Source organism: Coptis chinensis, chromosome 9, assembly GCF_015680905.1.
Source record: "Coptis chinensis isolate HL-2020 chromosome 9, ASM1568090v1, whole genome shotgun sequence".
NCBI lineage: Eukaryota > Viridiplantae > Streptophyta > Magnoliopsida > Ranunculales > Ranunculaceae > Coptis > Coptis chinensis.
Genome location: NC_141464.1, coordinates 62165910 through 62237998, shown reverse-complemented (window position 1 = coordinate 62237998; position 72089 = coordinate 62165910). Strand labels below are relative to the sequence as shown.

The 72089-nt window shown below is 37.8% G+C and overlaps 3 protein-coding genes and 1 pseudogene across 3 annotated transcripts; 3 read left to right on the top strand and 1 right to left on the bottom strand.

Annotated features, from left to right (window-relative positions):
- The first annotated feature begins 13061 nt into the window (after nucleotides 1–13061).
- Nucleotides 13062–16255, top strand: LOC147477220 (uncharacterized). The gene is made up of 4 exons (XM_086585939.1): nucleotides 13062–13404; nucleotides 13664–14544; nucleotides 15908–16015; nucleotides 16106–16255. Exons 1-4 carry the CDS (start codon nucleotides 13062–13064, stop codon nucleotides 16253–16255), a joined length of 1482 nt encoding a protein of 493 aa, XP_086442065.1.
- A 14187-nt stretch (nucleotides 16256–30442) lies between these two features.
- LOC147477219 (APO protein 2, chloroplastic pseudogene) lies at nucleotides 30443–32428 on the bottom strand (annotated as a pseudogene).
- Nucleotides 32429–37962: 5534 nt separating this feature from the next.
- Nucleotides 37963–41678, top strand: LOC147477218 (uncharacterized). The gene is made up of 6 exons (XM_086585938.1): nucleotides 37963–38096; nucleotides 38582–38653; nucleotides 38928–39071; nucleotides 39661–39757; nucleotides 39866–39934; nucleotides 41673–41678. The coding sequence occupies exons 1-6, from the start codon at nucleotides 37963–37965 to the stop codon at nucleotides 41676–41678; spliced, it is 522 nt and encodes a 173-aa protein (XP_086442064.1).
- Nucleotides 41679–56044: 14366 nt separating this feature from the next.
- LOC147477217 (uncharacterized) lies at nucleotides 56045–57975 on the top strand. The gene is made up of 3 exons (XM_086584659.1): nucleotides 56045–56191; nucleotides 56664–56793; nucleotides 57063–57975. The coding sequence occupies exons 1-3, from the start codon at nucleotides 56089–56091 to the stop codon at nucleotides 57784–57786; spliced, it is 957 nt and encodes a 318-aa protein (XP_086440785.1). The 5' UTR covers nucleotides 56045–56088; the 3' UTR covers nucleotides 57787–57975.
- Nucleotides 57976–72089: the final 14114 nt, after the last annotated feature.

Genomic DNA, 72089 nt, shown 5'->3' with positions numbered 1-72089 from the left:
GCCATTTTTTTTTCTTTTTCTTTGGCTTTTGACTCCTTGATTCTATTTTTGGAGTTCTAACTCTTTATTTTCTTTTATTTTTTATTTTATTTTTTTATTTGGATGGAAACTTACTTTTCTCATCTGAAGCGACTAACGAATTCTTGATTTTAAAGGTTCTTCTCTTTTCTATTCTTCATCCCTATTCTCAAACTTATTCAAAGAATTGGGTATGTTGATTTTTTTTATTTTGTTTTGTTTTGTAACAGGGCAAAGGATTTGTGGTTTATGAAAGGCTAAAGAAAGGCTCAGAGGGGCGACTAGCGGAAAATAATTCATAGGTTTGAATTTCTGGCTATATCGATCCAGGGCCTAAATTCTCGCTTAGGATATGGTATAGTAATCAAGCAAGTGGACGTGTGATTTCTCTATCCGGATTTTACTTCTCCCTTGTGTCATTTCTCAAATGTTCACTCATATAAGGCTTTAGGCTATATTCTCACAGGATTTGTAGAATAAGTACTCTAGCCTAGATTACAGAAACTTACTGCTAACAATCATAGATACTCATGTAACATATTTATAGATAAATGCAAGGATTATTACCAACATATTAGCCTAAGTTTCTAAAAACTATTCTAATGTAAAAGCTACGTGAGACTTCTAGATTATTGAGAGCATAGAGAAAGAAAACAATACCAATATTCCTAAGTGTATAGCATACTTTTTATTTAAATTTTTAAATTTTTTGAATTTTTTTAACTAGAAAACAAGTGCATATTATACATATCTATATCCTAACAGATGCCTTAATTACACATGTTTCTATCCCCCCCCCCCCCCAAACAAGAAGCATGCTTTGTCCTCAAAGTATTTAAATAAATAGGGTAGAGAAATACCATGGAAACGCGTGAAATTCTGGAACATCTGCAAAACCAGGTTAAACATACTAATATAGAAAAGAAAAACTGACGCAACTCTATAAGAGTTCCACCCGTTATGGGGTTAATGAGAAACAAATTGCTTGGGACATAAGCAGACACTAACTGAAATAAAAACTAACCTTAACTCCCGTTTAAGCATTTTCCTCCTCATCCTTAATAAAGAAATGAGGTTCCTTCGCATCCTGCCATGCCATGGTAATTTGCCAGGCTTCACGCCACTTATCGTCTACTATAGCTAACATGTCAAGCGCCACTTGGTCGGATGGGGTGTAAGGCGCAACTTGATGAGGTTGTATCCTCCACCCTTTCCAAGTCATTGCACGAAACGATCAAATAATACAATTGGTGGGTCTCACAATGTCGACCCCAATCCAATCCGTGAAACGAGCACAAAAAAATAGGGAAGAAACATAGCATTATACGGCAAATTAAAACAAGCATAAGAAGGTACTCATGCCTCTTGCTATGGGCTCGGGCTAAACTAGACATTAGGGTCTGGGGAATATCATAGAGTGTACGTCCCCTAGCTAAAGCAAGGAAAATATCACAAGTTTTGTCATTCACAGAAGAATAACGCCATTCCCCTCTAATGTTTAGCATGATCCAAAACATAACAAAGTGCTCCACGCTTCATAGGCAAGGCTACCAAGGGCGACGTTATAATCCCCTTGGTCCTCTATCCTAAAGATTCCTGCCCCGTAATGCTCATGCAAATCATCATAGTTATATATGTACATATTATCTTCCAAATAGGCACATGAGTCTTGTATTTCGGCCGGCATAGCAAGTCCAAGCACAAAGGCTATCAAGAACTTGGAAATTTCCATTGGTTCATCCTCGATGGTGATGGAGAACAATTGTTCTCCATCTGGTCTATCAAAGAACTTACAATTATCATAAAAATAAGATGTAAGTGCGGGAGAATAAAGTTCATCAGGACTTACCAATAGTGGCTCCCATCCTACTAGAATGATCACTTCGCGAAACCACGCACCATAGGTGTCACTTTGGAACAAGTCTTCAAAAGACTGTTCCGGTATGATACGAGGGAATGTCATCCCCAATAAACTCGCTGGAATAGCTACAAAGGATCCTGAAAAACCCACAAAACATTGGAATTTTTCTTGGCCACGGGTTCTGGGCGTGACGTGTGCTCCACCTATACCTGGGTAGGGCGCGGGGTGCGCCTTGGTGATTTTCGAGTTCCAGACACTTGAGGCGCGCTCACTTTGTGCCTAGGATGGGCGTGGGTCGCGCTCAAGATGAAAGCTAGAATTCCAATATTGTGGGCGCAGGTCGCGCTCAGCTCAAGGCTTGGTGGTAGGGGGTCGCTTCTAATGAAATTTGTCCAATGAAATTAGGCAATGTGGCGATTCCATCAAGCAGCGCCTAAAAGCCGTTGATAGTGCTAAAATGGATAAGAAAGATGGGAATAATGGGAGTGAAAGGTGAGAGATGAAAGTGAGGTGTAGTGTGGGTTGTGAGTGTAGAATGAATGAAGTTTTTATAGGTTTTAAGTTGTTAAAACGAATCGGGAAATTACCAAAAAGTTTTAAGGCAATTGCAGGAAACAAAAAAATTCCAAAACCGAAAACGGAAACAACCCATATTCTCTATTCCAAAACAAACCTAATATATTTTAGGTTGAATTTAGGATAGAAACTGCCTAACTCATCGAGATTTCATCCTACCACAATATCTATTTATAGTGATGCCCATATCGGCAATATTCTCAACCCTCACTCCAATACAAATTATAAACTGGAGGATCATATCAGAAATCATGCTAGAGTACATAATACCACCCCTAAACAATTCGGGAAGGTGGGATTAACGATAAAAACAATGCACAATTTGAAAATAACCATATTATATTAAAACTGAAATTCAAACAACATTTAACAACCAAATTCAAAATTAAATACGGAATTCATAAATTAACATCCGAACTAAATAAAAAGCAAATACAAAACAACATCAACTCATAATATTCATAAACCACTCGCTGCTGGTAGTGGAAGGGACATGGGAAAGTGATGTCTCCTGAGCTCCTGATAGGCCAGAGCCATCCGTCATGCGGCGACGACGCTCGTGCCTCACAGACTACTCCTCAGAAGAAGCACCCCCTGGGGTGGAAAGCGTGCATGCATATCATCTCAGAACTTGCGCTGATCTTCCATCTCGGCCCTCGTCTTTTCCCACTGCTCATCCTCACGCTGGGCACGAGTCTCGAAGTTATGATGCATGGTAGCCTACCAAGTTCGGAGGTCTTTGCAAATAGTACTAAGAGAACATATGCCACGATGAATCACAGCTATGCGTTCTGCATCCGACCTACACCTCTCCAAGGCATCAGCATCAAAACATGTCGTGTCCTCCTCATCCTCCGAGTCATCCTCTTCGACTACCCTCTCTTCAGGCAACCTCCAAACTCTTTGGATACACTCCGTATAAATATGAGGATTTCGGTGCTCTTTCAGACAAATTCTATCAGAAGTTGGAGTCGCTCTCAAGGTCATCATGATCTTCATTATCAAAACAGAGAGAGGTGCAATACTCTTCCCAACTCCCCTAATCATGTTACTCAAAAACTCCAAAATACATAACTCGTACTTCTACTCCTGGAGTATCCATAGAATGTGAAGGCAGTTCAGACCAATGTCACTGACTTTCTCCTTCCCTATGGCATTCCTACCAATCCACTGAGCTACAGCCAACTGGTTGGTTCTGAGAGACGACTGGCGAACACAATGCGAGCTCGCATTGTGGTTCCCTTCCAAAATAGTCACGTTCATCAAAGGCTCGACCCCAGTAAATTGGGAATCCTGTAATGTGGCATCGAGATGGCGTCTAGGCGGAATGCCTAAAATCTCAGCTAACAACCCAGTAGATACTTCTCTCCTCCTCCCAGCCACCTTAACAAAAATCCTATTTCCATCCAACTCCCTCGTCCTATAAAACTGTCGGACCAAATCTTCATGGTAAAAATCATCTGTCGAGTACCACAAACCACTCCAATCTCTCCTAACCATCTCATCACCATAAAACGGCGTGAAGTGGTCGGCAGTAAACGCGTGCTCCGACAAAATCCAACGTCTTTGAGCCCTTGAGACTTTGGAACAATTTGGGGGTTTAAATGGAATATGGGGATGGAGTTTGACACAACCTCAGTAACCCAAATAGTGGTGGTGGCGCGGCAGATCAAATTTCTCAAATTTTTTGTTTTTTCTAATGTGTTTGTGGTGGGAATTGGTGGGGGAATGATTTGGAGAGGAATTGGGATTGATTTAAATGTTTGGCATTGGTGTAGTTAGGTTTCTTTTTTTTTTTTTTTTTTTTTTTTTTTTTTAGGTTAGGTTTTTAAGCTTAATGGTTGTTAATGGCGGTTTTGGAAGGTGAAATCGCGAATGTTATGTTGAAGATGGAGATGTACGTGCGTTGTACGTGTGCGCGAGATTGGGCCCAAACCCAATTTGATTTTTCAAATTTTTCGATTTTTTACGCAACTTCAAACTAAATTTGTCAATTCGTTACCGGTCCGATTTTTGCGAATGAGCTATGGAAATGATCAGGAGAGAATTTCCAATCCAATGATCCATAAAACACTCTATTCCGACTGTGGATGACATATAAAAAGATGGAAAATGCCTCTAAGTGCGTACGTGATGTAAGTTATGGGAACTAATGAACTCTAATTTCATAGATAATGTCAACCCGAATCAAAATACAATTAAATGGCCTACGCAACACAAATGGAAAGTTGAACAATCCAGTACATAAATGAACACCCCACCCCCAAACAAATTTTTGGCAAAGAAGTTTAGAAAATTTGTTTTAAAAGCGGGTCTTTTAAAGTCAGATTCCCGAGACTTCCTAAATTACTATTTTTATGATTTTAACAATTTTTATTTTTTATGAATAAGATGTAATATAAGAAAAACAATAAAGCAATAAATGCATAATTCACACCATAGAAGAATATAACTCAAAATCTGAGAAAACATGCAAGAGTGGAAAACGTGAATTATGTTTAACGTGGACTTAGGATCCGGTACTTACAGCCACACACTCCATAAGGAGGGCCCGGTTACTTGAATGTTGCACTTACCAATATATGGAAATGAAAGGAAGTACATCAATGGAAAAGGTCAGTCCTCATAGACAAGGTCCTATAAAATGACTTCCTCTACATCAGGGGACAATAGCTCGTGAAAATGTTTCAACCGTTGGCCATTAACTTGAAAGGTACTGTTGTCCTTGGGATTTACCAAGGTGATTGCCCTATGAGGGGTGACTTCAATAACCAGAAAAGGACCAGACCAACGGGTTTTTAATTTCCCTAGAAAAATATGTAGACGAGAATTGTAAAGCAAGACTTTTTGACCTACCACAAACTCTTTTCGCAAGATTTGCTTATCATGAACATATTTCATGTTAGCTTTATAATCCTTCGCGAGATCATAAGAATCGTTATGGATTTCTTCAAGATCATTCAATTGCAACTTGCGCTTGACACCCGCCTCATCGACATTGAAGTTAAGGATTTTTATAGCCCACATAGCACGGTGCTCCAATTCAACGGGCAAATGATAAGGTTTCCCAAATACAAGTCTAAAGGGAGACATACCTATAGGAGTTTTGAAAGCCGTCCTATATGCCCATAAGGCATCAGATAGACGCTTTAACCAATCTTTCCTATCAGAATTTACAATTGTTTCTAATATCTTTTTGATTTCCCTATTAGAAACTTCTACTTGTCTGCTAGTTTGTGGATGATACGGAGTTGCTACTTTATGTGTAACTCTATACTTTTTCACTAGAGATGCAACAACTCTGTTGCAAAAATGTGTTCCACCATCACTAATGATGGCTTTGGGAATGCCAAATCGATAGAAAATATATTTTTTAACAAAAAACACAACTGTCTTATGGTCATTGCTACGGCAAGCCATGGCCTCTATCCATTTAGACACGTAGTCCACGGCGACTAGAATATAAATGAAACTGTGGGAAACTGGAAAGGGACCCATGAAATCAATGCCCCATATGTCAAAAATTTCTACCACCATGATTGGATTCAATGGCATCATATTACACTTCATGATTCGCCCAAGTTGTTGGCAACGAATGCACGTCTTGCAATGTACTTGGGCATCTTTAAAGAGAGTAGGCCAATAAAACCCACATTGAAGAATTTTAGCAGCTATTTTCATACAACTAAAATGGCCACCACACTCTTTGTCATGGCAGAATGAGAGAACCTCATTATATTCCCATTGGGGAATACAACGACGAATAATCTGATCCGCACAATACTTGAAAAGGTAGGGCTCATCCCAGTAGTATAGCTTAACTCTGGCCAAGAACTTCTTACATTCATTTCTTGACCAATCATAAGGAATAACATCAGACGCTAAATAATTCACAATGTCAGCATACCATGGTGCAGAAAAAATAGCATACAGATGCTCATCCGGAAAAGAGTCCGGTATGGAGTCAAAATCATTATCATCGTCGTTTGTAAGTCTAGATAAGTGGTCGGCAACTACATTTTCGACCCCTTGTTTGTCCTTTATTTCTAATGTGAATTCTTGCAGGACAAGAATCCATCGGATTAATCTCTGCTTAGCATCCTTCTTTGCGAGAAGGTACCTAAGGGCTGCATGGTCCGTGTAAACTAGAGTCTTAGAACCAACAAAATAAGGACAAAACTTATCTAAAGCATAAACGATAGCTAAGAATTCTTTTTCAATAGTTGTATAATTCCTTTGAGCATCGTTTAGAGTTTTACTAGCATAATAAATAATAGTGGATTTATTATCTAGTTTATGTCCCAAGACAGCACCAACTACATAATCACTAGCATCACACATGAGTTCGAATGATTTAGACCAATCGGGAGGCTATATAATGGGTGCAAAAGTTAAGGTAGCTTTTAAAGTTTCAAAAGCGTGTTTACAGTTAAAATTAAAATCAAAGATGGCCTGCTTTAAAAGCAGATTAGTTAACGCCTAGCTATTTTCGAAAAATCTTTGATAAAGCGCCTATAAAAACCTGCATGGCCTAGAAAGGCTCTAATATCACGGACAGTCCGTGGTATAGGTAGAGTCGCTATCTTATCTAGTTTAGCCTTATCTACTTCGATGCCATCACTAGATACGATGTGACCTAGTACTATGCCTTTTTCACCATGAAGTGACATTTTTCCCAATTTAAAATGAGACTCTTCTCTTCACATCGTGTTAAAACTTTAGACAGGTTAAACATGCATTCAATGAAAGAGTCTCCATAGATAGAAAAATCATCCATGAACACTTCCATGAAACGCTCTACCATGTCACTAAATATATGAAGCATACACCGCTGGAAGGTACCAGGAGAATTACAAAGGCCAAAAGGAATTTGTTTATAGGCGTATGTTCCAAAAGGACATGTGAAGGTAGTCTTTTATTGGTCATCAATATCAATAATAATTTGGAAATAGCCAGAGTAGCCATCCAAAAAAATAATAAAAAACATGACCAGCTAGACGTTCAAGCATCTGATCTATAAAGGGTAAAGGAAAATGATCATTTTGTGTCATGGTATTTAAACGTCTGTAATCAATACAGATCCTCCATTTCATAGGACCATGCATGGCAACATATTCACCCTTGGCATTACGTACCATGGTATTTCCTGATTTCTTTAGAACTACATGAATGGGACTTACCCATTTGCTATCAGAGATTGAGTATATGATACCCGCATCGAGTAACCGTAAGACCTTTTCCCTGACCACTTCTTTCATGGCAGGGTTTAAACGACGCTGAGGTTCGCGGGAAGTCTTTCGTTATCCTCTAAATGGATTACGATGAGTGCACACATTAGGGTCAATTCCCTTAATGTCGGCTAGGGACCAACCAATCACGCGACGATGTTCCCTAATCACCCCTCGATCAACTTGTGTCTCTTCCTCCTTAGATAACGGGGAAGATATAATTACCGATGACTACCATCCTAATCCAGTTGAATATACTTTAACTTCGGGGAGGAAGAGGTTTAAGCACCGGGGAAAAGGAATATCGATAAATGCTTCGGAGGTCCCTCATCTTGAGTAATGAATACTTGCTTAGGCAGCAGGTCTTCAAACTCTGTATACGGAGCAACCGAAGGGTCTACGATTTGTGTAGACTCGAAGATGGTGTTAACTTCCTCTATGTAAGAGTCATCGACAAAATCTGAACTTCCAAAAGAAAGGAATTTATGCATATGGTTTTCTGGAAACATGTTATTAAAGTAATCTTCATCTAAGCTCTCGATCATGCTAACCTCTCCATCTATAGACGAATCTGGTAATTGTTTCATCATTTTAAAAACATTTACCTTAATCGAAAGATGGCCAAAAGACAAGGACATCGAACCATTGCGGCAGTTTATAAGCGCGTTGGCAGTCACTAAGAAGGGATGCCCTAAGATGATCGAAACAGAGTCGTTAGCGACTTCTGTATCGAGGATAACAAAATCAGCAAGATAGTAGAAATCATGTACCTTAACAAGCACGTTTTTAACCACACCCTTAGGGTACTTAATAGATCGATCCGCTAATTGCAACGCCATTTTAGTAGGTTGCATCTCTTGTAGACCTATTTGTTTGTATAGATAATACGGGAGTAAGTTAACACTCTCCCCAAGTCTAGTAAAGCGGTCATCGTATGGGAATCTCCTAAGGTGCATTGTACAGTAGGACGACCAGGGTCCTTGTACTTAATGATTCCATTATGTTCCGTTAAAGTTGGAAACTGTTCAGTTAAAAAGACGTCTTTAGGAATATTTGTCTTACGCCTTTTAGTGCACAACTCTTTGAGAAACTTAGCATGGTGAGGTAATTTTTTAATTACGTCCAAAAAAGGTAAGTTTATCGTTAGATTTTTAAGAACTTCCCTAATCTCATCGAAGTTTGTATCCCTATTTAACATAGCTAATTTCTGGGAAAACGGTGGTTTTTCTCTATATTTAGCGTATGGATCAACTGGATGTCTAACCTTTGCTTTCTGTTTCTTAGGTTGTGGTTTAACTAGTACCTCTATAGGGGTAGGCTCTTCAGTTTTTATTACGGTATCTAGTACAATCTCCGGTGTAGGGACAACTAGTGGGGTAACTATAGGCAGAGTTACTTTGTTATCAACCACTCTCCTAGAACGGAGAGTGGAGATGGCATTTAGCTCACCTACGTTTTCATTTTCCGTACTAGTATTATCATTTACCTCAAAGGCTGTGTTTGTTATTTTAGGATTAGTTATCGCTTGACTTGGAAACACACCTTTGGGTTGCAATTTCTCTTGAGCTAACTGTTGTAAGGAAAGTTGGATGGCTTGTAAAATCTGTTGTTGAGATTGCATAAACGTATCAAAACGATCCGGTTGTGGAGTAGTATTTGCTACTGGCTGTGTGACAGGAACTATGTCACGTTGATTATTAATGGGTGGATTTTGGTAGTTATTATTTACCGGAACTATACCTCTATTAGTATTATAATTATTATTGTTATAATTATTATAATTATCCTGACCTTGTCCTTGTCGTGGTTGAGCATGGTTGTTACAATTATAATTACCCTGACTTTGTCCTTAACCTTGTCGTGGTGGGCCTTGGTTATAATTGTTTGCTGGCCTAACATTTTGATTATTAAACCCTGGAGGTGTTACTTGTTGATTATTTCTCCAACTGAAGTTAGGATGTTGTCTCTAAGGGGCGTTAGGAATAGGAAAACTATTAATCGAGCAAACATTATCTTATTGTGACTGTTGTTGTTCATAAGTGAGAGGACAATAGGAGTCGGGATACTCTGGACTCAAACAGAAATTACATGGATTGGAGTTGACATTCATGACGGGGATAAGCGTTTGTTGAACAAAAATAGCCTCTACCTTTTTAGTTAGAGATTCGATTAAATTTTTAAGTTCCGGATCGGGTTTCATCTCAAACATACCGGCGGCTTTAACTGTTGTAGAAGAACTAGTAGAACGGGAGAAATTGTCACTACCCCCCCCCCTTATTATTATGCTTAGTTTGATCTTCTAAAAATTTATAAGCCTCTGAAGCTCCCTTTCTTAGGAAACTACCCCCATTCATTATGTCAAGCACCTCCTTATGGTGGTATAACAATCCCTTGAAAAAGCCACAAACTAGCGTGTCTTTCGCGAGGTTATGGTGTGGACACTCTATAAGTAGATCGGTAAAACGATTCCAAGCCTCTGAAAATGATTCATGAGGATTCTGTCGAAAGAAATGAATCTTGGAAAGCATTTCATCGGTCTTTAGTGGTGGGTAAAAATGTTCCATAAATAGTTGAACAAGTTTAGCCCACGAGTCCACAGAATTTGGCACTTGGGCAGTTAACCAAGACGCCGCCTTATCGGCTAAAGTGAAAGGAAATACCCTTAGTTTAATTTGTTCAGCACCAACCGATGGTGGAATGTAGTAAGGACTTGGTCAATCCTACACATGTGCTGATAAGGCTTTTCATGGTCTAACCCATGAAAAACGGGTAACAAATTAAATATATTTGGGGGGATTCGGAAATCCCCCACTAGGTCTGATCGAACAATGCAAGATTTAGGGCTATCATTCAAGGCTTTGTAAAAGTCAGAGAGAGGATACTCTCTTTCTTCAGCCATTACTTCAGGTGGTGTGTGTGGTATATTAGCTAGAGATGTAGTGAGTGGTATACTAGAAAGGCGTGTTTATTGATGTTGTCAGTTGATTACGTTAGGCGTTTTTCTTCGGCCTGACCTTAATCTAATACAAGGCTAAGCCAATCTTAACGAAACACAACAACACTCCAAACAATCCTGATATGCTAGTATGAACCTCTAACAGGAGATGCGAGGTGTAGAAGAAAAGAGTACTTGAATGCCTCCTTGCTTCGCTTATGAATAGCATCTTGTTTACGCGTGCTCAGTGTGTATAACAAGTTAAAACACTGAAAACTATGAAGAAATGGAAATTTGAAACAAACCTGTGGAAATTGGGCAGTTTTAGCGGTAGTCAGTCGCTCGAGAATAGGCCTAAGTAGGGCGCGGTGGCCGAGTTCGAAGTTGGAGTTCGGGCACTTGGGCGCAGGGTGCACTCCAATTTAGCCTTGATAGGGCGCGAGTAGCGCTCAGGGAAAACCTTGAGGTCCAGGCGCTTCAGTGCTGGGGGCGCTCGTGTTTTGCCTTGGCAAGGCACGGGTTGCGCTCAGCCAAAAGGTGGAGTTCCAGGCGCTTGGGCGCGTTTGGCTCTCTAATTTAGCCTGCCCAGGACGCGGGTCGCGCTCTGTGTAATTTTTCTAGGAAAATTTTCAATGCTAAAACGGACAACCACAGTGAGAATCAAACAAGGGTGGGTGGGTTATGGGACTTTGGAAAATTAACAATTCTAAAGAAAACAATGCTAAAGGCAGCTAAGATGGCAGCGGCGCCATTTGATAATAGTAAAATTGATAGTTTTACTAATGAATAAAGCGATGAAACTCTAAACACAAGTAAAACTAAAAATGAACTATACTCGTGATTATCAAAGATTTCTACTCTCGATACAATTGAAGTAGAGTTGGAATAGAAGATTCGTTCCACTCTTAGTTCTTTAGCATTCGAGTTTCCTACGACTATCAATCCTACCAAAGTCAATGAGAGTTTTACGAATTATACTACGAAATGCTACATAATACTAAAGTTTGAATCTAGAATAAGAATTAGGGGGGAATTGAATCCACCTTAAATCCAACTTAGGAAACTAGCATAGATTGTTATAATCCAATTCTTACGTTCTTACGGTAAGAATTGGTCGTTCTAATCCCTAATTATACATGGCATCTCTACCAATTTATAACTAGCATGTGAGGACGTCCACCATTCTCATGGCGAATCAACGACCTTCTAGAGTGGAATAGACTCTTACAACGATTCTATACTACACAATCAAGGCTTCATCAAACCCCTTTAATGGATGTTTAGCCTTGATTCATCAAACTATCATTTCCATATAAAATTGAATACGACATAATATAAAGATTCTACCTTTATTAAATTTAACTAAACAATAATTGAAATCTAAATTAACAACTAAGAATTCATTAAATAACAAGAATCGAAATTAATCTAAAGAATCATTAAATAACAAAGATCGAATTTAACAAGAACTAACTATTTTATTTATCTAATGAATGATAAACAATGATTCAATACTGAAATTAAAACAAGAATACAACTAATTAATTAATTGAAAAACTAGATCTAGAACTAAGCTTTTATGGCTACTCTAATGGCTACTTGTTATCCTCAGCTAATTCCTTCAGAGCTAAGTCTTGTGTGTGGAAATGGAGGAGACCAGATCCACATTTTCATGCATGGGCTGAGGGTTCATGTTTTGGGTCGGAAAATTGAGCCCAAAGCCCAATTTCTTCAGTCCACAGGGCCCTTTTCAATTGGCTTTGACTTCAACAGGCTTTCTGTCAACTTTTGCTCCTCTGATTGAATCAAAGTTTGGACTATTAGAAAGCTCTTTCCGAGCTGGTCGTTTTGACATAAGGTACGCCTAATTCCGAGGCCTGAGTCCAAAGATATGATCTTCGGAAGTTCTGCTGACTTTTGTGTGTTGTTTCTGCCCGTCTTGGCCTTTAATCCTAGAAATTCTTAGCAACCAACCCTTGCTCATTTATATCGCCAACGTGCCACATTTCTGCACATAATTGATTTCAATACCTGAAATACATAAAAACACGTAATTAGCATTAACTCTTATTTATTACTCGCATAATTGGTCTAAAAGTATTATTGTTAAGGGGTTAAAACTACAGTTTTGGGCTCTTATCAAGCATCACTTTGGTTAAATATTTGTATAAATATGTTTATAAAGGACCTTATCGAGTGTCATTTGGAGTTAGTACTAGACCATATCCGAGTGAGGATGAGATTTCACAGTTTGTTAATGCCAGATGGATCTACCCCCCCCCCCCCCACTGAGGCTTTTTGGCGATTGTATAAGTTTCCTTTAAATGGCATGTTTCCTTCAGTTGTTGCCTTGTAGATACATTTGCCAAATAGGTAGCAAGTTTCTTATTATAGTGGTGAACTTATTGAAGATATATTAAATGATGAGCACAAATTAAGAACCATGCTTACTGAGTTTTTCAAAACCAATCTTATTAATGAGGAAGCGTGCCAATATCTTTACTTAGAGTTTCCTGAATACTTTTATTGGGATTCCACAAGTAGAGAATGCGTTCGTAGAAGTAATAAACGTAGAACAATTGGAAGACTTGCCACAATTTCTCCTATGGAAGGAGAACAATATTATTTACGTCTATTATTATTGTTACATGTGAAAGGTCCCACTTCTTTCAATGATTTGCTAACAGTTAATGGTGTGCCTGTTGGTACTTTTAAAGAATTAGCTGAAAGACGGGGTTTGCTTGAGAATGATGACAGCATTAGAATTTGTTTAAGAGAAGTTGCAAGTACACATATGCCTCTTTCTTTAAGAAGATTGTTTGCCACCATTCTTATTTATTGTCAGCCGAGTGGAGTAAGACAACTTTGGGATGAATTCTACCCATTTATGATTGAAGGCTACGCTCCACGAAATGATAGAAATCGTAATGCTGAATTATTCATTAATCGTCTTTTGAAGGACCTTGATCATATTTTGTCTGAAAATTAAACAAAAAAGTACTTCTAATTTTGATTTATAAGAAATAACTGGGGACATTGATGAAGATATTGAATTAACACAGCTTATTATTGAGGATAGATCTATACAAATCCCTAATGAAAACCTTATGACAATTAAGGAACTAAATGTTGAACAAAAGCAGGCTTTTGATAAGATCGTTTCGGTTGTTCAACATAAACAAGATTCTATTTTTTTCATTGATTGTCCAAGAGGAACAGGAAAAACATTTTTATATAGAGCACTTCTTGCATCTCTAAGGAATGATAACCATATTGCAATAGCAACAGCGACATCAAGAATTGCAGCCACATTACCTGGGGGAAGAACTGCACATTTGAGATTTAGCATACCGATTAATATTGATTCATTGTCAATGTGTGACATTTCTAAACGATATGTGCTTGCCAAGCTTTTGTGTTATGCAGATATACTTATATGGGATGAAGCAACTATGGCTCATAGACATGCATTTGAAGCTTTAGATATAACCTTAAAAGATATCACCGACTCTAATCTCCTTTTTGGCGGAAAGGTTATTGTTCTTGGCGGTGATTTTCGTCAGACGCTTCCTGTTGTTCCACGTTCTACTAGAGCTCAAGAGATTGACGCATGTGTTGTCAAGTCATTGTTCTGGACAAAAGTTGAGGTAATTTCTTTAACACAAAATATGCGTGCAATAACTGATCCAATGTTTGCTGATTTCCTTTTCCATATTGGCAATAGTAATGAGCCATATATTGATGATGATAATATGATTAGATTGCCTGATGATATTGTCATACCTTGGACTGGTGAACAATCAATAAACAATTTAATAGATTTTGTTTATCCTTCATTAAGTATTAATGGATGTAATAAGAATTATATTATTGACAGAGCAATTTTAACAACAAGAAATGATATTGTTGATCAACTTAATAATAAGGTGATATATAGGGATTTTCCCAGGAGAACAAAAGACTTATTACTCATTTGATATTGTTCCACTTGATCTTCAAAGCTTATATCAACAAGAATTTTTAAATTCAATTGCACCAGGTGGCCTGCCACCACATCGTTTAACTCTTAAAAAGGTTGTCCAATCAAGCTTCTTAGGAATATTAATCCAAGTACAAGATTCTATAATGGCACAAGATTAATTTGTCTCCATTTTTATGATAATACTATATATGTTGAGATTTCATCTGGACAGTTTAGAGGTAAGAGAGAGTTTATACCGCGTATACCTCTCAAACCAAATGTGAATGAACAAATGCCATTTAGTTTTACTAGAAAACAATTTCCAATAAAACTTAGTTTTGCTTTAACTATTAATAAATCACAAGGACAAACTATTCAAAACATAGGTATATATCTTCCTGATCATGTTTTCTCCCATGGGCAACTATACGTTGTGTTGTCAAGGTGTACTTCGCAGAATAACATCAAGATTTTGGTCAAAAATGGATCCTTAAATAGACGTGGTGGAACTTATACTAGAAATATAGTGTATCGTGACGTGTTGCTTTCAGAGTATGATGATATGATTGATTAATATTGCAAGAAAATATTGTTTATTCCTCTGCTACCTTCAATATTTGATTGTATACAATGATTCCTATGTGTCTTCTTAACTTTTAGATTTAACCCATGACTACATAATATTTTTTTTCCATGATGATGACACTAGGAATGCTTAATATTAATTGAACTTCTTCGCAGTTCCTTTGATAGTTTGTATCATTATTAATTTTTCCCTATTTTATTATTTATATTCCTACATTTTTTTTTCAGATTTTTTTATATAAAATATAATGTGCTCTCTTTACGTAGTGCGTTCAGTGGCAGATTGTATGTATTTATTCCTATACGCCTCATTTTTAAAACATTTAACCCATGACTAGCGCCATAATTAATATAGAAAAGTTTTTAGCTCCGCCAATGCAAAATCCGTTCTTGCATTGTTGGTCCCAAGCCCAGATAAAGGAGGAAGGGAAACAACTTTACTATGCTTTTCTATGTTCTTAGTTGTACAAAGGCGGAATCACACGACTGCTAGAAGGAGGGGAAACAATGGTATCTATGGTTGGTGTGGCCTGTAATGACTTTCCTGATGTTGGTGGTCTGGATTTTCAACTACACGTTTACAGTGGAAAAAATCAAATTAGACAAACTCAGCATGCAAGTGTGGACTATCCCAAGATATAGTTTTCATGTAAGTTGTCATATTTCTTCCAACCAGCTTATAACTGTGATTGTGATTAGTATTTTAAGCTTAATGGTCTTGATTTGTGTGTGGACGTACATAGTACACATTAGAATCTCAAGAAAAGCATATCAATAGCTTGATTGGAAAAGCTATACAGGACGCTGCATTGAAAGGAACAAAAGTCCTAACACTTGGCCTTCTAAACCAGGTTAGTTCTTTAGTAGCATCTTAAACCAGCTACGATATCTTTTTGTAAGTTATTATGCGTCAGTTAATTGCCTTATATTTCTTTCGACAGGGGGAGGCCCTAAACAAAAATGGTGAAATGTGCACTGGCACACAAGTTTTCGTGGCAGGACATATTACCAAAACATGTTATGTAGTAGCTTTAGCACTGTGCAGAATAGGATGCCAGGTTGGTGCACTTATTACTTCTTTCAATGAATAATTTCTCACAATATTTTGTCGTCTTTGTTATATCTTACAGTGCTTCAGCCATTGCTCATGTTTACATCGAAAACATCTTCAAATTACATGGAATGCCAAATACCATTGTAAGTGATCGAGGTGCAGTTTTCACTCGTTGCTTTTGGCATGAATTTTTTCGCTTGCAAGGATCCAAGTTGTGTATGACTTCTGCATATCATCCACAATTTGATGGTCAAACAGAGGTTGTGAATAGATGTTTGGAAACTTATCTATGTTGCTTCGTTGGTGACAGTCAGAAAAAATGGTCCCAATGGCTTCCCTTAGCTGATTGGTGGTACAACACCACTTATCATGGCTCTTCAAAAACCACTCCCTTCGAAGCTGTGTATATGGACAACCGCCTCCTCATCTACTGAGCTATGCATCTGGATCAACCAAAGTTGCTCATGTGGAGGATGAACTTAAAATAAAGGATCAAAAACTTTGTATGCTAAAAGAAAATCTTCATCATCCCAATCAAGAATGAAACAACAAGCTGAACAACATCCTTCTGAACAAGAATTTCAAGTTGGTGACTGGGTATATTTAAAGTTGCAGCCATATAGACAAAGTTCAGTTGTGGTGCGAGCTTCAATGAAACTCTCTCCCCAATTTTATGGACCATTTCAAGTTCTCGACAAGATTGGAAAGGTTGCTTACCGACTGTCCTTACCTGCTTCAGCCAAAATTCACCCCGTCTTTCATGTTTCCCTACTAAAGAAGAAGTTGGGAACTCATGCAGTTCAAGTATATATCTGAACTCCCAAACATTACTGATGACGGTGTTTGGCAAATTCATCCACATGTTGTACTTGAACGGAGGATTGTAAAGAAGGGTACTCGTGATGTTACCGAATGGGAAAATGCTCCAGTTGAAGATGCAACATGGGAGGTTTGGGAAAAGCTTAAAGAGCGATTTCCAATTTCCACTCTTTCAACCTTGAGGACAAGGTGTTTCTAAATAAATTGAATACTGAAAATAGTTATGTCAAATACTATTCGTGAAGAAGCCACGCAAGTTTTCATGGCAGGACATATTACGAAAACATGTTATGTATTAGCTTTAGCACTGTGCAAAAGAGGATGTCAGGTTGGTGCACTTATTACTTCTTACAATGAATAATTTCTCACAATATTTTGTCGTCTTTGTTATATATTATGTATATGAATCCATGGAACCTTCTCAATTGGAACAGATCATTGTGCCACTCCCCGATTAACTCAAAAGGCTAAAGTCAAAAATTCCTTTAGAGTTCCACGACTGTTTGATTCCTGCAAGCAGTGCCAACATATATAAATGCAAGGTACTAGATTTTCTTTAAATGTTTTAGCACAAATTGCAGAATAATAGATGGAATCTTCTTTAGGCAATTTAACCAGTTTTGGTTCGCATAAGAGGAAGGGGAAATTAATATGTTAGGGTCTCCAAAACCATAATATGTCATAGTTTGCCTATGACGATGCTGGACAAGCTCATTGACTTTGCTTCTAATGCTTGGGGAACTCTGTCAAGGCTGATTGTCGCTAAAAATATCTCTACATATTTATTTTAAAGACTTACAGGTCTGTCAAAAAAGACACGAGTCCTAGAAACATCTTGCTTTCGTCATATAGAGGGAAACCTCATTTCATCATCCTTGACGTAGGGATGACAACTAATATTTAAAGGACTGCCAAGATTAATGTAGTGCACATCCTTAGCCAGCTGGTTTTGCAGAATGAAAAACACAGAGTCGGTGAAAAGAAATGATAGAGAGGAGATATTTAAGAAAAGTTTCAAAGAAAAAACAAACCTGGAACACAGTGTTGAAAAAATCCCGCTTGATCACAAGAAGACCCAAAATTTTTAGCCTGGTGACATCCCTGATCCATAATTTTATCAATTCGATGATTATAGAATGGAAATAAGTTTTATAAAGGATCAAATATGGACATCACTGAAGTTAATCTCCAAGTACGCGAAGCTTTGTGTTCCAGGTTGGTCAGATAGTTGCGCCCCTTTGTTCGTCGCAGGACAGCCCGGTTTAGCTCCTGGGGGAGCTTACTCATTGTAGATGTCCACTGATTTCAGCTGACGTTTTGTTTAGATTCGCTTTCACTTTAGAAAGGATCTGACTACAACTGCTATTAATCACTACAAGGAGCCAAAATCCGGGCCTGAAAACAGAAGAGCAGTACATTTGTATTTTGCTAATACGCTATATTGAATTGCATTGATTTATTACTCTAACATACCCTGCATCTCTTTAGAAAACAGCAGATGGAAGAGAAGGGACTCCAATAGCAGTTGACCCGCCAGAAGATAAAAAGTTCTTCAGTGGTATAGCAAAATCATTGAAACAGCATAAGACCGTCCATCTTTTAGAAACACCACATCAAAATTGTGAAGGGGATTTATGATCAATCTCCGCCAACAAGCATTCCTTATAAACTTATTTCTTCAAATGGAGCTTCTAAACACTTCGAGATTCCAAGCAAAGTGAGCAAAATAAATTTTGAATCTACGGGAAGAATGAAACAGATTAAACTGAAGCGACGCCTGTACTTTCTCAAGAGCTGAACACACTCCATCATAAAGAACAACTCAGAAAATACGGGAAGAACTTCATCCTCAGTTACCATCAACTGATGTTATCACAAGGTGTAATTCTTCGCAGAACGAAAAAGATGGGAACCTGCGTGTAGGCACGAAATAGATGGGAATGATTTATTCTTCGCAGAGCAAAATAAGAGGTATTATTTTCTACAAATTCATTCCCCTAGACGTAAGGTGTTAATCTGTGACATTTAATAGGAAGGTCAGAAAATCTTATTTCCTCTATTCTAAGCTGATTAAAAAACATGCAGAGCTGTGTTTTTACAAGAGGTTTCAATAAAGCTATCTTAATCAGTGATGCAATGGAGACCGGAACAGTTCAGATAAACTCTACACCCGCTCGTGGGCCAGATCATTTTCCTTTCCAGGTACACTCAATCATCCCCAAGGGCAACTATTATTTTTAGGCCAAGGGCAACTATTATTTTTAGAATTTTTTTATATCCTAAACTTTTGCGTTTAAGCGGAAACCAGTAAACATCAGTGTTTATGACATTGTTTGAGGGACAGTGGCATTGGGTCACAAGGAATCACCAAAACAATTAGCATGCCTTAAACGCGTGGAACGGAAGGTCACGCTGTCAACCACCCAGAGAAAATAAAGTTATTTAAATATTAAAGTTCAGCAATACTGGAAACAAGTAGAAAGAGAGCAAGGAAGGATTGTTCCTTAAATAGTGGAGAAACTTTGTTATGGAAACTTTGTTTTTCAAATCACTTATCTGATGAAGAGTATTAGGGTATTTTGGGTAACAGGATGTTGTGAATAAAAAACTGCGGAAACAACGTTACCCACAACAAACAGATCAATCCAACACAAGGATCGATCCTTCTCAATAGACAAGACTTCAACACCCTCCAAGCAATATCCCAACACTTCTCAATATCAAATAACAAGCATATAAAGTAAAACAATTAATGTAAAAGATTACAAACCACAAGACGACATATATCGTGGTTCGGCAATTTGCCTACGTCTACACTGTGAGTTCCAAGTTTTACTAGATGTCCGGAGTAACAGATTACAAGTCTCTCAATTCACTCACAAAGAATGAACACTCAACTCACAAAGAATTGCTCTCTTATAATCTCTCTCTTTCTTGGTTTTGGAAAAGTTAGGTTTCTAGAGAAAAAAAACCTATATTTATACTATTTCAGAAAACTTCCGAAAAAGGGAAAATTCGTGCTGAAATAAGGTGGAGCGCGGGTCGCGCCCTCGACCAAGCAAAGTTGAGCACAGGTCGCGCTTAAATCACTAGAAGTCACCAAAGCATGAGCGCGGTCGCCTTGCCCAGGTGTAAATGGAGCGCGGGTCGTGCCCTTCACACCAGAATGAGAAAACATAGTTTTTCTCTACAATTCCCCACCTTGGTGAGGTTTTAACACATAAAACCGAGCCGAACACATCTAGCAAGAACACATCCATCTAGAAACTCGCAATCCATCCGCCCCTAAGGGCCATGCCCACAAAGGGCTCTATCAAGCATGTAGGATTTGGAGCAAGTCCAAACAATGTTGGATCTTAACTCCGGTGACAACCTTAGTCAGCATATTAGCAGGATTGTCATGGGTGTCCACTTTCTTAAGTGCTACATCACCATCCTCAACGACATCCCGTATAAAGTGATAACGGACATCAATATGTTTGGTCCGAGCATGATGAACCTGGTTTTTTGCCAAATGAATAGCACTCTGACTATCACAATGCAAAGCAACACTGTTCTGCTCAATACCCATATCATCTAGAAGACCTCTAAGCCATAATGCCTCTTTCACTACCTCTACTACTGCCATATACTCTACCTCAGTAGTAGATAGAGCAACTGTAGCCTGTAACATAGACCTCCAACTAACCAGTAATCGATCGTCATCTATCTAGATCACCTGCATAATCTGAATCCACATATCCACTGACATAACAAGTGCCTCCACCATAAACTAATCCTACATCCAAGGTACCCTTCAAGTACCTTAATACCCATTTCACTGCCTCCCAATGCTGCTTCCCAGGAGTAGCCATATACCTGCTTACAACACTAACTGCCTGTGAAATGTCTGGGCGTGTGCACACCATAGCATATATCAAACTGTCCATTGCATTAGCATAAGGAACATGTGTCATATGCTTTTGTTCCTCCACCGAACTAGGAGAGAACTTAGCTAAAAACCTAAAATGCCCAGCCAAAGGCGTGGAAACCGACTTTGCATTCTCCATACCAAAATGCAAAAGTACTTTCTGAAGGTATTTCTTCTGAGATACAACTATCCGTCGATTATGCCTATCTCTGTCAATCTCCATGCCCAGTATCTTCTTGGCTCCACCTAAGTCTTTCATCTCAAACTCAAAGCTAAGTTGAGATTTCAACTTGTCTATCTCCACCATGCTTTTGGAAACAATAAGCATGTCATCCACATAAAGCAGAAGATAGATGAAGTCATTACCACGAAGCCTACGAAAGTAAACACAACAATCATACTTACTTCAGGGGTACTCATGTTGCATTATGAATGTATCAAACCGCTAGTACCATTGCCTGGGCGATTGCTTTAACCCGTACAGTGACCAATTCAATTTGCATACATGATATTCTTTCTCAGCAACGACAAACCCTTCAGGTTGTCTTATATAGATCTCTTCCTCCAAGTCCCCATGTAAGAAAGCAGTTTTCACATCAAGTTGCTCTAACTCCAAGTCGAAGTGAGCAACTAAACTCAATAACACACGAATGGACGTATGTTTGACCACCGGGGAAAATACCTCATTGTAGTCGACTCCTTCCTTCTGTGAAAAATACTTTACTACCACTCTTGCCTTGTACCTAGTACTGTCGGACTGAGGAAGGACCTCTTTCTTTCTGAACACCCATTTAATGCCGATAGTCCTTTTGCCCTTTGGCAATAAAACTAGGTCCCATGTGTGATTTTTATCAAGAGATTCCATCTTTGCTTGCATAGCTACCAACCAATCTCTATAATGAGCATCTCTAACAGCTTCCTTGAAGCTATCTGGCTCATCATCTTTGATATTCAGTGCATATACCACTAAATCCACCTGACCATAGTGTTTCACCAGCTTCTCTTGCCCATACTTGTGCACTTCTTTAACTTATCTCTTTGGCCTATGGTCAGGCACTACAAGTTGCGGATGCTCTTGCTCTTCTTCCTATTGCTGTGTGGTTCCATGATTTGGTACCTCATCATGATCTAACCAGTCATCTGCTACATCAGACAACTCAAGCTCAATAGCTTGAACTTTTATAGACTCACCATTCTGCCCAGCTACTTCCGGCTTACTGAAAGATAACACGGAAGTCTCATCGAAGGTAACATCTCTGCAGACCATGAACTTGTGGTCTTCTAGACACCACAATTTGTATCCATTTACCCTATTTGTGAAGCCTAAGAATATGGCCTTTTTAGCTCTAGGATCTAGCTTGTTTTCCCTCACATGGTAGTAAGCTATCGATCCAAACACTCACAAAATGCTATAATCAGCTAGGTTACCTGACCACACCTCATAAGGTGTCCTGCAATCTATAGCTGGTACTGGTGACCTATTGTACAGGTAGCACGCCATGGACACTGCATCTACCCAATACTCTTTGCCTAGACTGGCATTAGACAACAAACATCTCGCTCTTTCAAGCAAGGTTCTATTCATCCTCTCAGCCATTCCATTATGCTGTGGCGTGCCCCTGACTGTCCAATGTCTGGCAATTCCCTGTTGCGCACAAAACTCTTGGAAAGGTCCATAGGTATACTCAGTACCATTGTCAGACCGTAATGTCTTTACCTTCCTATCTGTGCGATTCTCAACCCTTGCCTTCCACTTCTTAAATGTCTCAAATACTTCATCTTTCGATTTCATCATATACACCCACACATAGCGAGTACCTCCCTTTGAAGCCACCCTGGAGGGTCCCCAAACATCCGTATGCACATAGTCAAGGATGCCTGTTGTCATGTGCTTGCTTGACTTGAACTTGACTCTGCACTGCTTCCCATAGACGCAATGCTCACAGAACCCCATACTTGGCTTCTTCAAATTCTTCAAGAACCCTCGCTTGCACAACTCAGACAAACCCTTTTCACTCATAACCCCTAAACACATATACTATATCTTAGTGCACTCAGAATCATTACTACATGCACCCACTGCTACATCGCCTATCACCGTACTACCTATCAGAGTATACAAGGTTCTAAGTTTTTGACCCTTCATAACAACTAAATAGCCATTAATAATATTTAGGACTCCACCTTCGCCCACAAACTTGTGGCCTTTGGAATCCAAAGTACCAAGAGAAATAAGACTTTTCTTTAGCTCAGGAACATGTCTTACATTGGTTAAAGTCCTCACTACACCATCATACATCTTGACCCGTATAGTTCCAATTCCTATCATCTTACAAGTAACGTCATTACCCATCAAAATGGAACCACCATCAATGCTCTCATAAGAAGTAAACCACTTTCTATTCGGGCACATATGATAGGAACATCCGAAATCAAGAATCCACCTTTCGGTCATATAGTCTTGTGTGGACACACACAGACTGAACTCATCCCATTTAGAGCCTGAAGCATAACTTGCCTCAATTTTTGTCTTACCTTTCTTCTGACCATCTCTCTTGTTCTCTTTCTTCGGGTGAGGACAATTACTTGCGTAATGTCCCTTTTCATTGCAATTGTAGCACTGTATATATTTTAAAGCCTTCATTGACTTGGACCTAGAATTCTCATTGCTTGTAGAATTCTGTTCATACGAATTTCCTCTTGCCACTAGCCCCTGTCCTGAATCAATGTTATTCTCAGCTCGTGTCTTCTTCATCAACTCATAAGAAAGAAGAGCACTCTGAACTTTGTCAAGATCAACGTCTTCTCTGTTCATAAATGTAGTCATTAGATGCTCATAGCTTTCTAGCAAGGAGAATATTAAACATGCCGCTTGATCCTCATCATCCATCTTCATGCCCATATTCAAATAATCTGTTAGGCATCGACGAAACTCACTAATTTGCTCTTGCATCGTTGAACCATCCACCATCATCATGTACCGATAAAGACGCTTCTTAAGGTACATCTTGTTTGTCATGCTCTTGGTCATATACATAGACTCTAGTTTGAGCCAAATACCGGTAGCGGTATTTTCTCCCATCACATTATACATTACCTCATTAGCAAGACATAACCGGATTGATGAACAAGCATGAAGATCGAACTCTTCCCAATCATCATTACTTATACTCGCCGCCTTAGATTTAATTCCCTTTAAAGCCTTGTGCAAACCTTGTTGGATGAGGATGTCCTTTACTTGGACTTGCCAAATCCCAAAGTTATTCTTCCCATTAAACTTTTATACTTCAAACCTTGTGTTTGATATCTTGGGAGCTATCTTTCAAGTTACACACAATAACCCAAAAAAAATTTCACTTCGAAATTTAATCGAACACCTTGTCTACACAAATTTTGAGCACTAAACTCAAAATCCTAGGTCGTAAACCTACGCTCTGATACCAATTATTGTGAATAAATAACTGCGGAAACAATATTACCCATAACAAATGGATCAATCCAACACAAGGATCGATCCTTCTCAATAGACAAGACTTCAACACCGTCCAAGCAATATCCCAACACTTCTCAATATCAAATAACAAGCATATAAAGTAAAACAATTAATGTAAAAGATTACAAACTATAAGACGAGATATATCATGGTTTGGCAATTTGCCTACATCCACTACTGCGAGTTCCAAGCTTTACTAGATGTCCGGAGTAACAGATTACAAGTCTCTCAATTCACTCACAAAGAATGAACACTCAACTCACAAAAAATTGCTCTCTTATAATCTCTCTTTTTCTTGGTTTTGGAAAAGTTAGGTTTCTACAGAAAAAAAAAAAAAAAAAAAATATTTATACTATTTCAGAAAACTTCCAAAAAATGGCAAATTCGTGCTGAAATAAGGTGGAGCGCGGTCGCACTTAAATCATTGGAGGTCGCCAAAGCATGAGCGCGAGTCGCGCCTTGCCCAGGTGTGAATGGAGCGCGAGTCGTGCCCTTCACACTAGAATGAGAAAACATCGTTTTTCTTTACACATGAAGACAACACTAAGGTAATAAAGTAATAGCAGTTCTTGGAATATTTGTTTCATGGAAAAATTTGTTATTAATTGCTCAAGTCGAAAATTCAGGTTCTATGATGGGTGTTGTTCACACTTCGTGACTCGTGAGACAGGGTGATCTTTCGACAAAACAACACACCATCTCTATACACTGCCAAGAAGGACCTTCATCAACACCATCATGCACTTTGGGATATATGTGAACAGTGGCAATACACATAGCACATGATATATATAGCACCAAGTAGTTTTGCCATACACAAGGTTTAGAGTGGATAGTAAGCCTGGATGCAACAATATACCATTAGTTCGAGTTTGGTGACAATACTATCAACAAGTTAAAACCGTATGCAACACACCGTTAGTTCAGTTTGGTAATAATACTATCAACAAGCTAAAATCATATGCTATGTTGGATCATATTGAAGATGGATAAAGATGGAGGAAATATGGCCAGAAGGCTGTCAAGAATAGCCATTATCCAAGGTTTCTTAATTTACTACATACACACAGAGTTAATGAGCACTTTTGCCTCTCTTTTTTTTTGGTCGGTAAGCGAGGTTTTTAGAGAGGTCATCTACCCCTTTTTAACAGTGCAAGATTATCTTTAAGCTATGTAACTGTATATATACTTCTTTTTCTTCGAAAGTCAGATGGATTTGATCTATATAGGAAAACCACCATAGTTTGCTAACCGTTTAAAACTGATATGGTTATTAGTAAAATATTTCAGTTTGATATATATGTAGTGTTTGTAGGTTCTAAAATGGATGTAAGATCATCTATCAATGAACTTCAATCCTTATCTAATTTGAATATATATACTTCTATATATGCTTTAATGTGAATGCAAACACTATGATTGATAGTCTGATGCTAGCTAGAATTGCATTGCATCATATCATAGATTCTTCAACAAGGTAATGAAACTTTAGTTAGATGACTTGAGTCACTAAGAATGTACCCCTACAATTTCTCTCTTCCTTATTTCTTTTTTGTTTTTCATTTCATTGTCTAACATGCCTTTTTTTGGACATTGTAGAAGCTATTACAGATGCACTAGCTAGAAGTGCACTGTGAAGAAACGTGTAGATATATCATTTCAGAATCCATCAATTGTGATAACCACATATGAAGGCCAACATAACCACCATAGCCCGGGAACACGTACTGTGAGGAAATGCTTCTAGACTGCTGGCTAATCCGATGTTCACTTCAATGCCAGGGGGACCAAGTTTTCATCAAGAGGTACTGATGCAGGTTCCTCGCACTAGGTAGGTGAGGATGCTCACTCGCAACGACGTTCAGCACATTATTAGATTTATTTTGTTGTTGCAACTTTTACTGAAATTGGCGAGACCTTTTATTAGAAGCTATTTTTCCTTTTGTGAACCATTATATTACTCGAATTATACTTTTTCACATTTATTTGAATTTGTTCAGTAATAGTACATTTTGAGATCAAATTTAAAGAGGTTATTCACCAGATTATTTAGTTCTCTTTAAATAATAGAGAATGCCTTCTTATCTGACATTAATAATCTTAGAAACATGTTTGCACAGACTCTTTACTTAGCTGATTGTTGCTACAACGAGCTTATCAGAAATCTTTTACAAAAGCGCTACTATGGAACATTGTAAATTTGGAATTCATTCCGCATTTCATCATATGCATTTAAATATTGGCTAATCAACAACTTCTTAAATTTGTAAACAGTTTTCAACACTTTTTCTATGTCTTAAACATATTTTTTCTACGAAAAAAAAATTCTTTTCGGAAGCAAGTAGATCCTTTTTCGTTTTTATCTGGAAAAATTGGGCTGGGATGGATCAAGGGGCAACCAAACTTCTGAGCCGCAAGAGTATTTAAATTATCTTATTTTTATAAGCAGTTGCTTAACTACACCCCTTAAAGCCAAGAATCTAGGCTTCAATTCCCTACATTTGAAGAGAGATACATCCTTGAAACCGTTCAGATCACAAATTCAGTTACTTTATACATTAACCGTCCTAACTATCCTTGTAAGAGGTATGATGATCACTATAAATACTGAGAGTCTTGCACTTTCAAATCCATCTCTTCTCCTGCTGCTTTTCCATTTTCTTATGCATCCTTGCGAAGGACAAGGACCCATATCATTCAAAAAAGGTTGCCTCTTAAATCTATTCTATTTTATATTACAAATTTTTTCCCTGCTAATTCATTATTTATCCTTTCTGCTAATTGGTTTCACTGTACTGTAAGTGCAATTAGATATGGCCATAGAAGAATATGTTCGAGTGTCTGAATTAACTGAAAAAACTCTAAAGTGTAAAGTTAAAGTTCATGTCTCGAGAAGATGGACTGTAGGCAGTAAAGACTCGCAAGATAAGTATAAGAGATTTGATGTTGTCCTAATTGATGAACAAGTAAGTTGTTTGCATTTTCACACATTAAGTTTTCCATATTATGAAACTGCCTTAATGCTCTATTTTTTTTTAGGAGATCAGATTCAAGCAATTGTTCCTAAAAACCATTCAAACACATTCTTAAATGTTCTTCACGAAGGACACGTATATCATATTGAAAACTTCAGTGTGCAAACTAGAAGAGATTCATATCGCCCGATTCAACATGAATTTATTATACTTATCAGATGGGATACTATTGTCAGGGGATCTTCCGAAGCTCACCCGAAATTCCGCTATACAAATTTGATTTTGTTGAGTTTGACAATGTTAGGCTTCTTTCGAAAGCAAATACGAATCTAAAAGGTAATCAATTGCAACAATATAAATATTTCAATTACTTCAAAAAACTCCATTAGAAATAACTATTTCATCAATATTTTGTGGCAGATGCGTTGGGCGCACTTGATGGTGCTTGAGAGTTGATGTTTCGAAAAGGACTCATGCTGAAAGAGATCTTCTTGAAGAATGCCAAGTTTTCATTTTCTGTATGCTCATTTAGAATTTAAAAAAGTCATAAACAAATCTATATATTAACATAACATTATATCATCTATGCAGTGGAACTGAATTGAAAATAAATCTCTGGGAAAATGCAATACAATTGTTTGATAATGTGATTAAGTATGCAAAGAGCGTACTGGTGTTGGTTGTCACTTCGTTAACTGTTGGGAACTATTACGGTGATTATATTGGATCTTTTAATCTATATAGCACATTTTTTCCTTGCCTATTGAATCTTAAATTCGTTCTTTGTCAGATAAATGCTTCCTTAATTCAACAAGCACCACGCAAATCTACGTCAACTTGGACATTCCAGAAGTATCAGATTTGCAAAATAGGTGATTATATATATATATACACACACACTTCCATTAACTATACATTGCTTAAGTTTAACAAAATGTTTTATATTTTTTTTAGCTCCACTTTTGAAGAGATAAATATTGCGATGCCACAAGGGTCATCATCGATTGAACATAATATGAAGGACAAATCATTGAGAAACAGAAAAACTCTTTCACAAGTTATTCAAATGTTGAATGCAAAGTCTATTGTAAGTTTATTATACATTTGTCTAATGTCTAACTTTAATTTAAATTTTCTCAATATACTTACACTCCGTGCAGGGACAGATTTGCACATGCAAAGCAATCATTTATGATATCGTTCATGATTATCAACCGTTCTATATGTCTTGCACCAAAACTGGTTGTCGGAAGAAATTGATAGATAGAGATGATCACTATTGATGTGGTAATTGCAATAACACTATTCCATCTCCAGATGTGAGGTATGAATTAATATTTTTTTTACCATACTATTCGTTTAACACTGTTATTTATGAACTTACTCTGATAGACATTTATTTTAGGTATCAATTGAAAGCTCGCATTCAAGATGACACACAAAGTTCCCTCATAACAATATTTGGTGAAAAAGCTGAAACATTACTAAAACATCCAGCTTCAGAGTTGGAAAAGCTTATAAAATCGGTATAGCCATTATGACATTATAGTTTTCACATTACAAATACATAATTGTGACATACTAATTCTCTTTTATTGAATTAGACAAATGGTATTGAGACTGTTAAGGCCATAATAAATGGCATTATCGGTTTTTCAGTGGTATTTAAGATCAAAATTAGCCAATACAACCTTCAAAGTCAAGGCAGAAGTGGCTTTACAGCTAATAAGGTCTTCCCGATGGATTGCACACTTGAGTATGACCAAATACCAGCTCAAATTGAACAGGTAATAAGATTTATTACGCTAGCTATCAATTACATGCTTATTAAACATTGGCGGCGATTACATACATTAATTTCGTTACATAATCTTATGATGTGCACTCAGGTGACAGATGCATCACAAATTGTTGATGGTACCTTCCAAGACCATACACCTAACAACTTGAATGAGAATGCTGCAGATCTGATGAACAAGGTGCTCATTTACCTTAATTCTACTGCCACAGACTAAAAAATATATATTCGCTTCCAATTTCCTTGCTTCACTAATTTATACTAATTCTAAACATTTGTATAGCAGGAGCTTTGTTTGGCAAAGTCCACCGATATTCCTAAACCCTCAAATATATTTTTTTAAAAAACGGTCTAAGAGTAAGTACAAGAAGAAAGCTTGTATGGTATGTTACTTCTATACATTGTTTCCTTAAAAAAATAAAATAAAAATAAAAATAAATGAATAAATAAATAAAATAAAAAATTCACATATACTCTTTCTACTTATTTGTCAAAGGCATACTCGATTGGCATATCAAATGAACCTTCCCAGACTTCAACTATAAGAACTCCTAAAAGGCTGCGCCAGATAAAAGAATATAAGGTATTTAAACTTGACTTAAGATATATATATATATATATATATATATATATATATATATATATATATATATATATATATATATATATATATACATTCCACTGTATTATTATATATATATATATATATATATATATATATATATAGTTAGTAACGAATAATCGCGTACTACCAATTATTCATAAAACCAAAACATATCAAATTAAACTTTGTTTATAGGACTGAAGATTTAAGTCGTTAAATAATTCTTAGGCAATTCCTGATGGGTTAATGCTGCTATGTGACGACTTAAATCAATAGCAACATCGTCCGTTTTCCATTTAATTTAATTTTATATCCTAATATTTACTTAGTAGATTAGACTACAAAAACTCCTTTGATGGTTGATGTTCTTTTGCTACGATATATGTGATGTGGTACTGTTTGGATGTATAACAAAAAAAATTATTGCTTTGTTATTGTTGTATGTCAATTCTATTAATAAAAGGGGGTTCAATGGTTCATTTTATTTAATCCTAACCCTCTTAAATGTTATCTGGAGGAGATCAGCGAGTGGGTACAGGCAATGAAGTATGTTGGGGTACTAATGCCAACCCACAAACAGTTACTGGAAAAGCAGGAGGCGATACACAAGGCAATGGATGGATGTTTATTCATCTGCAAGTATGAACGCCTCAGGAGGTACATGGATGTGGCCCTCCACATCTGGAACATGACACACATACCTAGGAGGTATTAAATCATCAATCACAGCTGCTTGCCAACCATGCTGTCCATTTCATTGTTGGTGCTTGAAGGCCCCACAATTCTGTGCTTTATGTCCAGTGTGCCCTATATGCACCTCAGGGCAGTAGCCACAAACTCTCACAAGGTATTTCTTCATCAGCCTCCCTGTTCCGTGTCTTATCTTCTCCCACACTTCAAGTGTCGCTTCAGCAAGTATGGTTGTTTCTTCAGCATGGTGATACTATTTCTGAATCTAGTATTTAAGTTAAGATTGGTTCTGGGCTAACTTCCGGCATAGGATCTGGCAAGTCATCTTCGTTAGCATCAATGATCTCACTCTTGCTAATCCGGATGACGGGCTTCCTCCTCCTCTTTGTGGGGAGCTCAGGCAGATTGACTCCTGCCTGGATGTAGAGCTCATTAACTACTGGGATCCTTGGGATTGAAAACCTTTCCTCATGAGTAATATGTTTGCCGAGACGATCATAGAGATGGTAGGCTTCAACCGGCAATATTCGATCATCAATGGTTGCCTTTGTCCACTCATGAATGCCCTTAAAACGCTCGGTTGTCATCCTCTGATGACTTGAATGGGTGCCTGCAGGAGACCCAAGTGGATTTCGTTGCGACCTGCAAAAAGAGAGAGATTACTATAGTTCCAAGTTTCTAACCCAAACCGTAATCGTTTTTACTAAAGGAAGAAGTCTTAACAACTTGCAACATCCAATTAGGTGTTTCTTTAGGGCATTTAACAATATGTCATAGCCATCCAAGTAGACAACTTTTTATACCCATTGTATTTTTTTCTTTCCAAGTAATTTGCGCAGCGTTATTTCTAATCATACGTATACATTAGACATCTCCAGTCTTCCAAAAGCTTATCTATTGGCACAAAAGATCTCTAAATGCAGCAATAACTACGGTTTACAGTCAATTTGCATGTGGGTCACAGTGATATACCATGCATATGAACACCATATTATGATGTTTGCATACAAATATATATTTTTTGAGTCTACTTACAAAAGTCACAGTGTTCCTAGAAATGTACCGAGAAGAAACTTAGGTCGAAAATTACTTGCAAGCCTGTACAGGCACAACTGTCATAAGCCTTTTGACATTGTTGATTAGTGTGATTCTTGCATTGAACACTTCATATGCAAGAGGTATCAGGCGTCTCACGAGCAATCCATTTCTTGGTGGTGGGACAGGTTTCTTCGGTTGTCCCTTCAATTATATTCAATTACCTGGATCATTAGAGTCACCTGGAGGCACTATTGCAGCAGGAGTAGCTGTTTATCAAGGTACTGTGTCGAAATCATTGCACAACTTTAATTAATCTAGCAATCTCACTGATAGTGTTGAAGGATTTTGGAGGACCCGACGGATTCCATTTGGGATTCATGGCATGGAAACAAAGGATAGAAGCATCAATTGGTTACTTACCTCATTGCTATGTTGAATGTTATATGGCAAGCTAGAAATAAGTGGAAGTTTAAAAAGATTTTAAGTTCTCATGAATCTATTCTAAACTTTCTGAGAATCGGCAGAAGGCTTTCTCTGAAAAATGGACAAGTCTTCGTGTGGAACCAGCTGAAATTAGGGCCAAAGATACTGCTTATATTAGTCCACCTCCTGGTTGAGTTAAAGAGAACTTTGATGCGGCTTTTGTGAATGATGGCACTCATGCTACGTTAGCGGTGGTTGGCAGGGATTATGAAGGAAGGTTTCTAGGAGCTTGCACAAAGAAGATGAAGTCATGTACCTTCGCAGAGGCAGAATTGTTGGCTGCAGAGCTAGCAATAGACTTTGGAAGGATACAATCTTTGAAGGAGATGCAAAGGAGCTCATAGATGCTTGCAGAGATGGAACTGATAGTGCACCCTGGATGTGGAGACAATTCATCCATTGACTCACATGATGGAGGTACCACAGTTGCATGGGTTTGGGCATGCTGCTAATCACTTGTTGGAGGCTTATAAAATGCTTTTGAAGGTATTTCATTGGTGAACATTCTTTCATTTTACACAAAGAACACAATTTACTCTTTTTTATCTGATATGAAGTGTTGACCGTGCTACCAAGAACAGTCAACCAGATCCCTGAACACACATTTTCAATTTTTAGGTCGCCAATCTATTTCTTTCTAGATATGCTATTATACTAAGAAAAGTCTGATGAAATTAGTTTGCCTCCTACAAATGTTAAATGCCTCATATTTGTTATGCCTCATATTTGTTATGCTTAAAAAAGAACAACATCTTCCCATGATTGGCAATGTTCAAGGTTCCAGACTCTAAACTGTTAACATCATTCATCAAGGGATTCAGAGCTCTTCACCTTCAAAAGAGACCATTTTTCTATATTAGAAGCTAATGCTACGACTCATATAGTTAGAGCTAGATAATTTCTAAAAACATTTTATGTTTCGTGTTCAATTTCAGTTCCTTTGGACCTTGAGGAATATCCGAGATTCGCATGCAGTGGTGCCAGCAGGATCATCTGAATCAACTAAGGATAAGCCCTCATCCATCACAAAAATTATTTTATATTGACTTATTTGAACTGTGATCTCAGCATACTATCAGCATCTGTTGCTCGTAAGCGAGGTGAAATACCACCCCAATGACAATGCTGCCAGTGATAATGGAGAGCTTAATGAGAAGTTTTCTAGAGGCATCAATTGGCTCCTTACTTCATTGCTATGTTGAATGTTATATGGCAAGCTAGAAATAAGTGAAAGTTTAAAAAGATTTTAAGCTCTCATGAATCTATTCTAAACTTTCTGAGAATTGGCAGAAGGATTCCTCTGAAAAAGAGACAACTCTTCGTGTGGAACCAACTGAAATTAGGGCCAAAGATACTGCCTGGATTAGTCCACCTCCTGGCAGAAAGCGGGCTTAAAAGGGAAGAAATGGAGAGAATCAAGGTTCTCATATTTGCTTCATTTGCAAATCTAATAGTAGCCTGATCCTTTATTTACTAGTTTTATGTAAAATTGTTTGCAAAGCAACTGATAACCTTTGTTGTATTACTATGTAAAATGTCTTGCAGTCAAGCTGGACGCAAATCGCCTGGTTGTTGGTACTCTTTGTGGATTCGACCAGTTTATGAATCTGGTGTTGGAGAACACCCTTGAGATGAATGGAAATGATAAAAATGACATAGGCATTGTTGTAAGTCGAAATTCGGTATTTCCTTCAGTTTACGATGATTCCCTACTGTCAATTTTCTATTGAGTTAATTTTTTGGTGAAATTCCCTGCAGGTTATCAGGGGTAATAGTGTGGTTATGATTGAGGCCCAAAACCCTTGCCAAAGGGGGGAAAAAAATTAAGTCTGTTAGCTTGGTAGAGATTAACAAGAAAAAAAGGACTGAAAACTTCAAGAATGCCTCTGAAAAAAAACCAATTAACACAAGTTTTAAAGTTTCTGAAAAAGGATATGACATTAGCAAAATGTGTCTATGGACACGGTGTTTAATGCTTGGTCATTGCTGCACATTCTGGTTCTCTTTTTGAGATGTTCCTTTTTTCTATTAGATACACCATGGTCAGTTCATCTGTTGAGATGTCACATGCAAATCTTCTTTTACTACTTAATTCTTTTAATTCTTTTTCTACGTCTATGCTCTCGTACTGCTTGGCCTCCATTATTCATTTCTTTTTCTTTTTTTTTTTTTTTTCTGGAACTTTAGCTTTAACACGCAAAATGAGTCAGGTGAATCAGGGCCGGCTCTGAGGGCAGGCCAACTAGGCGGCCGCCTAGGGCCCCCAACTTGTTGGTTAAATTTTGGGCCCCCAAATATAATTTTATACCCACTAGACCACATGTAAATGACTCAAGATTGTTTAGCCTAATCAAATTATGTGCAGTCGAGTCCACTCAAACATTGGCCTATGTCCCCTCGTGTAAAAGACTTATTTTTTTCTCAATAATATAGACTTATTTTAAGAAACTCGCCTTGGGCCCCTCAAAGTTCAGAGCTGGGTGAATATGGACAGCGACAGTAGACGGAGGAGATTTGTAGTGGTGGAGGCAAAGTCGTTCGAGTTTGAGAGAAGTCGCGGCCGATGTGTCGAAAGGGGTATTAATCACAGAATGAGGACATAATGGTTTGTACATGGCAGTGATTTCTGAGATGGGTGGTACATGGCTAGGGAAGTATTTATGCCAAAGCAGCCTGGGGGAAGCTCAGAACTTGAGATTCCAAGAAGACAAGTGGTCGGCACTTGGACTAAGAAGGAAATACAAATGGGCCAATTTCTAGAGGTTACTTTATTTAGTAAAACAAAAAGAAACACTCCCAAATCGATTTGTTTTTCAGCAAGAAAAGACATGGAAGGATGGGCTGAAATGGGGTTTGCATCTTGGATTTATTTTCAGTGGAGAGATCAAATACATCGCATTTAAGAACTAACAACAGGCAAAGCAACACCGTCCACAAGCTCCAGTTACATCTGTTATCAGGAACCAAAACAAGGAAAGGGGTAACATACTGTTGAAGAAAGGCAAGGAAGGATAAGATGTCATCCGAGTAATGATGCCAACCACCATCTATGACTATTCATGGTGGGAGGTGATTGTAATTGGAAAATCTACGTGGAAGATAACAAACCTTCTCACATAAGCTTCCAAAAAAAGGTCATGTTTCTGCTAGATCATTAGAGTCAGGTGAAGGCAATGGGGCAGCAGGAGTAGCGGGGACAACTAATGTGGCACATTTTTGCTTACGAAGAAATGGGCCTCAACCCCCTCAATCCAATCCGGTTATGTGTAAACTCCTCAGTCACGAACATATCCGTAGAACATCCCTATTATTTAGGCCTTGCCAAATAAACTCCTTGTTTTCCAAATTGTAAGCAATTTGAGGTCACTACAACAGAGCATGGTTTTAGCAGCGCCATACCCCATCGCTAAAAGTGTCTTTGAGCGTGGCAAAAGATCTGTCGCAACGCACCAGATGGCATTGCTAAAAAGTGTCTCAAATACTCAAATGCAACGCCAAAGGTAGCATGGCAAATCTTCCTAGTTTGTTGCGACGCCTGAGGGTGTTGCTAATACACTAATTCCGTTGCTACTTCATTTATTAAAATTAAATTAATTGCAAATTTTTTTCAAACTATTTGCAGCGCATGGTGTCGCAAAAGAAAGCTTGTAACAACTAGGATGGCGTTGCAAAAGTGATACATTTAGCTACACAACTAGGCGTCGCAAAAGGCAACATTTTGCAACACTATTTCCGTTGCGGAAAGTTTAAATATTGGCTATATAGTGTAGGAAGTTTAAATATTTAGCTGAACATTTGGCGTGGCAAAAGACGTCCAAAAATTTAGCCACACACCAAGCGTGGCAAAAGATGTCTACGTTACTGTAGAATCAAAGCTTTTAGCTACACTAAAATTGTTGCGAATGATATGAACTCCTGTGCTTTATTTGGGACGCATTTAGCATTGTAAATAGTGCAATTCATACATGTACCTGTACATTTCCATTTACATAATCCTACCCAAAACAATTTTTATAGAACACAGTAACCCTATAACAATTCACCACAAATCATAACAAAATGAATTTCATTACTAAACCATTCAATACAAAAGATCTTAAAGAATTCACATAACTATTTTTTGCGAAAAAACATCACCTAACATAATCTTAACAATGTTGAACTAAATTTAGACGAATTATTCAAAACTAAAATTCTACAAATAATGTTTATAACATGCTAATTTGAGTAGCATCCACTCGGAGCTTCTTCTTGATTCTACTACTTCTGGCGACCACTCAACTAATCTGGCACAACAAATTTTAAAAAAAAAAATCACATAAGTAAATTTATTAAAACATTAATAAACCTAATATATACTCAAGTTGGCAATGGATGTTAAACTATGCACCTCCTATATGCATAAATTGGTGCCCATGGCCAAAAGCTTATAAAGAACTTATCAAAGTTATAACTCGATCACATTCATGAAGGTACAAATCAAATAAGAAGACAAAAATAGCCAAAAACTAATAGATTTTGAACTAAATTGTACATGTAAATGCCAAACCATTAAAAAACCTCGTGTCATAAAGTTATCACCAATGAAACAATAAAATAAGCAAGGCTAAACATCAAGTAAATCAAGCAAACAAGCTCAACTACAAAAAAACAGCCCCAACAGGATGGCGAGTCAGATGTAAAGGTATCGACCAACCTATAATGAGATTTTTAACCCCCTGCCTATGATTTAGGAGTCAAGAAGTCCTGCCTTCGGCTATTCCTTCTATCCCTTGCTACTGTTTAACAGGCCGGAGTGGAATATCCTTTGTCCTAACCTTTATCCTTCGACCATTCCTTCTATCCTTTGCTACTATTTAATAGGGGGGCTCGGGGAAAGAACCTAAGCACAAAAAACAAGCACTACCGCAAAAGGAACAAGGGTGAGATGGATAGGCTAGGATCGGGGAAGGTTGGAAGCTCAACCATCAACAAAAATGCTCGAGGGAAGGGTTGGGCTCTAGAATAGCGTTTAAGCCGTACGTGTTGAACCAACTCTTTTAAGGTAACATATGAAACCGATCAAGTGTAGGAATTAGTGCTGGAAATTGACCCTATCTTTCTTTCGGAAGGGAAAAAGTTGTTTGGCCGAACCACTATCTCTTGATTGATCTGATCATACGCTTGCTTTTCCCGCGTGCTAGTTCTCTTGATATGTTTTCTACAACTATAGATCTGGAGCCAATCAGGTATGACCGCGTGTCAAACTGTGTCAGGCCGGAGACAGAAGGAATATTCAGCTGATTCCTTTCCAATGAGAACTAGACAGGCGTCCCATATGCTTTGGGAAGCCATTAGAAAGTGCAAAGTTGAGAAACATGACCGCACAAGAGGCTGCTGCTGCTGCTCGTGAAGTTTCAGATGCAGAAACTGCTATGGCTGAAGCAGAAGAGGCGGCAAAAGCTGATGCCACAGGAGGCTGCTGCTGCTGCTCATGCAGTTTCAGATGCAGAAACTGCTCCTGAAGTTGGCTTAAAGATCAGCCGATCATTAAAAGTTAGTTCCCTGCATGGACCCATTCTTACATTTGCACTTTCTATTTCATAGTTGATTTCCATCTTAGTTCTTTATCTGTAGACCATTTATATCAAAATTTACAACATATGTATACTTCCATCTGCCCAAAATGTCCAACAGAGTACAGTTACTCAAAAGTTATTTTAGTTTGCAAAATAACTTCTACTCTCAGACAGAAAATTAGATGATTTCTGGCAATCCTATCAAAGCTAAAAGTAAAGACCAAAAGTAAGCATCTCACTCTTACCAAGTGATGTCCTAGTGTACTTTCAGAAGAAAAATCGGTAGATATTACACAGTCATGTCCTCTATAACATCAAGTGTCCTTCCTCTAATGCAACACCACACTCATTGAGTGCTTGCTTTCTTAGCAGCTCAATGAGTTGTAGATTTAGAGATAAAGTAGTTAAAGATCCATATGGAGCTTTGTTGAATTGGAATAGGAATGATGGTGAAGAGAATCCTTGTTCTTGGTTTGGTATTGAGTGTTCAGATGGAAGAGTTGTTATCTTGTAAGTCTTTTTAAACATGTTTGTAAATAAGCTTATTTTGATTGAAGATCTTGTTTAGATATATGTTATACTACTACTAGTAAGAGTTGTTTAGATTGAAATATAGAATCTTTGCTATATGACTGAAAAAGAAAAAAAAAAAAGATTATATTCTGAATTTGATATAGAATCTGTTATATAACTAGATGTGGCAGTATATAAGAAATGAATTAAGCAGAAATTGCATTTTATCCAAGAAAAGAACGTAAGTCGGGTGGAAGCCTGAAAAAGCTAATTCTTAGAGGTTTCACATATTTTGCTAAACCATAAATGTTGTTAGAATTTGTGTTTGATGCAGTATCTGAAATGTATTACAGTAGTTAAGGTGACATAGAGGTGGTACAAGAGATTGTTGTGGTTTCAATGTCTTTTCTTGTTGTTGCATGTTGGTGTGAACAAGAATTTGTGTTTTGATTGATCCTAAAGTCGAATTTCTATTACTACAGGAACTTGAAGGATCTTTGTCTCGAAGGAACTATATCACCTAAACTTAGGAACCTTACTCGTGTTAAGTCCATGTAAGCACATATTCTTCACTCTCAAAGTAATAATGCTTTCATAGTTTTAGTATCTCAGTGTTCCTGAGATGTTGTGTGCAGTCAGTCTGCCCATCAGTGGCATCCAGGACAGTGCTATCGTAGTTTAGTTTCTTGGTCGGACTTTAGTATTATCAATGTTACTTCGGTACCCACCAAGAATGCTAGTGAGAGAAGACCAATGTATTTATGCTCACCAAGATGTTTTGCTCTTCTTATATTGATGTTGATGTTAATACTTATGCTTTTAATGCAGTGTTTTGCGCAATAACTCTTTCTCTGGAGCTATCCCTGAAGAGATCAAAGATCTGGAGGATCTAGAGGTACTGGACTTGGGATACAATAACTTCAGCGGTCCACTTCCAGTAGACCTAGGCAGCAATCTTTCTTTGACGATACTGTGAGCATTTGGATTTTAACTTTTGAGTTCTGATAAACTTCTCCTAGGTATTCAATAATTGTTATACTTATTTAACTCAACGTCTATTTTGTGTAATGCAGACTACTTGACAACAACGAGTTTTCACGAGGCATTTCGATCTCCTGAACTAAACGAGCTCTGGAAGCTCTCTGAAATTCAAGTAGATGAGAAGGATTTATCCACTTCCGTTCACGGGAAATCTTGCAACAGCCGATCCATTTCACAGTAAGCCTAGTTAATGTGGACACATTTTCAGTATATTGCTTTTTAAGTTAGCATGATTATTATCAATCAACCACTCTAAAAATCAAAAAGGAATGAAAAGAAATATATATGAAGTACAACCACTAGGGCCTTGACCAACTGAGCTGCTGGACACTTACAAAACATCATGGTTTGTCCTGGTATATAACTCTTGTTAGGATATATGATCTTGTTTTTCATCCCCTCATAACAGTATTTCTTACAGAAGCATATTTATATGTATTAATTAGCGAAAATGTAGTCGCAAGTGGTTTAATATTCTCCAAGTTCACTTCTTTAAAAGTGTGCGTGTTTGAGTCTGCAGGAATATTGTTGAAGCTAGAGATGTAGCAGATCGGAAGTTGTTGCAAGTGGAAGATTCCTCTGTTACTCGAAAGGCCAAAGACAAAAAGAAAGCACTAGTGTGGACTACATCACCTTCACCATCACCATTTAGTTCTCCATCTACTTTTCGTTGCTTAATTAGTTTCAACTTTTTGTACATGAAAGTGAAATGTATATTTCTTCAGTGGAAATTTGTCTATAACAACCTTTCTTATGTTAGTGTACTGCAAGGATGGTATTTTGTGGGATTGCAGGTTTTTTTTTGTGGTGGTGCAATTAGTTTTGATATTTTAAAAAAAAATTAATTAATTAAATTATATCGGTTACAGAACAACCGATATGATAATATTTCCCAAAACCGATATAAGAAATATTTTTTATATTGGTTTTTCTATTAGTTATATCAATTTTTCAACAATTTATGATATAAATAAATTGAATATTACATCACTTAAAGATTAACCGATTTGAAAAGAGACACTTATTATATCGGTTACGTTTACCTATTATATCGGGGTACTTATATCGGTTTGAAATTGATTGAAAAACCGATATGATAAGTCTATTATATCACTTTTTAGCCGATATAAAATCCCTTTCTTTAGTAGTGTTAGAAGAACAAAACTGAGAGGACAGATGATCCTACAAGCATCAAATTGTCACGCCCCGAGACCCCAGCACACATCCCAAGAACGATGAGTGAATCTCGAGGCCGACACCATCACAATTCTACCGAAATTTCGGCAGAGTTTCCTTTGTTTAATCGACATTCGTAAACCCTAAAACCTGTCATAAACCTGGACATTTCATAATACCCTTCCAACAACCATATACATACAAAATCTTCACCCTATACACCATTGTGATGCCCATATACATATCCCAAAATGCTTATGATGAACTACACTCCAATACATCAAATAAATACATCAAAATGAGCGGAGCTCTATATATATACAACCAAAATGACTAGACTATCTCTATACAACTAAAAGTATGAACTTGACTCTGTCCTCGTCAAGCATAAGGAAATCCTCCCAAATCACCATAACCGTCATCACTAGGGTTATGAAAAACCTCCTCCTCCGCAAGAATCGCGTCGCGAAATGTTAAGTAGGATGAGCAAACAACTATGCCCAGTAGAAACACACATAGCCAATAAATAGTTACTTATAGAAAACATTTAAAACATGCAGGGTTTCCATAAAAGTATTCAAATATCGTGACTATATATATACATCACTAACTAGCAGAAATCATCTCGACATGCTTCATTGATATACAAAATATAGTTTTTCACAATCATCATACAACTATTGTGGCGGCGCATCCCTATTAGAATGGTGAGGGTACGACCGGTACTTTACCCCACCACCGCGGGCAAATCTCGGTTCAAGACTTTCCGGTGTGAACCATGCAATCGTGTTTTCCCCGATTTTACCGGGCAGGAGCTGAAATGCCGTTGTTGTGTTCGTACACACAAAATCCCCAAAGCTTTTAGGGCTCGGTGGGCCCGCGTGACCCGCGACCCCCATACGGCTGTCACCTAACTTACGGTGGTCAACCGTTCGACGACCTGCAGACCGGGATCCCGACACACATCCGAGTGGACTAAACTCTCAATCCTCGCGTCTAAACCTCATCGAGGTAGCATGTAACCCCACACAAGCTAATCACCATACAAATAAGTGACACGCATAAAGCATGGTTATCTAGAAAAGTAGAAAAGGAATTCCCGGACTACATCCAATGATGCATCCCTTTAAAGGTGGCCCACCACCTCGAAGGTGTACACCACGTTGGAATCCTAGAAGCGAATCTGCCCGTCTCGAATTGCGACCACAGTTCCTTCTTTATAGGAATTCACAATTCCTTTTCTAAATCCCCTCGTGATAAGCATAGTAATATCTATATATATACTCGTATTACCGATTGTTGTCAAATACTCTAGTTACATATTTAGTTTTTCTTTTAAAACTGTTGATTCTGTAGGTGTGAGTTCCTGGATTTCCCACTATCGAGTAAAAACAACCTATGACTCCCAAACGGGCCAGTCATAGTAAATAACAACCGATGATTCCCAAATGGCAAATCATCGTAAATAACACAACCATCCCGGGAACAATCCAGAACCTCCCACCTAGTTACAAACACCCGGGTAATCCTCACCCGCATACAAAATCCATCTCTCTGTCTCCTTACTGAGACAAGAGACGTGAACCCTTCCCAAAACCAGTTTTTCTCTTTTAACAAAGAAAACAAATCTCCGCTACCCCGATTTTACCAAATAAACCATTTCACACGAAAGCTATCTATATATACAGTTTATATCGAGGAAATACAATGCAAAACATGAATATCATATATACATGCATGGTTGATACACAACTATCTATTTCCTGTTTAAACAATTCAATCATGCATGAAAATAAGCAGACCATATATTGGTATGTAGGTTCCTACCTTAGCAAGCTCCTTCTCCTCAAGCCCACTTAACCAAATCGAGCCCGCTTAACCGAATCAACTCGAATTCACTCCTATACAGCATATACATATACGTCGGTTGTTAGAATTGATCGAGCAACGAGAAATTCTTAACTAGTGTAAGCCGAGAAGAAATCTCGACGTTAAGAATTGGGTTTCGGATAAATTTTCATCTAACTACCGTTAACAGAGCTACAGGCCATTTCTGGCACTATTACTCTGACAGGGCTCTATAGTCATTTACAGCCACTGTAAGACCGCACGTCAATGCCAATCATATCTATCAATCCCCCTAACTATTATGATTTTTCCCAACTCTAACTACAACAAATTCGACTCTTCAATTCACATTTAATCCAATACTACTAAGTGGGTGTTCTTTCTCACTCATTCGATACTCAACGTGATCTTAAACAAGTGTGAACTAGCATCAATGTTCTAAAATAGATTGAATATTTAAAATTCTTACCGAGTCAGCCGATCCCTCCTTAGTTTTCAGCTCCACCTCTATTCCACTCCACTCCAGCTCTTCCAAACTGCTACTGCCGACCTTCACCACCCCCAATACAATCAGTTACAATCAATACACCCCCCAATTCACTTAGTTTTCATTAATATATCACAAGTTATCGACATCGAGTTTAAACTATTTGATTGAGGTGAAAATAACTCACCTTTCACTTCGATTTCGCTTGGTACGCTCGAATTCACTAGCTTCTCCAACTGCTACTGCTGAAATACCACACCCCCGTTCAATATTTTCAGTAACACATCAATTCCATTGAAATGAGTTTAAACTAGTTGTTTGAAACAGATTAAACTCACCCGGCAGCGGCGGTACGACGAAATTCACTAACCTTTCACGAATCCCGACGCAAATCCAAGAATTTTCGAAGCTTCACACTTGATTTGAGTGCTACTAAGGATTGGGTGTTTGAATCTTGGGTTGAATCGATTGGATTTGGGCGATTTGGGATTTCTCTCTCCTAGGGTTTAGGAGGTGCGAAATTGGGGAAAAAGATGAAGTTGGGTGCGATTTTGGTTTTGGGCCTTTTTTTTTTTTTTTTTTTTTTTTTTTTTTTGCTATGTTTCATTAAGGCCCAAGCCCACCATGACTAAATTAGGCCTAATGTCATACTTAGACTCCTAACCACTAACGAATTTTGACTTAGCGTCGTAATTATTTTTCCGACCCATCCCGCTAAATTTAATCTTCTATATTCTATCTCACCGCAAGCTATAACAATGACCCACTCATACGTGTAAGCTGTTAACTCGTGCCAGCTTCGCACGTAGAAAACCGCTAACCGGCATTTTGTCAAATTTTCGCATATGGGTCGCTTACCTAACGTGACTTATGAGTCGGAGTTAAGTTTCAGTAAGTTACGTACGTTTGAAATATAAACCCGACGACCAATTTACATAAATGACCCTAGATTTAATATGAAATTTACAAAAATACCCTTAACGAGAATTTGAGCCTTTACACAAATGCTTGTATCATCAGCTCAAAAGAAAAAAAAATCCATCAAGTATGATACAGAATAACAGAATTACAAATACTAAAACTTAGGTTTGCCTAAAAAATACGAGCAAGACGATTCCGTTACATGGTATGTGACAATGAAAACCAATGAACAATTTTCTACACCAATAACCTGGCATACTTGAAGTAAAATGAATTTAACGAATATAAAGTAAAGAGAATCAAACAAAGAATTCAATAATGAAAAACCAAACACCCAACGAAATAATCATACAACAAAACAAAGACAAAAAATCAATCATACTCATAAATTAACAAAAATATTACAAAGAAATTTATTAGAACCTGAAATACTGTAGGAATTGTGTATAGAAACTAACAGTGGAGAGAACCTCAATTCCTGTAGATAGACACTAAAAAAAGGTAAATAAATTACAACTAGGGGATAAGAGAGAATGGAGTATATATGAAATAGAATAAACCATTACCAAATATTCGAGTTTGAAGTAATAACCCAAAAACACAAAACCAAAAATCATAATTTGATGTATATAAGTCAGGATATTTTCTAAATTTAAAGGACGTACTAGTCGAGAATCAGTAACCAAAGAAGCTTTGACGTTGTTGATTCACCAGATTTAAGATAAAACAAGACCAATGGTCTAAGATTAATGGACGAAATTAGTAAGAAAAAAATAGAAAGAAAAAAACGATGATGAAAAAAATGGCTTTTAGCAATTTGAAGAAGAGATTATCTTAAAAATCCTCACTTACAACTTTTGTGGTACACTCAGCCTCCTCAGTCGATGAGGAATGGTTTTTTTTTTTTTTTTTTATCCTTTTTTTATGAGTAGCGGTAGTTTCTTTTCTAGGGTTTCTTTTGGTTTCCCAAATTGTTAGCGCAAGGTGACCGCCAAAACAATTCCCAACTAAAATCATCCCGCCCAATACCCTTACATGACACCAATAGGGCTGCAATTACAATCGTATAGAAAAAAAGAAATTGGGTGAAAAAAAGAAATTGTAATATTAAATTTATTAAAGACGCCAAGGGCGTTGCCAAAGGCAAAATACTTTTTGGCGGCCACTACGTCATAGCTGGTGCTCAATTTTTTCATTAAAAATGAAATTTCACTTAAACAATAATTTTAAACAAATGTTTTTGCAACGCCAGCTAGCGTCACACCAGTTATATCCCAATCAGGTGGTACTAACAAGACGGAAACGTTTGACCAGCGCCATTAGGCGTTGCAAATGCTATGCTTTACCAACGAAAAGTAGGCACTGTAAAAGGGTGTGTTACAACAGATCCCTTCTGTTGTAGTGGGTCTAATTTTTATCCCCTAAAATTTTTGGTTTCCTATTATACCATTTTCATTAAATCAAGATCCTTCGAAGAAGAACTATCTTTTCCAATAAAGCAGTGAAGATTCTTTGTTATACTAAAATAAGAACACCGATTTCTTGTGATAGAAAATGGGTTCATGGATAACCATATTTTATAGGTACAAATTTGAGTGGTATATATTCAAGGTGGGGGAGAAGTTGAATATGCTCATTGCGTATTTGTGGAAATGCCTAAGAGGAAAATAATTGCATGAACCACAATCAAGAAGCCAATAAAAATATGAAACAAGAAAATGAATGAAAGCAGTGGTGTTGTAAGAGGAAAATAAAAAACGCAAGCCGCAATTGAACTAGCAATTAGCACTTTATCAAAATTTTAAATCTGAACAAGTATGACTTCTGATTTTTCTTGTGAAAATTTATATTTACATAGTTGGTTAACATGTTTTTTTTTTACATATGAAAACTGTCATTTGCATAATAGTTTTTGAAACTGAACATGTCTGTAAATATAAGATAACGTATGAAAGTTTATATTTTCATAGTAGTTAACCTATGCAATTCTATATTTACATATGAAAACATATATTTTCATACTAGTTAAACTAATAAAGTTATATTTACATATGAAAATTTATATTTTCATACTAGTTTAAACTATACAAATTTGTATGTACATGTGAATATTTTGTTCTAGAAAATGGCTACTGAAAAGATCAGAAGATTAACAATAATACTTTCTTCCTTTCTTCTAATTTTTTTTCGACATTTGACTGCATTTATTTTCATACACAAAGATGAATAACAGATACAACTCATGTATTATGCAAAGTACAAATACTATACAAATCTAATAATGCAGAGTAAAATTTAAGAACGCAGAATAAAAATACTATGCAAAATTAAGAATGCAAAGTACAAATACTGTGCAAAGTTAAGAATGTAGAGTAAAATTATCACCACACATTACACAAACATGAAAAAGCAAATAAAAAATACTACGCAAATTTAAGAATGCAGAGTAAAAACAACTACGAATATATAAAAATGCATAGTAAAACTACTACATACACAAACATAAAATTCTAAACTTGAAATTGCAAAACTCTAAAAACTTGAATTGATTTTAACAAGATTTCGTTTGTTCGTAGTTTTTGGAGCAGCCACATTCTCAATTTCATCTCCATCTCTTCTAGAACTTAAATGTTTGATTTTTTTTTGTTGGATTTTCAGCTTTTTCAAAATTGTAGAGTTTTATTTTTTTTTATTTTGTTGCTTTCATTTTTTTTTTTTTTTTTTTGATGAGAAAATAGAAAATTTATTCGTGTACTATGAGAATTTGCAGTAGAAGATGCTTCAGATCTAAAAAGCTAGCCTGAGAGATGGAAGCGATAAGAAAGTGTGGTGAGAAAATAGAAAGTTAACGAGTCTATTTACGTCGGGGTATTTTGGGCAGTTTTTTATTTTCTTTAAAACAGGGAGGTTTTGAGGTGAGAAAATATTTAAGGGAGGTTTAACGTACCAGTTTATGTAGCAGGGAGATTAAACCCAAATCCTGTTTTGCTTACTGCCCTTCATCTCTCAATTTTTGCATTTCATCTAATTTTATTTTATTTTATTTTTGTGTTTTGTCAAACCTCGATCTGTATTAATCTAAAATATGTTACATATTAATTTTCTCCACCCCAATTTTCTCCCCCGTGCCGTTTAATAGTATATATAACATGAGCATAACTATGTGTTTCCTTTAGCTTCAGTCAGTTTCTTTGTTGCTGCATTTCGCTTGTTTGACTTGATTTAGAAATATTGTACTTGAAAGTTCAATGAGGAAATAGTTGCTCTTAAACAAACTCTTTGGCATGTGAATGCCAGACAAAATTGGATCGAAGTCGAGGAATATAGTTGTTAGCCGCAAAGATATATTCCTATATAGGTGAGAACATAAATATTTGGAATGATTCAGGGTGTACGGAGCTATGGAGACCGAATGAGCTGCTGCTGATCATCATGGGGCTAATAAGAGTGGCTGTCTGGGGAGCACCCACCATTTGTGTTACGGTACAACGAAAAATCTACTTTTAAGTTCTAATGATAAAAAAAATTGATCTTGGATGTACGTGTATTGGAAAAACAGTAATGATACACAGATCAACTAATTTGACCTTTAACCGACTTACTAATAGTAGGGTTAACTAGTATTACCCCTAGACGAGCCAATTAGGATTTCCTTTCCACTAAATAGAAGGGTCTTCTCCTAAACACACTGTCAATTTGAATTGACCATTAAATTTCAAGTTAAACAATTGAAAATTACACAAATATCTTCATTATTTTCAAAAAACAAATATTCAATTTTAATTAGGTAGGGACAATTGTATCATTTTCAGCCATTTGACTTAAAAATTAACAGTCAAACGAAATTGACCATGTGTTTGGTGGGAAGGACTCTAATTTTCCATATAGTGGGAGAAATCCTAATTGGCTCATCTAGTGGGAATAATACTACTTAACCATTAACCATTAATATATATAGAGATACATGTCTATGCACTACAAAAAAAAGGACTTTTAGTCTCGCTTTTTATTTGAGGCTTTGTGTCGCTTTTTAGATAAAGTGACACAATATGGCCTAATGTGTCGCTTTAGAAGTGGAGGAGGTATGTTGTGTCACTTTTATAAATCTTGTGTCACTTTTCTAAAAAGTGACACAATAAAATACTTTATGTGTCAGTTATAAATTAATTGAGACCTAAATGTTCAGTATGGTTTTCCCACTAAATGAAAAGTGACACGAGATTTTTATCATTCTTCTTCTTTTGGTATACTGGGAAAAAACCGACACCAGAAAAGCTTCGCGAATTGGAAGTGAAAAAAATTTGAGTCTAGCGCCCCCAGAAAAAACAAAAAATCGAAACCCAAAAATCTTAGGGCACAAACAGTTCTCAAAGAGCCCATGCTCTCTCAATCTCTCCAACGCACACACACTCTCTCTCTCAAACTATTTGTAGGCCAAGAAAGAGAGTATTTTGGGGTTTTGAAGCTCGAATCAGCTCAAAGATCCGATTTTTAACAATGGGAGCTTCAGGGAAATGGCTAAAATCAGCAGTTGGCATGAAAAAACCGGAACAATATGACCAAGTAAGCTAAAAAAACTTAATTTTTGGTTGATTTCTACTTGTTTTTTATTGTTTACTAAGTTTTGAGGTTTGGGTATTGTGTTTTTTGTAGGAGAAGGTTAGTGGTAATAAGAATACGAAGTGGAAACTATGGAGAAGCTCTTAAAAAGATTTGAGTTCAGGTTGGAAAGGGTTTTCTAAAGTAAGTCATCATAGAGCTACTTCAGAGACTTCTTAGTGTTCTTCAATGGATGATGCTTTTAATGTTGATGTTGCTACTGGAGTTCGTGCTCCACCTAAAAGTTTCAAGGTTGAGGCAATAATGAGCTGATATTCGTATGTGTTTCTTTTGTTTTACTATTTTCTTATATTTTTTTGTTAGTTTAAACTTGTTTTTTCAGATTGATGGATGGTTAGATTTTGATGGAATATATGTTGTTGAGGTACTATTATTGATGTTGGTTTTCTGTTATGATGAAGTGTTCACTTATTGTGAGAAAGTGAACACTCTTGTGGTCAATTGAACAAAGTGAAAATCTCAACCAGTTAAGGTGTTTAGGCAGAGCAAAATTCTTTAACATCTAAGTTTTATCAAGAACAATCGCCATTATTGATGTTGAAAATTTATTTCTACACTTATTTTGTAATTTTAATTGCTTATTGTTATGAACTAAACTTTGTTTGTGGATAACTTTTGATGTGAGTTTCATTATGAATGATTTTTTTTGCGTGATATACACATTTACGTTCTTTAGTTGTAGAAGTTTATGATATTATGGAAGAAATTGTGAAATAGGATCATTTAGTTGGAATAGATATTTAATGTTTGGTAGAGACAGTGAGAAGTTCGGCCATCGTCTCATTCCATTACTGAACTCGACATTGGGTATATTCCTTTGGGAACACATGACGATAAGGAAGCATGCAAAGTTCATGCTTTGATGGAGGAGCAACTATACACACTTTCCATTCCTATAGAAACACCCTAATTAATAGTAAGAGCTGCTACGTAACTTGATTATAATCTTGAAAGATTGGATACGTAGGCAACCTTAGTTGAAGGTGCAACCGTTATAGTATATATATTATATTTTTAGTTTGTACACTGATATATGTGTGATGGTTGCCATATCTGTGTATAAATTTGTGTCTTACGTGTGAGTCAAGAAACTGTATGCCTCTACTTAAACGAGAAACTATCCCACGAGTCTCGGAAAGTATAAGGAACTACTCGTCTTAATGTAAGTAGGGGTTAAATATTATTGTTGTATTCTTTTGAACTGTTTAAACTAAACTGTGGTCATGTAGTAATATATTTATATGTGATGATGATCATGTTCGGATTTTGTGCAAATTTAATATTTATTTGGTGGTGGTGTTACCTCGGGAACTCAGGGGTTCCGAAGAGGATATAAAAATTGAAATGGATGAAACTTGTATTGTTTATTGATAAATGGGTATTGTAAGTATACCTTGAAAAGGCTTGAAATGGTATCGGTATATATATTGGCTTCATTTTATTTTGTTGTGATATGATTATTTGGTTCATTGAGAATTTTAATTATTGGTAGATTGCTTAATGGCATGTTATAAATTGTGGACTTTTCTTTCGTGAACTTTTATATACCTTATAAAGATAAATTTGCATGGTGTGTGTTGTCCCTAGTCCTCCACGACTGTCCTCCATGACTCTTGGTTTTGTTATTTTATATTTATTTTGGGTTTGGCATTAATGAAAATGCAGGATAAAATTCCTTGTTAAGTTTAAGGTGTTAGAAAAATTCCTTGGCTGATTATTCAGGTGGATAAGTATAGCCCATGTTAGCCCAAAGAGTGGCGCTGTTTTAATCCTCGACCTCAAGAGTGGCGAGAGATATGATATATAGCACGCAAACGCATAAATCTAGCTTTCTTAGTGTTCTGTGGGCCTGAGTCGATATTCCGATTGCCTGTTACTGAGAGCGGAGACTAGTTATGCGAGGAAGATGGATATATGTGTCAGTCACAATAGTGTGTAAAGGTGATTATTGTGGTCGTGGCTAGGGATATTTGTGTGTTATATTATAATGATTTTAGACTATGTAGGTAAGTTTGAATTATTATGTATGCTAGCTAGTTTTACTTGCTTAAAACATTCTTTGCAGGATGGTGAACATACTAACCTTCTTACAGGGGTGGATTATCATATAACAATTTTGCACAAGGTAAATTTATTTGATTTGTTGGTTAATTTTGCTAAAAGGACACCTAACACTGTATAGAGGAACTAACAGTCCTAATGTAAATTATACAACATTTTTAGTAGATTTTAGATGTACTAGAGAAACTAATGCCTTCCGAGGGAAGGAACTAAATTGTCTCGAGGCGTAAGGGTTACTTAACTGTTCTGGCATTCGTTGAGACGGTTAAGTAGCTGGGTTAAGCAATGATATTTATATTATTATGATTTTTAGGTTATGATAGGATTTAAGCTTATGAAATGTTGAAAATACAGTGAAGACCCTGTCAAAATTTTTGTAGGATTTTATGTCTTTGTATAGTTTGGGTTTTGCTTGGTTGGTCTGTATCACGTCCTGAGTTTTGTAATGACTGTAGAGGCCACGTGTCTTTGATATTCAGTCATCATAAAATTTGGGGTGTGACACTTCTCTAATTGGAATGAAGTACATTATACAACATTGTATTCTCCTGAAGCTTTCATTAGCTAATGAGTTCGTCTTTCATGTGCAGAGGACTCATGCAATTAGGCAAGAGGACTGGTGCAATTAGGCAAGAGCTGACAAAGCTGAAGAAGGCAAAGTGCATAAGACTATGGGCATTCAGTTATTTTGGCCTTTATAAGTTGTGCCTCAGGTACTTTATTATTGCTTTCATCATGTGAAAGAACTAGATATCAAGAAAGGCAATCCGTGTTAATTTGGGTAAACTCCCCCTCCGAGAGTACTAAGATTTTAAGTTTTCACTTCTTTGGTTTAGGAATTTGCTATTGTGCCTGAGATGTCGCATGTTTTGGTTATGTACTGAGATGATTAATGGTTGCACTTTTTTTTTTCCAGTAATATTGGTTATTGATATTATTGATACATAGTCATATTGTTATTATTTTGTAGGTGTATGAAGAACTTGAATGGAGACGGAATGCCTTTTGTTAGGTGAATCTACTTTAGGTTAAGATGATTTTGGCTTGTTAGGGATTTTCAGAAATTGTTTTGGGTATAACTTGTCTTTTTTTAGATGCCTTTGTCAAGGTTTTGGATTATGTCATGACACTTTGGTTACGAAGGTCACCACTGTCTAGGTTTATGGATGAATTTAAATTGACTATGAATTGTATAGATGGTTTGTTTCAGTCAACGAGCAAAAGTGCATTGCTTGAATTGAACAGTGATGAATTTCCAATTAATGAAATGATTTTTTTTATTGTTGCTACCTTAAATTGTTTTGCATTTTTTGTAAGGCAGATTTAGTGATAATATTATGTAGATTATGCTCACTATGTTTGCAAATGATCCATATTGTATGTTTGCAAGTGATCCATATTGCAGCAGATTATTAATAAATAGTAATAATAAATATATTACAATTTTAGTTTTAAAAAAAATTGATGTTATCTCGCTTCTATGAAAATCGTCACAACTACTGACTAGATTGTGTCACTTCTTGGCCCGGAAATACCTATTAAATCATTGCTACTAAAAAGAGACACACAAAGTTCTCTTCTAGTGATGCTTTAAAGCTATTTCAGTGTCGCTTTTTTGGATAAAGTGACACAACTAACCAACTTTTTGTGTCCCTTTGTAAACAGAAACTGACACAACAAATACATTTCTTGAGACGCTTTTGCGAACTTTTAGTGACGCCGGCAGATAAGACGCTTTTATCTTAATCAGAAAAGTGACACAAATCACTTTTTAAGACACTTTAAAAGTGACTCATTAAGTCCTTTTTTTTGTAGTGATGTGTATTGGCAATGCAAACCAATATTATCCAAATAGTAAATAGCAATAGTAAGTCTAAAAAATAAGTATGTATAGCACTACTCAACAAACTGATATTTTTATTTCTATATACATATACATATTTGGTTGTCATAGTAATTGAGATTTGAGACTGTTTAGATATCATTTAGTCTCAATCTTCAATTAGTATTGCTGCCGCATTCACATGACATTCTTTCCCTCTAAGACTTTGGTATTGTTTCTGCGATGATGACAATGTGTTCTATGACTGTTTATGAATTTGGCCCAAGGTCTCCATGTTTTTCATCTCCAAACAAAAACGGCTACTAAAAATGTGTACCATGTTTTAGTGGTAGTGTCTCCTCTCAAAAACGGCTACTTAATGTGTACCATGTTTTAGTGGTAGGGTCTCTCTCAAAAACGGCTACTTAATGTGTACCATGTTTTAGTGGTATGGTCTCTCTCTCTTGCGCTCTCTCTCTCTTAAAACAAAACTGAAAAAATAGATAAACTTTTGTTTTGAATATTTTGTGGTGGGCGAGTGTTTTTTGTGGATTGGATAACAAAAGCCAAATACAAGTGTTTTTTCTCTTGTATTGACTTTTTGAATATCTAAATATTCAAACCTTCCCACAAAAAATAAACATGTCATACCATATGCAGCTTCGAATTTAGAAACCTTTTAAACTCCCTTAGTTTTGGTCAACGTGATGAAAATATGGGATGGTTTGCGTTGGTATGTAAGTATATATTACATGGAGTCCTTTTTTTTATTTGGCTAAATGAGCATCGTGTGTGTAAATGTATGTGGAAGGAGTTACAAAGGTTTATTAATATTACATTACATGGAGCTACTTAATGCAATTATCTGAAAAAACTTCTTATTCTACTCGAGTAGTTCCAAATAACATGCTTTCTAACTTTCGAAGACCCCCTTTTCTAGATTTGTAGAACGCAAATCTTTGGTTCTGTAGACGAATAAGTAGCATTTAGCAGTAAAGCACTTAATTTGCCCATCTGATTCAAAGAATGTCGAATAGAAAAGGTGGACTTCGTAATAAAGAACCAGACAAATTAACCATCAGATATTTATGGTGGTTAAGTAACAACAGCCTGAAAACAGCTGAAAATTAAACCATGTGAAAGATTCTGTGAGAAATGGTGATTGTTCTAGCAATCTAGACGATTGATTTCTAAAACAGCCTATAGCAATTCAGCCTACAGCTAAGTGGCAACCGCCGCAGCACTTAAACTGGCATCATTTTAGCCTTCATTCCCTCTGCAAATACCCTGCTATGATTCATGACATCTATCTGTACTTCCGTATCCGTCATGACATCACTTTATCAGCACAATTCCACTAAGACGATTTTTGCGAATGCTAAATGGCCGAATGCAACTATGCAAGGCTTGTCCCTTGAGTCATTTTATAATTTTATAGTTAATACTAATTCCTTGTCTCTCTGTCCTAAGTGTCGCTGCTTCATATTTTACTGTCAATTTATAGTGGGATGAAGAGATGAACCAATAGCGAAGGTAAACGATATTTGACAAGTTAAAGCATGTTTAAAAGGGAGAAAAGAACAGTTTACAAGGTTAACGTTGCATCAAAGAGCAGATTTTTAGTGGACTATACGGATCCAAAGACACTAAGACAGCCCTCAACAGAATGTAGAAGTTAATCTAGGGTAACCGGAATTAGCTCTACAAGAAGGAACTCAAGTTTAAGTATCACGTACGGAGACGATCTTACACGTGGGACTTACATTTGTGTGTAAATCTCGAGGCATTATATAAGCGGTTGTGATATATTTTGGATAGCTGGACAGCAAAACCGGACTCTTTTAGGAACTGAGTTTATGCTGTCCCAAAGTTTGCTGTCCAGCTATCCAAAATAGATCACAACCGCTTATATAATGCCTCGAGATCTACACACAAATATCCGTGTGTATTTCACTGCAAACCGACGGTACACACTGAGTTTGGACAGCTAGGACACAGTATTTTAAGATAGCAAAACTGGACACTTTAGGAACTGAATTATGCTGTCCCAAAGTTTGCTGTCAAGCTATCCAAAATAGATCACAACCGCTTATATAATGCCTCGAGATTTACACACAAATGTCCGTGTGTATTTCAATGCAAACGACCGTACACACCGAGTCTGGACAGCTAGGACACAGTATTTTAGGACAGGAAAACCCGACTCTTTAGGAATTGAGCTATGCTTTCCCAAAGTTTGTTGTCCAGCTATCCAAAATAGATCACAACCACTTATATAATGCCTCGAGATTTACACACAAATGTCCGTGTGTATTTCAATGCAAACCGATGATACACATTGAGTCTAGACAGCTAGGACACAGTATTTTAGGACAGCAAAAGATCACAACTGCTTATATAATGCCTCAAGATTTACACACAAATGTACATTCATGTGTATTTCAGTGCAAACCGATGGTACACACTGAGTCTGGACAACTAGGACACAGTATTTTAAGACAGCAAAACCGGACTCTTTAGGAACTGAGTTATGCTGTCCCAAAGTTTGTTATCCAGCTATCCAAAATAGATCACAACCGCTTATATAATGCCTCGAGAGTTACACACAAATGTTCGTGTGTATTTCAATGCAAACCGACGATACACACTGAGTCTAGACAACTAGGACACAGTATTTTAGGACAACAAAACCGGACTCTTTAGGAACTGAGTTATGTTGTTCCAAAGTTTGCTGTCCAGCTATCTAAAATAGATCACAACCGCTTATATAATGCCTCGAGATTTACACACAAATGTCCGTGTGTATTTCAATGCAAACCGACGGTACACACTGAGTCTAGACAACTAGGACAGTATTTTAGGACGGCAAAACCGGACTCTTTAGGAACTGAGTTATGCTGTCCCAAAGTTTGCTGTCCAGATATCCAAAATAGATCACAACCCCTTATATAATGCCTCGAGATTTACACACAAATGTCTGTGTGTATTTCAATGAAAACCTACGGTACACACTGAGTCTGGACAGCTAGGACATAGTATTGTAGGACAGCAAAACCGGACTCCTTATTTAGGTATCCCTTTGCAGTTACTTAGCCAATTACATGCCCAGAACACAATTCATCTCTTTTGCTTATTGATGACTCAGTAGTTTCACCTGCATTTGTCAACCATGAAAATCACATGCCATATTTTCTTCTTTAAATCTTAATTTCTATGGCTAAGTGTTCCTTATGGCGATGCAAACGAGTACAATTAGTCAATTACCATTTGCATCAACTCCCTAGGTTGTTTTAATCTTCACAGTCAGAAAACTTACGAAGTTAAAAGTTAAAACACGCCAAGAATCAGTCGAATCTCGGTTTTTTTCGAGGTTGTAGGTTTATTATCATTCATAAAAATAGAGAACTTCAGTTATATCTCACTATTCTAATGCATTGTTTGAAATTAATTCCAAGCCACCAATTACCAAATTTCCTGGTGTTAATGTTTGATCAAACTAAGAAATTCTCCACACAATTGAAACCTAATAAATTTATCAATCAAAGTAGTATTCGTTAAACAATCATCAAACTTAATCCAAATTAAACATTTGAGATCGATGTTGCTGGTGCCTACTCACAGAAGATGGGTAAGTTATTGTATATATATAATTACTGGTGAAGGGAAAAGATCGAAGCACGATGGGTGTAAATGTGTAAGCTGATAATCCCAGTTAAAAAAGGTTTATTCTGGTTTTGCCCTGTTTAAGTTTTAATTACTTTTGGATTAGTGGCGTATTGGAATGCATTAAAATAGTTGCGCATTGTAGATTTGGTAAATTATTATTGGTTCTTCCAGGAGGGACCCTTTTCTATGGACGTATATGACTATTTAGCTTTGAAACTTGATAGTGACACAAACACTATTTCACAGATTGAAAACGCGGCTTCAGAAAGGATGGTTAGCTCATATAAATAGAAATGGAGTTAGTGAAGCAAGTCATTAAACATAAGAGAGAATAATCATCCAAAACTATGAGAAAGTTCCCAATCCCAGGATTCTCAGCTGACAAAACTGGACTAAAGAGGGGAGCATGGACTCCGGAAGTTGATTGGTGTGATTTTTCGAAGTTTACTGGTAAGAATCAACAGAAACACATGGTTCCCATCCCGCTTTATTTGTTTTCAAGTAAAACTAACTTTCAGACAAGCTAGATCAGAAATCAGAACTAGACCTTCGTGGTGATGATTAATTTCCATACATACCTTATACATAAATGTACGTAATGTGACCCGCCCGAACGTTTTCGATGTATATTTTGCTGTTAGTATTATGCGACTACTGCAAATCATTTTTGTAAGGGAAGGGCCTGATTATGCACTACTGCAAATTATTGTTTCCAGTTGCCTAGTTCTGTTGCAGTTCTTTCACACCACCAAATGAATTTTCTTTTCTCAGTTTGATTAGGTTAATCTGCTTATGTAGGGTTGTTTTTTATCAATAATTTATTTTCTTGGTAATAGAAACTCAAAATGTAGAGTACTGGTTAAGCTCGCTACATGCTATAATTAGTTAATTAAATGGCTGATAATCTTCTTACATTGAGCAGGCTTGTCAAGGGGTGGAAAGAGTTGCAAACTCCGACGGGTGAGTTACCCTCAGCTTAATATTAAGAGAGGAAACTACACCAGAGAAGAAGAGCAAATTGTGAGCAACTTGCATCAAATGCTTGGTAACAGGTATTCATATGTGCTGCTACAAACACTAGAACAGTACCAGATATTACATGAGAACTTTGATTCATGATTTTATAAGGGTACCCTTTTATAAAGATATATGTTTATCTCGGTTAAAGATAATTTATGTATCGATAAAACCCTAGAAATGACTTCAATTGAACATGTTTATTATATAATTACTTCAGCTTATTAGGACTTAGCATGGCTTATTGTAGGCGTATATAATGATCATATGTCGATCTGCTGATGACGAATTCTTTTCTATCCAGATGGTCTACAATTGCAGGAGGACTACCAAGTCGAATGGAGAATGAGATAAACATACATTGGCATTCTCCAACTAAGAAATGCGCTAAAATTAAGATGACTATGAAGGAAGCTAAAAGGGAACCTGTGTATTGGATAACACTCCAGGAGCCAGAACCAGTACATGCCCTACCACCTGTAATTCTAGAAAGCTCACCAATCGTCCCAATGTCACCAAAAAAGTTCGATTCTCTCTCTTTATCAACAGATGATTATGAAGTTGCAACCACTGAAAACCGGGTTCACTACGAAAATACCATATCAGCAGAAACAGTGTCAGACATTGATGGAAAGCTCTACACTACGTCTTTCCTCAGGGAAGACTGGTGCATACCGCAGGATACTACATCAATTTTGACACCGCGAGAGGAAATATGGAATCCCGTGGAAATTGAAATCCTCGCCGAGAGAAAGCCACTGCCCAATCCTTTGCTTTTTAATCCTCTTACTCCCCCCAATATTGAAAGCTCCTTTATCTTTGCAACGTCAAGACAAAGTTCCGAAGATGCCATAGTAAAAAATCAGCTTTCAGATGAAGGTGCAATATCATCAGACGCAGTTGTCACATTTGACGAAAATTTCTGGGTTCAACCTTCCTTTGTTCAGGACTCATACATGGTGGACGAACCATTGAGTGTGCACCAGCTTTCTCCACTTGAAGAAGCCTTATATCCATACGGACTGTAGAATGATTACATTTTTGCCATCTATAATGGCGTTTTTTTTTTGGCTAAAAGATAATTGTATTAGATAGCAAAAAGCAGTTTACATTTTGTGGGGCCTTGGGTAGACCACTCCAACATACATTTTGTTTTTAAAGAAGTAAATCTGAAATAAGTAGAGTGTTGATTCTCTACCCTATAAACAAAACCATTGCTTCTAGCCTTTTGCTAGGATCGTTCCTTTCTTTGCACACAAACCTGCTCTGAAATTTGCCTCCTTCCATGTGCTTGTTAGAATGGCATTTCCTAGTGTACTCTAAGTCATATTCATAATCATCACATATCCACAGTTTTCTTAGAGTGTGTGTTGGGGGTGGGGGTGGGTTAAGAAGCTCAAAGAGAATATTGATACATAATTACTTCTGATTAATGCACGCTAATATAAACTTAGCATTTTAGTTGCCTAAGCTAGTTGGCAATCAAAAAACAAACATATCAGCCTAAACCCCTACAGTGTTCAGCTATCCCTGAAAAATCGCAACAGCTAATGTCGTGCTTTGAGCTTGACGACCTGTATATCAATGCAAATTGACAGTTTATGCGGTTTCTGGATTTGCTAGACACATTACTTGGGGACAGCTAACCAATACTCCCCCAAGTGGTCTATTGGAGTTTAAACAAAAGAAGTCGTTAATCCGGACTTTCAAATAAACTTAAAAGTATAATTAAGACTTTGAAAACAACCCGCTGAAAAAGAGGAGTTAAAAAGCCATGGCCGGGTGGAGGAGATTTGGGATTCCATGAACAATTACAACTTTTCACCAAGGCAAGTGTCAGAATTTTTAGAATCTAGAAATAAGATTAGGTATGATGGGACGCAGGCGAAGGAAGGCTTTGTGAGGCTAAAGACTAGAAGGGCTATATTGGAAGCGTACCACAAGTAGTACAATGAACAACACCAGACAAGAGTTAGCAACCTTGCAGGCTCTTGGTTTTGAAAAAAAGATGAGGAGAGCACCTAAAAGCCTACTACAGGCTCCTTAATTAAGTTGGAGAGACCTACACAAGGTTCTCACTGAATGTACATGTAAATTTTTTCATTTTTGCTTAATACAATTACCCTTTAGCAAAAAAAAAAAAAAAAAAAAATTAGAATCCATTAATCATGCTATAAGATGTTGCTAAGAGATATGAAACATTATTTGGAAGTAAAGTTGGAGGAGGTGAATGATTCTACAAGCCTAAGAGTACGTTCTTGCTGATCGAATAGGACTCAATTTCATGTATAAGAACATAACAATTCAGGTCTTGGGTGTATATGGCAATTCCAAATAAATTTCTCCATGTAACCGAGGGTTTTTTCGTTCTGATCTCATCATATGCCGACTTTGTAGAAAAATTACCTTTCATGTCAGGGCACCAAACTACATAGTCATCAAAACTTGGACTGCACTTCTGCACTGTATTCACTCCCACATGAACACTATCCATCAGCTCTTGTAGAATATTAGGAATACTCCATCTGTTTTCTTCTAAAAGATCACACACTTTTGCTCGACATCCTTTCAGTTCTTGAGGGAATAACCGGACATGATATTAAGTAATTGCTTGAGATTTGTTTCCTAGCCAATTGTGTCTCCACAAATCTGTTCTTTCCATCCGAATCACCCATTGAGATCTTGAAACCACTTCTTCCAATGCCTCCTTGATGCCAGTCCAGATAGAGGTAGGCTTGTGATATGTACTCAATTCACCGTCCTTGTTAAAGTATTTAGCTCTCATAAAAATGCTCAAATCACTCTCACCATCAAGAACTTCCCATGCCATTTTCATGAGCATAGCTTTGTTCATGTCTTTAAGCCTTCTTATTCCAAGCCCGCCTTCAGCAAGTGGTTTACACACTTTGTCCCAACTCACAGTTACACCTTTTCTAGTATTAGGATCACCTGACCAAAGAAAATTTACACACTTTGGTATGGAAAATTTTGCAAAAAGGGGTGGCTAGTGATGAAAGAGTTCGAAAAGTCGGTGTGCATTTGGCATCTCGTTGTAGTTTGTGTAGAAATGAAACTAAGACAAATGACCATCTTTTCTGGCACTGTTCCTTCTCCCAAACGCTGTGGCAGTGGATCTCTGCAGTTTTCAAGAAGAATCTAGTTATGAGCCTTGAAGATGCTATGAGTACGAACAGAGAATGGAATCCTCGACTGAAGCAAATGTGGAATGCATGTATAGTAGTTGTGCTGGCTAGCATATGGAAGCAAAGGAATAAGGTTTTTGTTTTGACCCCCACCTACGTGGCAAGCGTCCATTAGTAGGGGTCTCTATTTTATTCATTTAATCAACAGGGCTAAAGCCCAATTCGCAATATCATGGATCAATGTACAGGCCCATTAACTCATGTGTCTAAGGCTGAACCTTAGCCACATGGCTTGCCACCAATATACGTTGATTTATGTCCAAATTCATTTCTTATCAAAGAGATAATTATCAGTTGACAGTTATATTCTATCACAATTACTCAAGCAACAAGATTACTTGAGCTACAAAGACTCTCTACTCCACCTCTATAAATATCAAACTATTTTTCATAAGAAACTACGTTGAAACTTGATCCCTAGAGAATAGATCTTGGAGTAATGAGGCAGCCATTATTTGGTTCTGGTTTCATCTCCCCAACATCAAAATCCTCTCGTTTCTTAGCGTTGCGTCACCATTGCTCTTGTTGTTGAAGCGGTTTATTGCCGAAACATAATTGGCCGCCTGGGGAACTTAGAATTCATTATCACGTGAAACAATCAAGATGGTAAGCACAAGAAGCAAACCAAATAGTCGACATATTCCTCCCGCTAATAATACTCGCAACCCCGAATTCAAATCGCCAATGCAAGAACCATTGAACAATCAAGTTGATCCTAGTGGTAGGATCAATTCTCAACATCCGATCAGAAGAAGACAACCGCCACCACCTCCCGCCATCGCATGAAAGGCCGCATATGACAACCGCCAACCCTAACAGCCTTTGCAACAAGAAAATCGACAAGTCAATGTAATCCTCCATGCGGTCCATCATCCCCATGTCGATCCTTCAGTTGACATGGATATGGACGTGGACATCACTCACGCCAACTAGCGGAAAAGGTGATAGTAATGCCAATTCACCCCTAATACGGTTGAGCGGGAGTTATGACGAGTCAAAAATTTAAATAGGAATTTGAGAAGGAAGTCCGGCAAAGAGGCAAAAGGCGGTGGGCGATGTTGCAAATTCAACAACATCAAGGCTACCCACGGCGGACGCAGCCATTCCAAAGTATGGGACCGTCTTTGACGATCCACTTCGTCCGTCCCTCGAAGAACGTGTTATTTCTCAAGCAACCAACCAATTACGCCTAGGAGTAATGACCCTATTACCTGTACTTTATGGGGAGAATCGGATTGGCGGGGATAACTACTACCCCAATCGATATGTCCGATCTCAAAGGGAAGATTTACCTCGAGAAGCAATTTCGGGAAGACCGCCATCCGAGATATGTCCGACACGACCGGGAAGGCGGGCATCCCGCATAAATAGCAACAAAACATGGAGAAGTGGTATAATTATTCGACCACCCGCCAAGGGTGACTACCGCCTAGACAGCCGGTTACGGGATAGACAAAGACAATCACCGGGTCGGAGTCGATCGTGGGTACCGCCAAAGATCTCTAACTCCAATAAGAGATAATGGAAGGTATCCGCCTCCACATGGGCACGACCGGGCCAAATTGTTCGAGCCAATACTTTAACTCTAACCGTAACAACGGTGAAAGAGTTGATTGCAAAAGAACTTAACGATAAAGAGTCAAGGGATGTAAGAACGAAAAACTTGATATAACGATGATGGCGTGCTTGATAAGTTTTCGGTCGATATTCAAGAAGCTTACCACCATCCCGACTTCAAACAACCCGATTTTGAACTTTATGATGAGTCGGAAGGAGATCCCCGGCTTGCATGTTTTATCGCTCAAAAAATAAGTTGGTGTTATGGGGTGGAGATGATCCGCTCATATGTAAGCTTTTTCCATCGACTCTAAAAGGAGAAGCGTTACGCTTTCCCGGTTTAGTGAGTTGCCTTCAAGATCAATTCACCAATTCAATGAACTAGAAAATCAGTTTGTTAATCGTTTCCGACCACAATTGCAAGACGCCAAAGGATGTCGACTCACTTCGAACATCAAGCAACAACGTGGACGAAGTTATGTACTTTTGTTACTAGGTTCAAAGGCGCAGCAGATGTTCCGTTTTCGATGGGATGCTTCTTTTTCGCTTTTAAAGAAGCATTATATTATGAAAGAGACGAAGTTCGAACTTCATTGTAAGGGATCTTTACCACTCTCTAATTAAAGATGTCCCTAAAACTTCGATATGATCCAGATGTTAGGGCTGAACAACACATCCGTGATCGAGGAGAACCTATTGGCTGGCAGCGAAGAGGGACAAAGATATTCGAGTAAAGATTTTTCCTCGAAAGCAAAAAATTTTAAAGCCGGGCAAGGACAATCGGATCAACAACATAACGATGGAAAGAATGACAATTAGAAGCAAGTCAATTTCAATCGTGGATGGAAAAACTCTACCCGAAGCTAAACCCGACCCCGCCAATGCCAAGTACTCGCTATATTTGAGAAGTTGAAAAGTGGGAATCCTTTCCCCGCCTTTATCCACTTTCGAATATATACCAAAGCGACAAGGGACAAAGCCTTGTGGTGTAAATTCCATAATGACTTTGGCCATGAGACGTAACTTTGTCGCCTCTCTCCCGGTCGGATTTAGAAATTAGTGGAGAAAGGACTTTTAAACGAATATCTTACGAAAAAATTCTCAACAGATTCTTGCCGCAACTTATGAGCATGTCATTAATGTTTCCCATTCTCATGTTGAGTCTCTTTCCAAAAGTCGAGTAAGAATCAAAAGCGTTTGAAAGTTAGTTATGTTGGTGAATTTAACCGTATCAACAAAGTCGATTTTGTCAAAGGAATCCAGACCGAGACTTCTGAAGAAGAGCCCCTCCGATTAACTGATGATGATCTCCTTGGTGTATATCACCCTCACTATGACGCAATTATAATTTATGTGTCTATTGGTGCTTCTCGTGTTCAACGGGTAATGATCGACACAGGGGCCACCTCCAGCGTCATTTTCAGATGCAACTTCGCGAGGGTATGATCATCGCCGAAGACAATCCTATCATCGGTTTTGATGGGACAACATCTTCAGCGGTTGGAAGAATTACCTTACCAATCAAATTAATGAACAAAGAAGTTGAGCTCGATTTCTTATTGATGGACTGTCGATCCCACTATAACGCAATTTTGGGCGAGATTGGATACATTCCATGGGGTCATGGTTTCCACATTTCATCAAGGTGTCAAGTTCCCATTCTCGGGCATATTTGCAAGGTTAAGTAGTGACCGCATCCGCCCATTCCTGTCATGACAAAGCAATGGATGACTATAAAAAAATCTGAAGTTCGAGGTAATACGATCCTTGCAAGTGCCCCGCCTGTTACGATTACCCAAGCTACCTCCATCTATAATATTGAGGCTCATGTGCGGGCCACCGACAAATGATCTATAATATTGAGGCTCATGAACTTTCGCAAGGGGCCCGGCAAATGGATCGACTTTTGGAAGTGCAAGTAGGAGATTCAGCCAGAAGAAACCACTTTTATTTCCATTGAACTTTCGAAAGAAACAACAAGAGTTGGTTTCCCTTTTACAAATAAATAAAGCCGCGATCTTCGCTTGGAAAATTGAGGAAATGCCGGAATAGACCCTTCAAGTTTTGTCATAAACTTGACATTGATCCAAGTTTCGGGCCTTAGCCAAAACCAAGAAGAATGGCACCGATAATAAGCTCAAAGTTAAAGAGGAGATTGATAAGCTACTTGCGGTTAACTTTATCCGACGAAGTTACTTACCCGAAATGGCTTGCTAATGTCGTTGCGAAGGCTAAAAAGAACGGACAAATCAGAATTTGTATTGACTTTACAAACCTTAACGCAGCTTGTCCGATTCATCTGTATCCATTGCCACGAATTTCCGAACTAGTGGATGCCACTTCGGGATTCCAACGCCTATCTTTCATGGATGCTTCTTCAGGGTACTACCAGATCTCTTTGATTGTTGATGACCAAGAGTTAACCGCTTTCATTACTGACCAAGGCATTTTCTCGCTACTAATCGCTATGCCTTTTGGTCTGAAAAATGCCGGTGCAACCTACCAAAAGCTTGTCAATACAATTTTTTCCGATTTGCTGGGGATAATAATGGAGGCTTATATCGATGATATAGTTGTAAAATCAAAGCTTACTGGTGATCATCTTTTCGATCTTCAACTTGTTTTTGATAGGCTTAACAAGTATAACATGAGACTCAATCCCCAAATATTCTTTTGGCCTCTTCGGAAAATTTCGGGATACCTCATGACTCGTAGAGGTATTGAGGCTAATCCTCCGATCGATATCGCGCCGCTATTGATATGCCATCACCAAAAATAAGAAGGAAATTCAACGACTTCATCGGTCGGCTTGCCGCTTTCATAGATGTATTTCTAAATATTCCGATCGTTGTCATCCCTTCTTCCGTGACTTTAAAGGGGCAACTTGGAACATTGATTGTGAGATGGCATTGCAACAAATGAAAGAAATACTTGGTCAGTCCTCCTATATTGACAAGTCCTTCAACGGGTCAACCGATTGGCATGTACCTAGCAGCTACAACTCAAGCTGTTAGTGCTGTTCTTTTCGTCGATGATGGTAGACCCATCTTTTTTATCAGTAAGACGCTAACCGGAGCTGAGTCTCGTTATTCAAAGATGGAAAAAATGGCACTTGCATTGGTTCATGCCACTCGTCGGTTAAAACCATACTTCCAGGGGAGGTTGGTCAGAGTTTATACTGAGTATCCCTTACGCAAGATCTTTCGTAATGCACAAGAATCAAGCAGATTAGCCGAATGGGAAAGTTATCTTAGTGCATATAGCATTGTCTTTGAAAGTCGTACTGCTGAAAAAGGACATGCTCTAGCTTCTTTGATAGCTGATTTTCCGATTGATGATTCTCCTATTGACGATTTCTTGCGCCAAGAAGAATCTATGGAAGACATTCTGCCACCAATAATTGGGGGCGACGAAGACCAACTTGCAAACGCAATTCCTAATCCAATTGACTTATGGATTGTTTATTCAGATGGCTCCCATAATAAATCTGGGTCTGGAATTGGATGCATTTTTGTTAAACCCGGCGGAGAGAAGATTGAGAAATTGCGCGACTTGGCCGCCCGCTTCAAATAATGAAGCCGAGTATGAGGCTGCCGTTTGTGCCTTGAGAACAACTTTGAAACTGGGGGCGCGAAAGCTCCAGTTATACACGGATTCTCGCCTTGTAGCCAATCAGTTTGGCGGGTCTTTGAAGCAAGAGATGACCGTATGGCGGCTTATCTTGGTTTGATACATAGCCTTGCTCGACAATTTGATAGCATCTCTATCACTCAAAGACCCCGAAATGACATACGTCATGCTGATTCATTGGCTTATCTATCCGCCGCCGTTAGAAGCAAAGAGTCAAGACACATCACTGTGGAGTTCCAGAAAGAGCCAAGCATTGACTTTACCGAAAAAGAATTGCATGACTTGTATGTACACGAAAGCAATTACTTGTTTTGCTTGTACGCAATAGCGAAATACGACCCACGTATAATCGCACCAATCATAACTCGGAAGCGGAAAAGGGAGATGGAAAATTCACAACATGACCATACTTTGGATCTTCCATTAGAATCAGTAGATCCATTTGTTCCTCCCGAATTAAGCCCAAACAGATAGTGAGTTGGTACATGAAGCAGATGATAGTCCTGAAGTTCCCGATATGATACTATCAGAGCCAGTGATAATCTCCGATGCGCAAGATTGGCGTCTACCTTATATAGACTACTTGCAAGTTTCTTCGCTTCCGCCAGAACCAAAACTCGCTGAAAGAATCAAACGCGATGCATGGAAGTTTTTGGTGATATCTGTTACTGACGGAAGTTTGCACTTATATCGCAAAGGCTCGGACTTAAACCCTATGTTGCGATGCCTCTCAAAACAAGAAGGACTTCAAGTTTTGGAAGAGATTCACTCCGCTTATCGCGGAAGCCACTCCAAGGGGCTTAAGTTTAGCTCATAAGGCTATGACACGGGGGCTATTGGTGGCCGAGATGCAAAAGGATGCAAAACACCTATCCGAGAGGTGTGAGCCATGCCAAAAGCACGATAATATGAGTAAACTACCTCATCGAAGTTGCATCCCATGCTAAGCCCATGGCCATTTGCCAAGTGGGGTTTAGACATTATTGGCCCTTTACCTAAAGCTCCGGTGTAGTATACACGATTCCTTCTTGTGGCAACCGACATTTTACCAAATGGGTAGAAGCAAAGCCTTTGGTCCAAATCCATGCTTCCAATGTCAAAATGTTTTTGTGGAGAAATATTGTTTGTCGTTTTGGCATCCTCGCGCACTTGTATCGGATAATGGTAAACAATTTGATGCTGAAGAAATTCGCCGGGCCTAAATTGCTAATTTGAAGATACGGCATAACTTCTCCGCACCTTATCATCCATGAAGCCAATGGGCAGGCCGAAGCCACCAATAAGGTGATTTTGGCCAACCTAAAGAGGCGTTTGATCGGGCCAAAGGAAATTGGGTCAAGGAGTTACCGGTCTTGTGGGGCTTATAGGACAACGCCAAAATATTCAACCGCATTATCACCTTTTAACCTTGCATATGGTGTTGAAGCGCCTTTACCTACAAAACTGATTTCCAAGACATCTCGGTCGATTCTTTGTTGAAACAGTTCCAATGACGCTTACTTTGGCTCGGTCCAAAAGCTCTTATTGATGAGGTCCGCTCTGAGGGACTACAACAGCTTATTAAGTATCAAGCTAACATGAAACGGAATTACGACAAGAAGATCCGGCCCTAAGTTTTTGCTCTCCGAAGACCGGGTTCTCTGTAGAAACCCAAAGCTTATAGAATCGAAAAGTTTGGGGAAAATTGGCAAGGACCCTACATCATAGATCGCCCAAAGATCTAAGGGGTCATATTTCCTCCGTACTATTTCTGGAAGAATAATAGAGAAGCCATGGAATGCTTACCACCTTCGCAAGTTTTACCGTTAGGAAATTTTTTGCAATTTTACATTACTCAATCAATAACAAATCTATCCATCTATGTAGTTCGTTCTATTTTATCCGTCAATAAAGGCATTCAACACCAATTCTCTTAGTTTGGTTGTCATTTTACATTTCTCTATTCGTCTGTACTTTTACTTTCAACAATGTCATTCATTAACGTTCATTCTCGGGAAGTCATTCATATTATGCCTTTTTCGATCCAAGTAAGTCGCATTCATGCCTACTTGACGGAAATCCGAGTCAATAAGATGGTTATTATTGCTCGGAACAATTATTGCAATACTCCCACAATACAATATCCGTGCTAATTCCACTACTAAGGCAATGGCGTTGTGTTTTAGTTTGGTCCCAGGGCACGGATGACGATTTTGAACCTGTGACAACTCCAACAGTTGTCAGGCCTTGCTTCACGTTCGGTACAAATATTTTAACACCTTGAATAGATAGGTTCATTGGGGACGATCATGTCCCCTTTGCCTTTCAATAACTTTCTCCAATGGTTCTATATTGGGGAGGTTTTTCTCTACATGGGGCGCCTCGTTCTTTTTATATTCATAAATCAACAACACTAAGTTTTATACGTAGGTATGTTATCTGACATCACAATGATATTCAATAGCCAACACATACTTTATTTTTATTTTCATAAAAAGAATTTTTTAGCTCTACGATGTTACATACTCGCAATCACATGATCATTGGTTTGGGAAAATCCAATGGTTTCTTCCTAACTTTTCGCATATACAACTCGCATAAATCCTTGTAATTCATCTTCTCACGCTCTAGTTCATCGCCCGTTTCTATTAAAGTCTCTCGGTTGTCTTGTCTTACGGACGATTCACGATGTGCCATTTGCACGTGATCTTGGCCGAGCAGCCGTTTAAATCTATCATTAAACTTGTTATTTTTCTCTACCTCTTTTTGCGCGCGTTTAAGTTCCTGATCTTTGGTCGCCACGAGTGACTTCAATTCTATCACATCTGCTTTTAAGTGTTTGTGTTCCTCCATTATCTCACAGGCTTTCCCAAATTCTTCGTACGCCATCTCCTCTGCTGCTTCCGTCCGCTCGGTTAAGTTTTTGTTTTCGTTTTCTAACTCTCTGATGGTTCCGCTTAACGCTTTGTTTGCCTCTTCCAATTTTTGGTTGAGTATCTTCACTTTCTCTATCTCTTCTAAGGCATTGACTTCATTCGGAACGATATTTTTCTTCGCGACTTTTTCATGAATTTCTTTGGCCCGTACTACCGCCGTTTTAACCTGCGACAAAAAATATCTGATTTCATCATCTTTCAGACTTAAACACAAGTTTGCAATAACTGATAAAAATAATACTATCATACCTGGTTTATACTATCGAAAATCATTGACATTGCTCTGTCATATTCTCCGATCTTCTCCATATTCTGGTCACATTTTTGATATTTGTCGAGCACTTCCATTGGCGTAATCCCGGGCGATCCCTTCACTTCGTCTTCCAAGCTTGAACATCTCTGCTTCATCTGATATTTTCACCGGTTTAGTGTTGGACACAAATTTCTTTACCGTCCTAACGCAATAGTCAAAGTCAGCGGTCAACTTACTGTTAACAGATTCTGTGGTTTTCCTCTATGAGTAATATTACCCCTGACAGTACTTGCCAGTGGTTGTTGGATTCTTTGCTCCTGCATTTTGCTTTGCAGTTTATTTTCTTTCACCGACTTTGTGTTCTTCGCTGCACTATCTTTTGTCAGTATCATTGTTTCGCTCTTTTCCCCGCCATTCTTTTCCTGTATATACCAAACCAAAGCGAGATATTATATCTCACCACACTTTTACATATCTATGTTTTCTACGGTACATACCTTTTCCTCTTGATCTTTGCATTATGTGTTATATTTAAATGCAGGATGTTTTGTGCATTGTAGTCTCGTCCCTCGAGGCATCATACATTGTAACATTGGTTGTCTTTCTTGGTCTCCGTTCGCCCGTTTTCTTGTGGCACATCTTTTTTGTACAATTCACTTTTTTGGCTTGGCAAACTCAGCACTAGTTCTCGCTATGTTAACTCCGTTACATCTTCTTTTTCACTATCGCTGTCGCTGCCAAATATTGCATTTCTGAGACTCTTACTTTTCTTCGCCATTTCGCTATGTGTCTCCTTGGACCTATCGGGCCGTTGTTCGATACCCCCATAATGTCGGAAATCAACGATATCATCAAAGTAGCTCAGATCTACCAATCTTTCGTCAGAGCATTCATGAAAGAAGAAACAAAGGTTGTTCTCTACTTCTTTGTCCAATTCAATATCTGGTAGTGTACTCGCGTTTTCTGTTAGACACAAAAATAACTCGTGTTAGTCAACAGTTTACTCATAGTACTATTTTCAATAATTATGTTTTGGCTTAGCTCGAAATTTGTTCGGCACTTTAAACTCTGTCGGATTCCACTTCCCTCGCAAGTGGTACAGAAATCTATCCCATCCGGTGTATACTTTTGGGAACCCTTTAAAACTTCTGCTTGAATTCTTGAATTCAACTTCAAATTTTATGTACCCTTTAGTCAGTATGGCTTTCGGTCGTATCAACGCGAAGATTTCTTGAGCCCCGAACCTTCTGTTAAATTCATTTTGTAAACGGTGCGCTCTAGTAAAGATCAACCAGAACGATATTGGTAGTTGTCCCGGTGCTATTTGCCACCACTCCAATAATTGTGCAATTTCTTTGCTCAACGGAATTGCATTCCTGCAATTTAATTGTGTGTAAGCCATTATTACTTCATCTTCTTCGACTTTCGTTTCAAATTCGTACACTTCATCTATCTCAAATTTCTCGAGTCCTAGTATTTTCTGTATTTCCTTAAGCGACCATCGACGGTTCCGTGTAGTCAGTTGATCACACACCTTCTTTCCACCTTACCAAGTCTGCGATCGTCATCGAGTTTTTCTGCGCAAGTGTTTTTTCGTCCGTGTAGTACGGTAGTTTCTACCTGGAAAAAAAAAAAAAAAAAAACACAAAAACCGGGTTCACTAGGACATATTAAAGGAGGGCAGGTATGGTGCCCCTCCTTTATTGGCCATGCACTCGATCGTGTTTAAAGTTTCACTTTTAGATTTTAAAACCGCCAGCACAGCGTCTTCTTCCACATTCGTTTTCAATCCAAAGCTTCCATAAGTCTAAACGGCAAGCTCTCAACAACACAAGGTTTACACTGTTGCATCAAGCCATACAAGTAACAGTGGGAGAACCAACTTCAGCGCACTACATCGTTTCTTCTTCTCCAGCGGAAAAAAAGACATATCTCGTTTTCATGCTCGCTGCTGCTGGAAAAGACCCACGAAAATCAACACCACCGCGTCAGCGTGCTCATACCACCCGAGCTCCCCACCATAACATGTTGGTTATGTTCATTTTTCAGATAATAGCGCCATCAGTATCGCCTTCCACGCTTTCCTTCTCATCAGCTCATGTAGGACTTCGATACATACACCAACAGTGTTATGTCCTCTCCACATGATCCATGAAGTGATTCCTAAGGAACGAGTTCAACAGTTAACGCCCATGCATAAAATAAAAAAACAAACACACACACACACACAAACACGCATAATGGTTAAGGTTACTTTACTTACCACGGTATCATCAGCCTCCACGATGCGCTGAAGGGTGAGTTTTCCGCTCTCAAATCTTGCTGTAGCGAAAGATACAACTAAATCTTTTGAAGGCGCCAGTAACAGGATGACTTTGTGAATCAGCCGTTTTTCGTAATCTTTCCGATCCCTTTTTACTGGTGCGATCGTAAGAATAGATGAAGACGATGACGAGAGGAGTTGCCTGGAACAATAGGAGCATATAGGTGGATGAGAACGATACTAACCTTTTCTTCAAAACCCGCAACTTTTCTTCATCCAAAGTTCTCTTGCCTACGTCTGTGTCAATTTTTTTTTTTTTTATGGAGTAAGATATGCGGCCCCAGCACTTATATAGGATTATGCGCGGGTTTTCCAGTGCTGGTGGAATTCTTCTCCAACTCCGACTTCATCCCTACTCTCAATTCTTATCTCATCCGAACACTTTGAGTCCTATTATTGTTTAACTTCCTTTTATTATTATTATTACTATACTGCCCCTACGTTTAATTTTCAACGGTATAGTCCAAATATCGCTATTTCGTTGGCACGCTTTGTCGAATTCAGATTTCGTGTTATCACGTGACGCGTTCGGTACAGTTTTCGCCAATCAATTTCTTTTGCAATTTTATTTATGTGCATATTTTATTCTATCTATGCGTTTTTGGCCGTTTTTTATTTAACTACGTCATTGCGTCCCGTATACGTTAATTTGACATTTTTTCATTTCCGCTAATTCATGAATTTTTCCCGATTGTCCATTTTTCTTATCGTTTACGTTCACACGACACTTTGTTATACACTCCGCTTACTCTTTTATTATTTCACGTTTTCCTTGATTTATCTTCTCTTCTTTGCCATGTGAACTTTGTTCGCCTGACAAAGAGGGGGCGGTGTTTCGACCCCCACCTACGTGGCAAACGTCCATTAGTAGGGGTCTCTATTTTATTCATTTAATCAACAGGGCTAAAGCCCAATTCGCAATATTATGGATCAATGTACGGGCCCATTAACTCATGTGTCTAAGGCTGAACCTTAGCCACATGGCTTGCCACCAATATACGTTGATTTATGTCCAAATTCATTTCTTATCAAAGAGATAATTATCAGTTGACAGTTATATTCTATCACAATTACTCAAGCAACAAGATTACTTGAGCTACAAGGACTCTCTACTCTACCTCTATAAATATCAAACTATTTTTCATAAGGAACTACGTTGAAACTTGATCCCTAGAGAATAGATCTTGGGTACGTAGGCAGCCATTATTTGGTTCAGTTTCATCTCCCCTAACATCAAAATCCTCTGTTTCTTAATGCGTTTGTCACCATTGCTCTCGTTGTGTTGAAGCAGTTTATTGCCGAAACAGTTTTGTTTGAAGAAAAGGGACCTAATATAGTAGATTGCAAGTACTATGTTAGAACTCAAGTAAAGATCACAGGAAATCTGTCCAGAAGCCATAGCTACAACTCTCGTTTTGAATGCTCAATTCTGCAGTTTTGGGATGTCAAA

Coding starts and splice junctions, on each gene's coding strand:
- LOC147477220 (XM_086585939.1), top strand. CDS start 13,062: ATGCTTACTGAGTTTTTCAAAACCAATCTTATTAATGAGGAAGCGTGC. Junction 13,405..13,663: donor TTGTTTAAGAGAAGTTGCAA/GTACACATATGC, acceptor ACATTGATGAAG/ATATTGAATTAACACAGCTT. Junction 16,016..16,105: donor CACTTGGCCTTCTAAACCAG/GTTAGTTCTTTA, acceptor TTCTTTCGACAG/GGGGAGGCCCTAAACAAAAA.
- LOC147477218 (XM_086585938.1), top strand. CDS start 37,963: ATGAGTTGTAGATTTAGAGATAAAGTAGTTAAAGATCCATATGGAGCT. Junction 38,654..38,927: donor CTTACTCGTGTTAAGTCCAT/GTAAGCACATAT, acceptor CTTTTAATGCAG/TGTTTTGCGCAATAACTCTT. Junction 39,758..39,865: donor AAGACAAAAAGAAAGCACTA/GTGTGGACTACA, acceptor ATATTTCTTCAG/TGGAAATTTGTCTATAACAA.
- LOC147477217 (XM_086584659.1), top strand. CDS start 56,089: ATGAGAAAGTTCCCAATCCCAGGATTCTCAGCTGACAAAACTGGACTA. Junction 56,192..56,663: donor TGATTTTTCGAAGTTTACTG/GTAAGAATCAAC, acceptor TACATTGAGCAG/GCTTGTCAAGGGGTGGAAAG. Junction 56,794..57,062: donor CATCAAATGCTTGGTAACAG/GTATTCATATGT, acceptor TTTTCTATCCAG/ATGGTCTACAATTGCAGGAG.